We start from the raw sequence: 72,089 nt of genomic DNA on the forward strand, positions 1-72,089 counted from the left end.
ACTAAAATGAGCTTTGGGACGTCCCTACCCAACTCACTGAGCACAGAAGTCAATTCCTTTTCATGTTTGTTCAACATAATATCATTGAAATGACATGGAAACAACATTGATTCAACCAGGTGTGTGACCAGTGGGTAACCCTAACACCCACTAGCGGTTCTGGGGGGGGGGGCAGTGCCCCTGTGACAACCATTTTGGACCCCCTTGTGGCCCTGCTAAATGTGGATTATGAAATAATTTTTACATAAGTGATTTTTGCTATTGTTCTTTTTTTACATCCGTTATTAGACAGTGGCAACGATGATGATTATGAACATGGTCTTTTGCCTGCTAATGCCTGCAATGCAGTGAAGAAAACGATATGACAACAATAACGTCTAATGTAACTGGCCACTCTAACAGTACAACTGGCCCCAGCTTGGCACCCCCCAGTTGAAATGGTCTAGAACCGCCACTACTAACACCACCCCTTACCTTAACCCTAACCTTAACCCTTACATGAGCCATTTTACCGGGGGGGACATCCCAAGGAACCCAGAGAGTACATACCGACTCAGAGATCAGCTCAGAGACATTAAAGAAAGGAGGAGACAGGAATCCAATTGGGCAATGGAGTATAACATAACACCCCACCCAGCAGACTGTTGACCAATCGAGTTCACATTGTCATGCTGCGTCACGCGGTTGCTAAGCTAATCGTCATGCAATCCCTTCTCAAAGTCAGGGTATGATGGTGCTTTCAAGACAACTGGGAAGTCGGAGCTCTAGAAAGATGCCCGAGTTCCTGACTTTGAATTCCGAGTTGGATGACCATTCAAAATTATTTTTCCCAGTCGGAGCTCGTTTTTCCCAGTTGTCTTGAATGCACTGAAATCGGAAGTCTAAGATTTCCGAGTACCGAGTTCCCAGTTGTTTTGAACACGTCAAATTTCAAGAAACCGGTCTATTTTCCTTGAAAGTATGTAATGTCACGGTTACAAAGCTATATGACGTTACAGAGAACATGTACATTATTTCACATCTCAGAAAAGATTTGTAATGTTGTACTTCTTGTTCATGAAATTCATGTTAATGTTGGGTGTTTGAGCTAGAGCCCAATTGACTCCCATTCACTCTTTGAAGGAGAGCTCACCGTGGTGAAGAAGGCACGGCAGCAATTCTTCAACCTGAGAAATTCGGCGTGTACCCCAGGGCCATTTTTACTTCTTCTTTCTTTTTCCAATTTTTTGTTCCTTTGTTTTATTTTGTTTGTAGCTTTTTTCTTCTTCTTTCTTTTTCCAATTTTTTGTTCCTTTGTTTGTTTGTTTTTTAGCTTTTTTCATATATATTTAATATTATAATATCATTTTTGTACCCCTTTTTCTTCACATTTTCGTGGTATCCAATTGGTAGTTACAGTCCCATCACTGAAACTCCTGTACAGACTCAGGAGAGGCGAAGGTCGAGAGCCATGCATCCTCCGAAACACGACCCTGACAAGCGGCACTGCTTCTTGACACACTGCTTGCTTAACCCGGAAACCAGCCTCACCAATGTGTCAGAGGAAACACCGTGTACCTGGCGACCATGTCAGCTTGCATTGCGCCCAGCCCACCACAGGAGTCGCTAGTGACTCGATGGGACAAAGAACATCCCTGCCGGCCAAACCCTTTCCCTAACCCGGATGACGCTGGGCCAATTATGCGTCGTCCCGTGGATCACCCGGTCGCGGCCGGCTGGGACAGAGCCTGGACTCAAACCAGGATCTCTAGTGGCACAGATAGCACTGTGATGCTATCTAGGGCACTGTGGCACAGTGCCCTAGACCACTGTGCCACTCGGGAGGCCCCTTCGCAGTGTTCCACAGGAGCATCATTGAGAGCATACTGTCAGGCTGCATCATGGCCTGGTATGGTAACTCCACCACCGCTGACCACAAGGCTTGACAGAGGGTGGTACGCTTAGCCGAACGCACCATTGGATGCTCAATGCCTGCAACACGCAGGAAGGCAAGAACATCATCAAGGACCTCAGCCACTTTAGTCACGGCCTCTTCTCCCTGCTTCCATCACTCAGATGCAGGCAGTATAGGAGCATCATGGCAAAAACTGTCAGACTGGCCAATAGCTTCTACCCCTAGACCATCAGACTACTGCTAGGCAGCCACCTGCTCAACCTGTCCCCCCCCCATGTATATATTCTACCCCCCCAGCAAACATTTACCCTGCCCCAACCCACCAAATGGACAATGCTACAGTTATAAATAAATAGCATTGTCCATTTGGTGGGTTGGGGCAGGGTAAATGTTTGCTGGGGGGGTAGAATATATACATGTGTCTTTTCGTGTCTTTTCGCACGAATTAAGTAGCACATAAATTTGTGTTTTTTTTCTCAAGAACTAAACCACACAAAAATGCACAAAAACGCACTAAATCTGCTGAAATACATGATGTACATATATGCACAAATTGAATGTGAGGTTGGGCTGGTTCTTCGGAATGCAGGTTTTGGGGCTATTTTTAAGTTGCACTGCGGCCACCATGGGATTTCTCTTAAAAAATATAGATTTCACTGTGACCTGTTGCTGACTGAGTGGTGGGGAAGGCCGGAGGTGTGTGTGTGTGTGTGTGTGTGTGTGTGTGTGTGTGTGTGTGTGTGTGTGTGTGTGTGTGTGTGTGTGTGTGTGTGTGTGTTGAGAGAGCACTACAGCTATTGGCAGCTTGTGACCCTTTTTTAGCAGTTGTAGGTAGGCCATTTAGAATGTCATTATGGTGACACCCACCTATTTCCAACCTTTCAAGAAATAACGGAGACAAAGCACTAGAGCGCATTACATAAATTCGCTCAGAGGTTTTTAAAACTGCATTCTAATGTTGACTTTGTTTAAAGAAAATGTTATCAAGCAAAGTGTTTTATGCATGCTCAGTTCTTGGGTCTCGGGGCTGCCCGAGCGAAAACTGAAATGGAAGTTTTGATGATACGTTTGCCTCTGTTGGCCATCAAGTAGCCTATTCATGTTATGCCATTGTAGGCTACCATTTGATACATATGTTGAAATGACGATATCAATGGAGTCATTGCAAATCAGTGCCACTAGTGTAGCAATTTAATAAATAGCCTATCACTTACGTTTATTGTTGTTGTAGCCTTTTGTTATTATGCAATTGTTAAAGGAAATGTTTAGTTAATTAAATTGGAAGTTATCAAAGCTCTATCGCAATTGCCAATAAGTTGTTAAAACGCATTAGATTGACGGTAACAGTAGTCAGATTTGACTACACTGGCTGTTGTTGTCAAGCATATTCAGTTCATAAATGTATTATCAAATAAAATAAAATAACACTTGATTTGTCACATGCGCCGAATACAACAGATAAACGGTCTGATATACCCCCATAATTCCACCTTACCATGAAATTCTTACTTAGAAATAGAGTTACGAAAATATTTGCTAAATAAACTAAAGTAAAAAATAAAATAAAAAGTATCACAATAAAATAACAATAACGATAACGAGGTTATAAACAAGAGGTACCGGTACGGAGTCAATGTGAAAGGGTACAGGTTAGTCAAGGAAATTTGTACATGTAGATGGGGCAAAGTGAATATGCATAGATAATGCATAGATATTAATGCATATATATTAATATTTAATTCAGTGTTTGAAATTATGAACACATCCTCAGTAGCCTATTCTAGCAGGCTATTTGGAAACACAAGCACTTCTTACCTCAAAATCGCCTCGCTATTCGTGTTGAATAAATTCGTATGTTAATTTGAACTAAGCAAGCTGCTAAATCGTTCAGTTTACATCTTGCCTACATCTTGTCTAGGTTACTGTAGACTATTTGAAAAGAGATGCCTATCAGGGGCTATAGGCTACCTGCCTTTATCCAAGCAAACCATGGCAAAGTTGAATTATAATCACAAACCCAGATTTTAGTCTAGCCTATGTGTAACAGTGTAGGTTCCGTCCCGCTCTTCGCCCCAACCCGGGCTCGAACCAGGGACCCTTGCACACATCAACAACTGACAACCACGAAGCATCGTTACCCATCGCGCCACAAAAGCCGCACTTCAAGTCTCAGAGCGAGTGACGTCACTGATTGAAACGGTATTAGCGCGCACCACCGCTAACTAACTAGCCATTTCACATCGGTTACATATGCCTATTGAAATGACAAGTCAATCTCGCAAATGGGTCATTTATAACGGGTTGTAGTCTTAACATCTGTCACATAATAACAGCACAATTGACAGAAAATTGCCTAACATTCGTTTTTTATGTTGTCCAAGTGTGAGATTTCGACATCCTGTGACCAACTTTCATCACTCCAACTCTCCTGTCTTATTTATCTATACAGTAGTCATGCACATGTGCAAAGAGGATTTATTTACAATTATAAACTGGTTACCAACGTAATTAAGAGCAATAAGAATAAATGCTTTGTCATACACGACCACGGCTGTCAGCCAATCAGCATTCAGGGCTCGAACCACCCAGTATTGAACAGACCATATACCAGGGGTATTATATATATATATATATGTTTTACTGTTCGATTTTATGTTGGTAACCAGTTTATAATAGCAATAAAGCACGGGGGTTTGTGGTATATGGCCAATATACCACGGCTAATGGCTGTATCCAGGCACTCCATGTTGGGTCATACAGAAGAACAGCCCTTAGCCGTGGTATATTGGCCATATACCATGCCCCTTGTGCTTTATTGCTTAATCATAGCAGTCAAATTAGTTAAATCGGCATTCATTGATAGAAAATGATCTGGGGAGTTTATCTTTTCTCTAGGATATATTCCAATTCCTTTTTTTAGGTCATGTCATAGCTCCAAATAGTTAGTCTTGAAGAAAACCGAATTGTGCTTCTAACGTCGTTACAAGTTACTACGATATTCATTCTTAAAGTGCTCGATAAGGTTATGGGGAAATTATTTATTGTATAAATATGGCAACTTCTCTCTTGCTGTGAAGTGGGCTAGTTTTCAGGACTTTTCTGTAGTTTTGAGCAGTCATTGGGATAGATATTTGAACTGGACATGGCAACCTTGGCCAGGTGAAACCCCGCATCATTAGCTCATTGTTATGGCAATAGAACATTTAGAACGAATGACTGGGGCGCATCCATATATACCGAAAAAATACGTAACGACAGGTTTGATTCTCAGGCAACCGAACCGATAGAACGAACGAAACCCTAGATTTGTGTCGGGACTATATCTTGTGGAAGGATGAAATTGAATGAATACATTTATAAAATAACGTGTTTAATGAAAATATGTAAATCATTATTTGAATATGTTGCTAACCCTTTCTATAAAAGTGATAATGCCCTCGAAGCCGGTGTTTGGAGGATATAATGTCAGGGATTGCCGGCCCGAGACAAACACCCGTGCCAATATATCCTCCAAACGCCGGCTTATCGGGCATTATCACTTAATAAATAAACAGCTGCATTGGACCATTTTAAGACACTTTATGTTGGTGTTTCCTTTATTATGGCAGTTACCTCTATGTTGACCATCACAATGAGACATTAATTTATGTCAGATTGAACATCGCACTTTCGACCTCTCTTACGCCACTTTGTTACAAACTTTTACATTGTACAAGTGTGTTGGATGAAACATTTAAAGAAATTTGCCAAAATACATCAAATGAAGCGGCCAGTTTGTGAAAACCAATCAAATCGTGCATTACTGACGAGAAACTGGCCAATCCGCACTGCCAACAAATCATGTCAAACAAAAATCCAACCAATGGGATGGGATGATAGGGGCATGAAAGGGGAACGGGAAGAGAAGTCGCGCAAACACATTTCTTGTGAAAAGCAATAACGTTAGTTGTGGTGGCGAATTCAGTCTATATTAAATACAGTAATTGATGACTCGATAGAAAGGTATGTTTTGCCTCTGTCTCATTCCTTGTTGTGAAATTACTTCCAAGTCTGCCAAACTCGCATGTTAGCTAGCTAACGTTAGCTCGCTAGATACTGAATCATCTGAAAATACTGTAGCTAGCTAGATTGTTCACAATCCGTTTGTAGGCTTGTAGTTAGCGCATTAGTCCCACTTGCTCAGCAGGTTAGCTTTAGACAACGTAGTCAAGCTGTCCTACGTAACGTTACACACTTCTAGCTACGCTAATTAGCTAGCCAGCTAGACGCGCATGCGTGACTACAAGCTGGGTATCTCACAAAGCTAGCTACTATTACCAGATTAATAGGGGAAACCCTATAAATTGTCCTAGTTATAAGTATCTTTGATAATAGTCTATATCGAGAGGTAAGCCATCCTCTTTGTAAATCAGCAGGATAGTAGCCATCAGGTTCTTTCCCCAGTTTATTTGTTATCAATGACAAGACAACTAAAAAGGCAAAGTGGGATGATGAAGTAATGTGGGAGGCTATAATAAATATGTAATCTCATCTTCCTCTATCCAGGCCTCCACCATGGGTGAACCACAGCAGGTGAGTGCCCTACCTCCCCCTCCCATGCAGTACATCAAGGAGTACACGGACGAGAACATCCGCAAGGGGCTCGCCCCTAAACCCCCTCCTCCCATAAGAGACACCTACATGATGTTCGGCAACCAGTTCCAGTGCGACGACCTGATCATCCGACCGCTGGAGAGCCAGGGCATCGAGCGGCTCCACCCCATGCAGTTCCACCACAAACGGGAGCTCAAGAAACTCAACATGTCCATCCTGGTGAATTTCCTGGATCTCCTGGACATCCTGATCAAGAGCCCTGGCAGTATAAAGAGAGAGGAGAAGCTGGAGGACCTGAAGCTGTTGTTTGTCCACATGCACCATCTGATCAATGAGTACCGTCCGCACCAGGCCAGAGAAACCTTGAGGGTGATGATGGAAGTGCAGAAGAGACAGCGCCTGGAGACTGCAGAGAGGTTCCAGAAACATCTGGAGAGGGTCATGGAGATGATCCAGGGGTGCCTGGCCTCCCTGCCCGACGACCTGCTCCAGACTGAGGGCTCGAGTGGGGCAGGGGATGGGGCGAGGGGTGGTGGCGCGTTGGGGTTGGCCGCCAGGCTAAAGACTGAACCCATGGAAGTGGAGGAGGCTGGGGCTAGCTGTATGGCTGTTGGGCCACAACAGGACAAAAGTATGGGTGGGGCTGCTAAGGACACAGTATGGGACAAGGATGCAGCAATGTGTAGTATTATCGACGAGATCGCATGAGTTTTGTATTTAGGGCTTGGGTCTCTACAGAAGGCTGCAATGATGAAGAACGTTCAGATAGAAATGTGTTCTGTAGAACAGATTGTCTGTTGTGAATCGAGTTCTCTTCATTATATTTCTATATGTAATGTTCAGAATCAAAATGATTCACCATGCTGAATATAGGTCTCTCTTGTTTTGGTATGTTTGTTTCATTACTGTTATTTGTCTCTGTTTAATTGTGTTGTATGCTTCATCTAGTTCTGGTCACATACGCTGTCTGCAGTTTTATAGTATTTTTCATGGACTATGCAGTGTCATGGACTATGAAGACACCTTCCTTGAGTTCAGAATTTTTTGCGGCTATCATTAAGGTTTGGATGCTCTTAAAATTCATAATTTGATAAAAGTTAATAAAGCAATTTCCAAGTCCTGTAACATAATTGATTAATTATTTTATATGATTCATTTTCACTATCGTGGTTGACTGTTGAATTAGACAATTAGGCCTACCACCCTTTTTTCTGTTTTAATCTAAGAATGGTTGAATTATACCACTAGTGGGTCCTGCTGATTCCTTTCAGGTTGTCTTAAAACTGAGTCCTGGCTAGAAACCACTTTTCTACCTAAAATTATATTTCATACCTTAGATGAGTCCGTGTGTGAACAAACAATCTATATGTTTAGGAGCTGAATCACTGCATTACACTATGTAGTCCAAGAATGCTGAAAAGATCTTGCACTATGATCAAACCTGAACTCTATTCACATGTCATAACCTAATGTGATTGAATGTCAGTGATACAGCCACTGCAACAGTCTTTGTTAGATGGGAAGGACTTAGTCTGTGAAACTTTGTGTGTAGCAGCTTGCTATGTAAGCTTATATACCTGTAGCAATGTGAGCTAATGTCCCAGTCAGAGGCGCGCTACACTACCTCAGTCTCTGTCTGTCACTGTTTGGCTAGAGTGTGTAGTGACATACAGACACACTCCGGGATTAAGTTTCCCCTAGCCTTGTGAACAGCATGAATTGGCACACACCCAAACATTTTAGTAGATGGTGCTGACGGACCCAGAGTAAACTGTATAGAAATAGTCTCACTATGTATATGCTCCCAACAATTTAATGTGTAAATCACCAACTTTTTGGCAACACAATTCCCTGTACCTTGAAGAAGGATTATTTACATAGTGTGTGACTAGGTCTGTGCTATGTAACTACTAAAACATGCAGTAACGTGAGATTGCGCATTGGTGGTGACAGACAAAGACAATGAAGCCTTATACAACAGGCTGAGCTAGTACTGCAGGCAAGCCTTTGTTGTGTAAGATAAGGTTTGAGTCAGAGAAGGCTGGTGGGATGAGATACAGGAGGACATGCTCACTGTAATGGCTGGAATGGAGTCAAATGTGGTTTCCATTTGTTTGATGTGTTTGATACCGTTCCATTGATTCCATTCCAGCCATTACAATGAGCCCGTCCTCCTATAGCTCCTCCCTACAGCCTCCACTGGTTTGAGTATGTAAGTACATTAGTCCCATAGACAGACAGACACACTGAACCCCTAGGAGGATTCTAATTTCCTTATTACGACATACATACAAGCATTGAATTGATGTGGTGTTCGTTTTGGATCAATGAGGACAGATATACCGCTGCCCGTGAAATGTGAATCTGAATTTCCATTCCTGTCTTATGAAAACATGTTTTGTTATTGAACTTGTTGGGAAACATAATGGCCTTGTTTTTCTGTATTTAATGTAGCCTAGATACTACTATCTCTGATTCAACATGTCTGTGAAGTCTGTAGTCACATCAGGCATTATTTCAACACAATACATTACCTAACCAGTTGGCCCTGTCTTTGTGCAGAGCAATCAAAACAACACTACTGCCCCAGATATCGAACTGCTACTCAAGTCAGGAGAGACCTACATTTTCAGGTGGTTGCTATAGTGACAGAATGATTATGAATCATAGAGCGCCTATGAAAGACAGGGGATGCATTATGTGGGTCTGTAGATGCTAGGTGGGAAGGCTGTTGTTCCGACATTACTTTAACACACCTGATTCAATGATTCAGCTAATCAAGGCACTGAGGAACCCAATTGATTAGCTAAATCAGTTGTGTTAGCACTGGTCTGGAGCAAAAACCTGCACACCAAGTAGGCTAGCTCAGCTTTCCAGGAGGAGAGTTGGCTACGGCTGATCTGGGCTAAAGGCTGGGTGTCCTATCATCAGATTGACTATGTTTAGATGTGTCGGTCTTTAAATAAATGGCCTTATTGGCCTACCTACCTGCATGTTGTAGGGATGGCTCCAATCCCCTTTTTTGCATCCCAAATGGCATAGTGCACTACTTTTGACCAGATCCCATATTCCCTACATAGTGCAGAGCCCTGGTCAAATGTAGTACCAAATATAGGGAATAGCTCTCGAGTGGCGCAACGGTCTCAGGCACTGCATCTCAGTGCTAGAGGTGTCATTACAGACCCTGGTTTGATTCCAGGCTGTATCACAACCGGCCGTGATTGGGATTCCCATAAGGCGGCGCACAATTGGCCTAGCGTCGTCAGGGTTTGGCAGGGGTAGGCCGTCATTGTAAATAAGTATTTGTTCTTAACTGACTTGCCTAGTTAAATAAAGGTTAAATCAAAATATATAGGGTGCCATTTAAAACACAACCCTTATCTTGGCCAGAGACGCACGCCCAGTGATTTACCCAAAAACTGGAAAGGTGTTGTGATGGACCAGGGATTAAACCCTAATTAGGCTAACCCTGACATACATACTGTGTGTTACCTGTGCCATGGAGAACAAAGGGGGAAAGGTCAGAGAGTTTACAGCTTTATTTAGACTACTGTGGGACGAGGAGGGGGAGCTGGCTGGACATTGACTCTGTACCGGTACCCCCTGTATGTCGGCTTGCTACTGTTATTTTATTGTTGCGCCTTAATTATTTGTTATTTTATTTCAGTTTATTTTAGTAAATACTTTAACACTTTTTTTTCTTAAAACTATTGTTGGTTAAGGGCTTGTAAGTAAGCATTTCACTGTAAGATCTACGCCTGTTGTATTCGGCGCATGTGACAAATAAAGTTGATTTGATTTGGGTTATATGGGGATGCCAACTTAGCCTGCCCTGCTGTTATAAAACACATATCTTTGTTGGGTTTAAAGGAATGCCAAGTAGGCTGTAGTAATCATCTAATATGTTTTATGTTGCACAATCACTCATGGACAGATGAAACGGTGAGAACATGTCAAGGCTCACATAGAATTATGTGATAACAAGCAGCAGTAGTTCCTGGTTTGGGTTTTTGTCATTGATTATTTGGACAGATCCAGATTGGGTGAAGGTGGTGCATGAACTAACCTAGCCTAGCAGGCGTAAAAGAAACAAAAGATCCTTGGGTTGGGTTGTCACAGCTGCAAAGTCATAAACCGTGCCTATTTCTACAATTTCTTTTACTAAATGTGATTTTAAACCACAGGAGTTTGGTGGTACCTTAATTGGGGAGGATGGGCTCATGGTAATGGCTGGAGCGGTATCAGTAGAATGGTATTAAATACATCATTTGTTTGATGCCATTCCATTTGCGCTGTTCCAGCTATTATTATGAGCCGTCCTCCCTTCAGCAGCCTCCCAGGTTTTCAACCTAACCTTAACCACACTGCTAACCTTATTACCTTAAGTGTTACCTTAAATTAAGACCAAAAGCATTTTTTTTTTCATGAATTTTGACAATAGCCCAATTTTGACTTTGTGGCTGTGGTGACTTGTGACAAACCCTGGCACAGACGTCTTGAAAATAAAAATAAAAACCTGTCAGGGGAGGTTCTCTTTGGCACTGTTCAACCAATCCAGTAAATGTGGAGGAGGAGTTAAGATGGAACAATGAGCCAGATGTTTCATTGGATGTATAAATCTGAAGCTTCGGGTTGGCATTTCCATTCACCACCAAATGTGGTGATGAGAGGAAGCCCAGTGGCTGACAGTGGAAGAGGATGGGGGGTTTCTACCAGTTACCACAGCCACAAAGTCAAAATTGGCTATATCGTAAAAATTCATGAAAACTAAAATGAGCTTTGGGACGTCCCTTCCCTACCCACTGGGCACAGACGTCAATTCAACGTCTATTCCACATTTGTCCAACATATTATCTTTGAAATTACATGGAAACAACATTGATTCAACCAGGTGTGTGCCCAGTGGGTAACCCTAACACCTACCTCTTACCTTAACCCTAACCTTAACCCTTACATGAACCATTTTACGCCTCACCCACCAGACTGTCGACCAATCACCACGCAATCCCTTCTCAAAGTCAGGGTAGGATGGTGCTTTCAAGACAACTGGGAACTCAGAGAAATATGAGGTGTAATCATGACATCAGTGAACGTCAGTTCGGAAAGTCGGAGCTCTAGAAAGTTGCCAGAGTTCCGTACTTGGAATTCCGAGTTGGATGACCGTTCAAAATATTTTTTCCCCAGTCAGAGCTTGTTTTTTCCCAAGTTTCCAGTTGTCTTGAATGCACTAAAGTCGGAAGTCTAAGATTTCCGAGTACCGATTTCGCAGTTGTTCTGAACGCGGCAAATGTTGAGAAACCTGCCTATTTTCCTTGAAAGTATGTAATATCACTTTTACAAACCTATAGACCCTCACAGAGATCATGTGATTTATCTCAAATCTCGGAAAAGATTTCTAATGTATTTCTGGTTCATGATATTCATGCTAATGTTGGGTTTTTGAGCTAGCGCCCAATTGACCCCCATTCACACCTTAAAGAAGAGCTCTCCTTGTCCCAGAATAGGCCATAATGCACCGTGTGGCCAATTGAAGACGTATGGGCAACGTAGACAATGGACGTTAATACGATTCCAATGGAGTATCCCATCTCCTCAAAACTATCTCTGGCTAGTTTAAACTGGTGCAGTGAAAATGGGCTATATCATAAAAATTCATGAAAACAAAAGTTAGGAACATGCTGGACTTCAATAGTCATTCTAGATTCTGTGTTATCTGAGAAATTTGACCTGTTAATTACTTTCAACTCGTTAATTATTTTGTCCCAGCTTTCCACTTGTCCCAGCTCTCCCCTATGTCTGGGCCAGGTGGTGAAGGTAGGTAACATTACCTCCTCCACACTGATCCTCACCCCTGGGGGCCAAACAAAGGTGTGTCCTCAGCCCCCTCCTGTATGCCCACGACTGCATGGCCTCACACAGTTCCATCTCCATCAAGTTCGCTGACGGCACGACAGTAGTAGGCCTGATTACCAGTAATGTTGAGATGGCCTACAGAGAGGAGTTAGGCACTCAGGAAAACAAACAGGAAAACGACCCAAAGCATACAGCCAAGACAACGCAGGAGTGGCTTTGGGACAAGTCTCTGAATGTCCTTGAGTGAACCAGCCAGAGCCCGGACTTGAACCCGATTTAACATGTCTGGGGAGACATGAAAATAGCTAGGCAGCAACGCTCGCCATCCAACCTGACAGAGCTTGAGAGGATCTGCAGAGAAGAATGGGAGAAACTCCCCAAATACAGGTGTACCAAGCTTGTAGCGTCATACCCAAGAAGACTCAATGCTGTAATCCCTGCCAAAGCAGCTTCAACATAGTATTGAGTAAATGGTCTAAAAACTTGTAAATGTAAAATTTCGGGGGGTTTTGTAAACCTATTTTTTGCAAAAGTTTGGACACACCTACTAATTCCAGGGTTTTTCTTTATTTTTACAATTTTCTGCATTGTAGAATAATAGTGAGGACATATAAACTATGAAATAACACATGGAATCATGTAGTAACCAAAACAGTGTTAAAAAAAATAAATAATACAATTAAGTTGAGATTCTTCAGAGTAGACACCCTTTGCCTTGATGACAGCTTTGCACGCTCTTGGCATTTTCTCAACCAGCTTCATGAGGTAGTCACCCGGAATGCATTTCAATTAACAGGTGTGCCCTGTTAAAAGTTAATTTGTGGAATTTATTTCCTTCCTAATGCATTTGAGCCAATCATTTGTGTTGTGACAAGGTAGGGGTGGTACACAGAAGATAACTCTATTTGGTAAAAGACTGATTGCATATTATGGCAAGAACAGCTCAAATAAGCAAAGAGAAACAACAGTCCATCATTACTTTAAGACATGAAGGTCAGTCAATCTGGCAAATTTGAAGAACTTTGAAAGTTTCTTCAAGTGCAGTCGCAAAAACCATCAAGCACTACGATGAAACTAGCGCTCATGAGGACCACCACAGGAAAGGACCCAGAGTTACCTCTGCTGCAGAGGACAAGTTCATTAGAGTTAACTGTACCTCAGATTGCAGCCCAAGTTAATGCTTCACAGAGTTCAAGTAACAGACACATCTCAACATCAACTGTTCAGAGAAGACTGCGGGAATCAGGCCTTCATGGTGAAATTGCTGCAAAGAAACCACTACTAAAGGACACCAATAATAAGAAGAGACTTGCTTGGGCCAAGAAACACGAGCAATGGACATTAGACCGGTGGAAATATATATTTTGGTCTGATGAGTCCAAATGTGAGATTTTTGGTTCCAACCGCCATGTCTTTGTGTGACGCAGATTAGGTGAATGGATAATCTCTGCATGTGTGGTTCCCACCGTGTAGCGTGGAGGTGTGATGGTGTGGGTGTGTGCTTTGCTGGTTATACTGAATTCAAGGCACACTTAACCAGCATGGATAACACAGCATTCTGCAGCTATATGCCATCCCATCTGGTTTGCGCTTAGTGGGACTATCATATGTTTTTCAACAGGACAATGACCCAATACAACTTCAGCTTGTGTAAGGGCTATTTGACCAAGAAGGAGAGGGATGGAGTGCTGCATCAGATGACCTGGCTTCCACAATCCCCCGACGTCAACCCAATTGAGATGGTTTGGGGTGAGTTGGACCGCAGAGTGACGGAAAAGCAGTCAACAAGTGGTCAGCATATGTGGGAACTCCTTCAAGACTTTTGGAAAAGCATTCCAGGTGAAGCTGGTTGAGACAATGCCAAGAGTGTGCAAAGCTGTCATCAAGGCAAAGAGTGGCTACTTTGAAGAATATACAATATATTTTGATTTGTGTAACACTTTTTTGGTTACTACATGATTCCATATGTTTTAGTTAATAGTTTTGATGTTTTCACTATTATTCTACAATGCCTCATTTTGACTTGTTTTAAGGACATTACATCAAAGTTGGATCAGCCTGTAGTGTGGTTTTCCACTTTAATTTTGAGTGTGACTCTAAATCCAGACCTCCATGGGTTGATAAATTGGATTTCCATTGATTAGATCTAGGATGTGTTGTATATATACACTGCTCAATAAAATAAAGGGAACACTAAAATAACACATCCTAGATCGGAATGAATGAAATAATCTTATTAAATACTTTTTTCTTTACATAGTTGAATGTGCTGACAACAAAATCACACAAAAATAATCAATGGAAATCCAATTTATCAACCAATGGAGGTCTGGATTTGGAGTCACACTCAAAATTAAAGTGGAAAACCACACTACAGGCTGATCCAACTTTGATGTAATGTCCTTAAAACAAGTCAAAATGAGGCTCAGTAGTGTGTGTGGCCTCCACGTGCCTGTATGACCTCCCTACAACGCCTGGGCATGCTCCTGATGAGGTGGCGGATGGTCTCCTGAGGGATCTCCTCCCAGACCTGGACTAAAGCATCCGCCAACTCCTGGACAGTCTGTGGTGCAACGTGGCGTTGGTGGATGGAGCGAGACATGATGTCCCAGATGTGCTCAATTGGATTCAGGTCTGGGGAACGGGCGGGCCAGTCCATAGCATCAATGCCTTCCTCTTGCAGGAACTGCTGACACACTCCAGCCACATGAGGTCTAGCATTGTCTTGCATTAGGAGGAACCCAGGGCCAACCGCACCAGCATATGATCTCACAAGGGGTCTGAGGATCTCATCTCGGTACCTAATGGCAGTCAGGCTACCTCTGGCGAGCACATGGAGGGCTGTGCGGCCCCCCAAAGAAATGCCACCCCACACCATGACTGACCCACCGCCAAACTGGTCATGCGGTAGGATGTTGCAGGCAGCAGAACGTTCTCCACGGCGTCTCCAGACTCTGTCACGTCTGTCACATGTGCTCAGTGTGAACCTGCTTTCATCTGTGAAGGGACACTTATAAGAAACACTTATCTCCCTCACTAGCTTTAAGCACCAGCTGTCAGAGCAGCTCACAGATCACTGCACCTGTACATAGCCCATCTATAATTTAGCCCAAACAACTACCTCTTCCCCTACTGTATTTATTTATTTATTTTATTTTGCTCCTTTGCACCCCATTATCTCTATTTCTACTTTGCACTTTCTTCTACTACAAATCTACCATTCCAGTGTTTTACTTGCCATATTGTATTTGCTTTGCCACCATGGACTTTTTTTGCCTTTACCGCCCTTATCTCACCTCATTTGCTCACATTGTACATAGACTTATTTTTCTACTGTATTATTGACTGTATATTTGTTTTACTCCATGTGTAACTCTGTGTTGTTTTATGTTGTCCAACTGCTTTGCTTTATCTTGGCCAGGTCGCAATTGTAAATGAGAACTTGTTCTCAACTTGCCTACCTGGTTAAATAAAGGTGAAATAAATAAATAAAACATTTGTGGCCTGTTGGAGGTCATTTTGCAGGGCTCTGTCAGTGCTCCTCCTGCTCCTCCTCGCACATATATATATAGATATAGATATAGATATATATATATCTATCTATAAATCAACATAGGTACACTACCGTTCAAAAGTTTGGGGTCACTTAGAAATGTCCTTGTTTTTGAAAGAAAATACGATTTTTTGTCCATTTAAATAACATGAAATTGATCAGTAATACAGTGTAGACATTGTTAATGTTGTAAATGACTATTGTAGCTGGAAACGGCAGATTTTTTATGAAATATCTGCATAGGCGTACAGAGGCCCATTATCAGCAACCATCACTCCTGTGTTCCAATGGCACGCTGTGTTAGCTAATCCAAGTTTATAATTTAGAAAAACCTTTTTCAATTATGTTAGCACAGCTGAAAACTGTTGTGCTAATTAAAGAAGCAATAAACTGGCCTTCTTTAGACTAGTTGAGTATCTGGAGCATCAGCATTTGTGGGGTCGATTACAGGCTCAAAATGGCCAGAAACAAAGCACTTTCTTCTGAAATTCGTCAGTCTATTCTTGTTCTGAGAAATGAAGGCTATTCCATGCGAGAAATTGCCAAGAAACTGAAGATCTCGTACAACGCTGTGTACTTCTCCCTTCACAGAACAGCGCAAATTGACTCTAACCAGAATAGAAAGAGGAGTGGGAGGCCCCGGTGCACAACTGAGGAAGAGGACAAGTACATTAGTGTCTAGTTTGAGAAACAGACGACTCACAAGTCCTCAACTGTCAACTTCATTAATTAAATAGTAACCGCAAAACACCAGCCTCAACGTCAACAGTGAAGAGGCGACTCCGGGATGCTGGCCTTCTAGGCAGAGATGCAAAGAAAAATCCATATCTCAGACTGGCTAATAAAAATAAAAGATTAAGATGGGCAAAAGAACACAGACACTGGACAGAGGAACTCTACCTAGAAGGCCAGCCTCCCAGAGTATGCCCCCTTTATTTATCCTATGGTTCAGACTTACTGAGAGAATACTGTAAGAATGGCCCATGTTCTGAATTATGTTGCTGTACATTTCAAAAGTGCTGAACAAATAGTTGTATTGACCACGTCCGTCCTATCTCGTCCATTAATGTCTTAATGGAAATTACGGATTGCCTCTTATCCCCTTCAGGGGCGGAAATCCCGGGGGGGACACGACCCCCCCATCCTGGGAAAAATATGATTTGTCCCCCCCAATATATCACTGAAACATAACTATGTAATTTAAATAATATTCATAATACGCAATGAAAGCAATTGTGCTGATTATAGACACTTAATAGCGCGTTTTTAAGTTTCAAAAGATTGCGACCCCCCCACCCTTTGCCTCACAATGGTTTGATCCACTGCCAGTTCCTTAGTTGGCAAGGTAACAGAGGGGTGTTATCCACTGTCTGAAAGGCACTCAATGAACGTAACTGACGTGAGGTTAATCCAGTCAATCGCGCACACACACTAGCTGAATATGCAGAGCTAGCGGGCAAATATTAACTATTAAGCTAGCTAGTAATTATTCCATTTATGTGGCCTCGTCGAAGATGGAATCTTTGCTATCATCAATTTATTCCAAGATCAGCATGCAGATGATGTAAGTTAGTGCTTCAAAGTCCCTGTGATAAGGTTAGCGATAAAATGAAGTCCAAACTGAACAGAACTACACTCTCTTCTACCATTGTCTTAAATATATTTAATGGTCTCGTTGCAAAAGCTAAATTGTCGCAAGGGAACTTTTATTTATTTATTTTATTTCACCTTTATTTAACCCGGGTAGCAAAGATTATAGCAAACACCATTGAAACGGAATTGGTGCTCGCTAGCTTTGCAAATTCAGCTATTGTTGGAAGCCAGCCAATATGAAACAAACTATTAAAATTACAAAAGGTTGCAGCATATGTTGTGTAAATGGTGAACTCATACAGCTGTCAACTCTTGTAATTTTAATCCGTTTCACATTTGCTAGCTACCTTTTAGATCGAAGCCCAAATAGAATGATAAAAGATAAGATGATAGAAGCCCATCTCCTACTGTAAATAACCTACACACTGTGTGTGTGTGTAGCCAGCCAGCCAGGTAGAAAAATGGCAGAAAAATAAAAGACAGAGTATTTTTCAGTACACCAAAACGCAAAGTAAGAACCCTAGTAGCCTAATATCTCAAAGACTAGTTGATAAAATGTTCATAAGAAATAAATGAAATTCTAATGGAAATGTTTCACAATGATGTCATTAGGCAGAGCAGGCAACAGATGGCACACAGACAGCAGAGTTGGGGACAGATATGCAGGGACAGACTGGCAGAGACAGGGAGTCTCAGGTAAGTTTGTTGAGTCTTTGTTTGGCAACATTATGAAAGGTTCTCAATGTTTTTTACTTGTAAAATAGGAACATAATTGGAAAATGCCATGGATACCCCGACTCTCAACTTAAACTGGTGACTGAACTAAGATTTGTTAAAGGCAATGGTATTGCTGTTGTGATTAGTTGTGTAGTTTTGGGTACCGGTAGTTAGGAGTACGGCAAACACCTTATTTCTTTGGTTCCTCAATATACATTTACCATATTACAATGTAGGCTATGTGTTACAGCACTACTTTTGGTGTCCCCCTCAGGAATTGCTCTTGAGAAAATTTAATGCAATTGTCCCCTCCAAAGTTGATATCAGATTTTCGCCCCTGATCCCCTTGTCGTCCCCTTATGCCATAGCTTGTACATCTCAATTGTCAGTAGAAACCACATTTGTTTAAGCAAGTCAGCCATATCAGCTGTTTTTTTTTAAAGACAGTTAATGAGGCTAAATAAAGAGACGCCAGAAAAAAAACATTTCACGTTTTTCTGTCACATCATGTTTCTGCAGGTGGCAAATTCTCTGTATTTAGATGACTAGAACGGCCCAGGTCATTATAACAGCGTTTGGAGATTAGTAACTTGTCGGTGCGCGTTTTATGATTTTTGAGAAATATAAAAGCCACTGGCTGTCGGGTCCTCCCGATTCACCACCAGTCCGAGTAAAAGTGTGTTATGAAATCCGTTTCACAACAGAGTGGGACTCCGGTCTTTCGACCAATAGCATACCCAGCTTTCCCGTCACATGATCTTTATTTATGTAAGGTAACAGTCTTACACAGTGTGGCTTGGGCTTTTCGAGCTCTAGCCATACAATGCGCATGAGAGCGGAAAGCATGCTTCTCCCAGCTCTGTTTTTACAGTAAGCCTGGGGCCGAAACATTCGAGGAATCGTTGTTAAAATTCTGACCCAATATTGGTCTAGTGTTGATGGATCTCGGAGTTGAAGACAACCAGACGCGAAGTACAGAGACGATCGGACCTTCTGTCCATCATGATGCCAGGAAAGATAAGACGTTGCGTGGTGTTGTTCCAAACCAAATACTTTATGCTTGACAATGGAAAAGGCATGTGAATGAATCGGAAGGGTTTTGTCAGTTGGAATTACACTATAAGGTCTTTATGGTTGGATCCTGGGTTCCGCGAGCCTTTGTTTACAGAAAGAGTCCAGCAGTCCGGTCATGTTAATCGGAGAAGAGTGTCTGTCGTTGCTTAGATGGTGATTAGATAGGGACTCAAACTGCTCACCGACGGGCGGTGGTGACATAACCCCGCAACTGTGCCACCATGGATCTACTTGAGTGCCCAATCTGCCTGTTCCTCATGTGTGAACCGGCCACCATGTCCTGTGGTCACACGTTCTGCCGGAGCTGCCTGGGGAACTACTTGTCATCCAGGTGTCCAGCCTGCAAGGAAATATTTAAACAGAGAGACGCCAAAAACATCAAGAACAACATCCTACTCTTCAGTGTCGTTGAGAAGTGCTGCCCAGAAGAGACGAGGATAAAGTGTCATATTCTGGAGAAACTCAAAACCGGCGAGTTCACAGAAGCTTTACGCATCGCGGATGAAGGGATACGACTAGGTAGGTTTCTAACAATAATGTGTGAACTTGAGTACGTTTGAGTACTTCTCCTTCTGCAACCCTCGAGTAGGCTGCAGGACAGGCCTATGATCAAATGTGTATGTTCGTTGTGTAAAATGGAATCCACCCACTTATAAAAGCCCCACACGACCCTAATTACGTAAATGTACTATAAACAGCTATTTGCCCGAAAAAACTCCAGCCAAGACTTATGAAATAAAATGACACATAAAAACCAGACTTTAGATTAAATTATTTTGTCTTCAGTGCAATATAGACGACACAATCAGCCCCCCCTTGCAAAAGAGGCTTCTAACCTCAACGGTCTTTTCCTGGTTTTATAAAATACTGTTGGAACTGCTATAATATACTAGTGGTGTAGTGACCTGGCATCAGTGGCGACCCGTCATTCAGGGCATTGAGCCCCACCAGTTTAAAAAATAAAATTAAAAAAAGATTAATATATTTTTTGTGTGCTTGTTTTGCATGCTGTTTTGGCATTAATACATGTCAAGTATCAGTTTGCAAGTATCAGTTTGCAAGCAATGTAAAAGCTCAGTGCTTTTGTTTAGTGTTGTTGTGTAGTGGCTTTGCTGGCATCTATCAACATTTATTTTAGTTGAGTTTGCCACTGCCTGGCATGCACTCCCTGTTGTAGCCCATAGCCTGGTCACATAAGAGCCACATGGTGGGAGGCAGTACTGCACTCACAGTGGTCCAACATTACCTAAAGAAACGGAGGTTGTCACCCGGAGCTTACATACTTTTGGTCATGTAGTGTATGTGGACCCCTGCTCGTCAAACATCTCATTCCAAAATCATGGGCATTAATATGGAGTTGGTCACCCCTTTTGCTGCTAGAACAGCCTCTTCTCTTCTGGGAAGGCTTTCCACTAGATGTTGAAACATTGCTGCTGGGACTTATTTCCATTCAGCCACGAGCATTAGTGAGGTTAGGCGATTAGGCCTGGCTCATCCCAAAGGTGTTCAATGGGGTTGAGGTCAGGGCTCTGTGCAAGCCAGTCAAGTTATTCCACACTGATTAACAAACCATTTCTGTATGGTCCTCGCTTTGTGCACAGGGGCATTGTCATGCTGAAACAGGAAAGGGCTCTCCCCAAACTGTTGCCACAAAGTTGGAAGCACAGAATCATCTAGAATGTCACTGTATGCTGTGGCGTTAAGATTTCCACTCACTGGAACTAAGGGGTCTAGCCCGAACCATGAAAAACAGCCCCAGACCATTATTCCTCCTCCACCAAACTTTACAGTTGGCACTGTGCATTCGGGCAGGTAGGGTACTCCTGGCATCCGCCAAACCCAGACTCGTCCGTCGGACTGCCAGAGGGTGAAGCGTAATTCATCACTCTAGAGAACGCGTTTCCACTGCTCCAGAGTCCAATGGCGGTGAGCTTTACACCACTCCAGCTGACGCGTGGCATTGTGCATGGTGATCTTAGGCTTGTGTGCGGCTGCTCGGCCATGGAAACCCATTTCATGAAGCTACTGACGAACAGTTCTTGTGCTGACTGACGTTGCGTCCAGAGGCAGTTTGGAACTTGGTAGAGTGTTGCAACTGAGTACAGACGATTTTTACGTGCTTCAGCACTCGGCGGTCCCGTTCTGTGAGTTTGTGGAATACCACTTCGCAGCTGAGCCGTTGTTGCTCCTAGACGTAATAACAGTACTTAGAGTTGACGGGAACAGCTCTAGCAGGGCAGAAAGTTGACAAACTGACTTGTTGGAAAGGTAGCATCCTATGACAGTGTCATGTTGAAAGTCACTGAGCTCTTCAGTAAGGCCAGTCTGCTGCCAATGTTTGTCTATGGAGATTGCATGGCGGTGTGCTCAATTTTATACACCTGTCAGCATGGGTGTGGCTGAAATAGCCCGAATCCACTAATTTTGGGGTGTCCCCATACTTTTGTATGTATGAATGAATGACCAGGTGATGGATGCCACTTGTTAATTCCACTTTAATCAGTGTAGATGAAGGGCGAGGAGACAGGTCAAGAATGGTCAACCACCCAAAGGACATCCAGCCATCTTCACACAACTGTGGGAAGCATTGGCGTCAAAATGGACCAGAATCCCTATGGAACGCTTTTGACACCTTGTAAATCAATCCCCCTGACGAATTGAGGCTGTTCTGAGGGCAAAAGGGGGTACAACTCAATATTATGGTGTTCCTAATGTTTTGTACACTCAGTGTATATGTTAAAGAGGGTGGGGCTCAAGGCTGCATCCCTGTCTCCCCCTAAGAAATATGTGTGGGGGGGAGGGGTGTGGTGTTAGAGAGGGAGAGAGACTCAAATTGACTAAACTTGGCTATACAAATAGATGGAAAGCTGTTTTGGGGGAAAAACATGCATTATAAAATCAATGTACACAAACAACCCAGCCAGACTTCTGTAACACTGGGTCCAGTGACATGTAATCTGTTGTGAGTGGGTGACACACACACACACAAGTGCATGCACGCAACACACTCAAGTGGCTGTGTTCTAAGCATTGGAGTGTTGGTGAGTCTTTGTTAATGTTCTTCTTTGCTATGGCTGGTCAGTAATGCCAGTAGTCCACACACGTGACACTCCCCCAGCGAAGCACAGCAGTGTTTAGGAAGGTGACCAGGGTTACTTCTGAGGTGATGGGCACAGTTTCCTTGTCTTTCTTGTGGTGTATTTTTGTCATTGGTTTTCCCCCCTGTTTTGAGTCGTGACTCGTGACAGCCTTATGCAGCAGCTGATTGGTTTCTGGGTGCTGAGATTAGATTGGTAGTAATGTGTAACAGACATGCAGAGGTGTGAGGGAGTTAAGTTTCATAGTGAAGGCCTAAGCTCATACTAATGGTCAGTCGTTACATTCAATGTGGATCAACAGAGAATGAAACAACTTCCTGTAAGAGTAAGTCTGTGATGATTCTGAATCTTTGTCCTCCACCCACCAGTTGTTTAACTGCTTTTCTGTCTGGTTTGTCATACTGGGGGTGTCAGTGCACCAAACACTTTGCATAAGTAACTGTTTCTACGCACCACACAGGACTATGCATAGCAGTTCTGGTTTTAATGCAACCCTGCTGTGCCATTGTTTTGATACACATAATCACATTCTATTAATACTCTGCAGGCTTGGCTGTAAAACTAGTAGGTAGCATACCTGGTCTTGGGGGAGGAGGGAAGGTGAGGGTATGAGATCAGATGTGCAATTTGTAGCAAGAATGGAGATGGGTTGAGCTCATGTCACTTCAGGTTTTTGGGAGATGTCCAGTGTTATCTATTATTCCCTATGCATTGCAGGTGCAAGGGCAAATGGAACGAAACCAATTCTGACTGGGAAGCTGTCATCCTACAATAACTGTCAGGGATCACTGTTAATTATATCGAACTCTCTCTTCCCTCGCCTCCTCCCTCCATCGCCCAGCTCCTGGTGATGTGAGTCTGAAGGTGTGGAGAGCGGAAGCCAGTATGGGACTGAGACTTTTCTCTGATGCCCTGAGGGACCTGGAAGACCTCTGCTGCGTTCGCCCCAACTGGACAGAGGTAAGAAGCACCATGTTATTAGAATGCTATGTCAGACCATACCAGGAGAGAGGAGGGGTTTGGACCGAGGTAACAGTATCTCTGGTGTAACTGAATCGGGGCCTGCCTAGGGGTCTATACGTCGTCTGCACCTCCTTTATGTTTTCCTTTAATATCACTGTTTATTCCCCTTAAATGATCTGTCATCTATGGGTGCATCTCAATACTCCACCCTGTTTTCAGATCAGTTGTTGTCTTGATAAGTCACCACCACGTAACCTTATAAGGAGTTGTACCAAATCAGACTGATTTAGATTTGATGGCATATTTTCAGTTTCATAGTGTGCTTCCTAGTATGCTTCTGAAATGGCACCCTAATATCCTCTTTATAGTGCACTACGTTTAACCAGACCCTTATGGGCTCTGGTCTAAAGTACTGCACTAATTAGGGTGCAATTTTGGACACCATTCTAGTTTTGTGTGTCCTGGTTGTTTTCTCTGTGGCTGCTGCTGATGGACTGTGTCTGTAGAAGTGTACAGTATGTTATGTAATCTCTCTGTGGCTGCTGCTGATGGACTGTCTGTAGAAGTGTACAGTATGTTATGTCATTTGAGGCACATTATGCAAACGGCTACTTATGTCATCATGTAACTGAATCATTGGACACTAGTGGGTGGGGGTGAGTGCTATGACAGCTATGCATTGTTGTTAAGGCTGTTGTATAGGATTACCCCTTTTGTCCATAACATCTATGTGCAGAAACAGCCCAAAATATAGGTCAGTGTTATTCAATTCTGATCTTGGAGGTCTTCTCACCTAAATCGGCTAATCCAGGGTTTCCCAAACTCAGTCCTTCCTCCTCTCTCTCTCTCTCTCTCTCTCTCTCTCTTTCTCTCTTTCTCTTTCTCTTTCTCTTTCTCTCTTTCTCTCCTCTCTCTCTCTTTCTCTTTCTCTTTCTCTTTCTCTCCTCTCTCTCTCTCTCTCTCTCTTCCACTCCTCTCTCTTTCTCTCTCTCTCTCTTTCTTTCTCTCTCTTTCTCTCTCTCTTTCTCTCTCTCTTCCACTCCTCTCTCTCTCTTCCACTCCTCTCTCTTTCTCTCTTCCACTCCTCTCTCTCTTTCTCTCTTCCACCTCTCTCTCTTTCTCTCTCTCTTTCTCTCTCTCTTCCACTCCTCTCTCTCTCTTCCACTCCTCTCTCTTTCTCTCTTCCACTCCTCTCTCTCTTTCTCTCTCTCTTCCACTCCTCTCTCTCTTTCTCTCTCTCTTCCACTCCTCTCTCTCTCTTTCTCTCTCTCTTCCACTCCTCTCTCTCTCTTTCTCTCTCTCTTCCACTCCTCTCTCTCTTTCTCTCTCTCTCTCTCTCACTCTCTTCCATGCAGGAAGTTTAGAGTGGAGACCATCTCTTTACAGAAACACAGCATTTAACATAACAGATATGTCTTACTATTTGTTAAGTATATAATCGTTAACTATTAATATCATAGAAAAACTATCACAGTGCTCTAGGGCAACGGTGTCTAGATGGAATTTGTATTTGTGGTCCTGGCAACGGGACCTTTTTTTTGGAACACCATTATTTTTGTCTTACGGAGAGTTACTGTCAGGGCCCAGGTCTGACAGAATCTGTGCAGAAGATCTAGGTTCTGCTGCAAGCCCTCCTTGGTTGGGGACAGAAGCACCAGATCATCAGCAAACAGTCTGACATTTCACGTCAGATTCTAGTAGGGTGAGGCCTGGTGCTGCAGACTGTTCTAATGCCCTCACCAAATTCATTGATATATATAGGGGTGCTTAAGCTGCTTTGAAATCAACAAAGCATGACAAGACTTTGCCTGCGTTTTGTTTGTTTGTTTGTCAATTAGGTTGTGCAAGGTGAATACGTGGTCTCTCATATTGTAATTTAGTAAAAAGCCAATTTGACATTTGCTCAGAACATTGTTTTGACTGAGGAAATGTATGAGTCTGCTGTTAATGATAATGCAGAGGATTTTTCCAAGGTTTCTGTTGATTCATATCCCACGGTAGTTAATGTGGTCAAATTAGGGTGATCAGTCCTTGGTTCCAAATATTGGGGAAGATGCTAGAGCTGAGGATGATGTTAAAGAGTTTTAGTATAGCCAATTGGAATTTGTGGTTTGTATATTTTATCATTTCACTGAGGATACCATGAACACCACAGGCCTTTTTGGGTTGGAGGGTTTGTATTTTGTCCTGTAGTTCATTCAATGTAATTGGAGAATCCAGTGGGTTCTGGTAGTATTTAACAGTTGATTCTAAGATTTGTATTTGATCATGTATATGTTTTTGTTATAAGGCCAAAAAGATTGGAGAAGTGGTTTACCCATATTTCTCAGTTTTGGATAGATAACTCTTGTATTGTAGTTTGTATAGTGTTTTCCAATTTTATCAGAAATGGTTCTTCTTTGGATTCTTCAATTACATTGCTGATTTCTGACGTGCTCTTCCTTCTTTTTCCGTAGTGTATTGTTTTAGTGATTCACCATAGTGAAGGCGTAGGCTCAGGTTTTCTGGGTCTCTATGTTTTTGGTTGGATAGGTTTGTCCATTTCTTTCTTAGGTTTTTGAATTCTTCATCAAATCATTTGTTATTGTTTTTAATTTTCTTTGGATTTCTGTTTGAAATTTTTAGATTTGATACAGAAGCTGAGAGGTCAAATATACTGTTAAGATTTTCTACTGCCAAGTTTACACCTTCACTATTACAGTGGAACGTTTTGTCCAGGAAGTTGTCTAAAAGGGATTGAATTTGTTGTTGCTTAATTGTTTTTTGGTAGGTTTACACACTACTTTCCTTCCATCTATAGCATTTCCTAATATTACTCAGTTCCTTTTGGCTTTGATGCCTCATGATTTGAGTATTGCTCTGTCCAAGTAGAGTCGATTGATTTTGCTATGATCTGATAGTTGTGTCAGTGGGCTGACTGTGAATGTTCTGAGAGACTCTGGGTTGAGGTCGGTGATAAAGTAGTCTACAGTACTACTGCCAAGAGATGAGCTATATAGGTGTACCTACCGTAGGAGTACCCTCAAAGCTTACCATTGACTATGTACATACCCAGCGTGCGACAGAGCTGCAGTAGGTGTGACCTGTTTTTGTTGGTAATGTTGTGCCAAGGGGGGCATATGGGGGAGGGAATGCTGTCACCTCCAGGTAGGTGTCCCCCTGTGTGCTGAGAATGTCAGTTTCTTCTCCAGTTCTGGTATTTAGGTTGCCACAGACTAGTACTGTACATATACCTGGGCCTGGAAATTATTGATTTCCCCCTCCAGGATGGAGAAGCTGTCTTCATTAACCTCTCTTGGGGAGGTGGGATGCTAGCCCACGGTTCACACTATTCAACAGCCAGTGAAAAATCAGAGTGCCAAATTCAAAATGTCAAAATTCTCAAACATACGACTATTTTACACCATTTTAAAGATGCACGTCTCCTTAATGTAACCACATTTTCCGATTTCAAAAAGGCTTTACGTCGAAAGCATAAAGTTAGATTATGTTAGGACAGTTCCAACACAAGAAAAACCACACAGCCATTTTCCTAGCAAGGACAGGTGTCACAAAAACCAGAAAACCAGCAAAAATTATGCACTAACCTTTGACGATCTTCATCAGATGACACTCCTAGGACATCATGTTACACAATACATGCATTTTTTGTTCGATCAAGTTGATATTTATATCCAAAAACAGCATTTTACATTGGCGCATGATGTTCAGAAAATATTTTGCCTCCAATACTGCCGCTGAATCAGCACAACAATTTACAAAAATACTCATAAACGTTGCTAAAATTTTAAACTGTTATTCAAAGAATTATAGATGAACATCTCCTTTATGCAACCACTGTGACAGATTTTAAAAAAAAGCTTCACGGGGAAAGCACACTTTGCAATAATCTGAGTACTGCGCTCAGAAAAAGACATCAAGCAATACAGATACCTGCCATTTTGGAGTCATCTAAAATCATAAATAGCATTAGAAATATTCACTTACCTTTGATGATCTTCATCAGAAGGCACTTCCAGGAATCCCAGGCCCACAATAAATGTTGTTTTGTTCGGTAAAGTCCATAATTTATGTCCAAATACCTCCTTGTTATTTGCACGTTCAGTAAGCTACTCCAAGTGTAGGAAGTGCGGCCAAAATGTCACGACGAAAAGTAAAAGAAAGTCCTATTTACGTTCGTTCAAACATGTCAAACGTTGTATAGCATCAATCTTTAAGGCCTTTTTAACTTAGAACTTCAATAATATTCCAACCGGACGATTCCAATGTCTTGAAAAACGTTTTGGAACACAGCTACCCCTCACGTAAATGCGCGCCAATGAACTCATGTGCTTTCCTGAGTCAACAACTTCCAACTTCCTTTGTTGGCTCTCTGTTCACCATAGACGCCTCAAACAACTTTCTAAAGACTGTTGACATCTAGTGGAAGCCTTAGGAAGTGCAAAATGAACCCTAAGTAAAACTACAGCCTCAGATCCTCCACTTCCTGGTTGGATTTTTTCTCAGGTTTTTGCCTGCCATATGAGTTCTGTTATACTCACAGACATCATTCAAACAGTATTAGAAACTTCAGAGTGTTTTCTATCCAAATTTACTAATAATATGCATATTCTACTTCCTGGGCCCGAGTAGTAGGCCATTTAATTTGGGTACGTTTTTCGTCCAGCCGTGAAAATACTGCCCCCTACCCAAGAGAGGTTAAAGTATGGAGATTCTATTGGGGGGATATAAGTAGCACACAGGAGGACATTTTTCTCTGTTCAGATAATTTCCTTTAGAATTTCTAGCCAAATATAAAATGTTCATGTTTTGATTAATTTAATACAGTGAGTTAGGTCTGCTCTATACCAAATTGGCATACCCCCTGCCTGTTTCACACCTGGTTGTTTGGTGTATGGGACTACCAGCTCTCTGTAACGTAGAGGGCAACCAGTGGGTCCATCTCCTCTACCATGTTTCTTGTAGGATGACAATGTCTATATTTCTGATGTCTTTGGGTCTCTCTCTCTCTGTTTCGGTCTCTCTCATCCATTATTCTCCCTCTTTTCTGTTCTCTCCAGGGTTTATTTCGTAAAGGTAATGTGTTACTGGAGATGGGTCATCAGTCTGAAGCCCTGATCCAGTTTCACCGGTGTCTCAAACTACAGGCCGACTTCACTCCTGCCAAGAGCCAGATTAAAAAGGTCAGTAGCTATAGCCAACACTGACTGGCTCATTTACTGTTTACAGCAGACTGGCTTATTTACTGACTGGCTCATTAACTGACTGTTTACCAATCACTGGTCCAGTTACTTACTGACTATTTTTCCCTTACTGACTGTCTGCTTGACTGTGCTTTACTGGCTGTTTCACTGGTCCAGTTAGTCTCACTGACTGACTGTTTTCCACTCATTGACTGTCTGCCTGACTCTGCTTCACTGACTCATTCAGTTTCACTAGCTTAGTGTGTCAGTGACTGCCTGGCTGAATGACTATATGGGGTCAGTTAAGGTCCTAGGAATGGGTGGCAGTTGCTGCTTCTAGGAATGCTTTAAGGAATGGAATGCCTTGGAACAGTGTTAGACAATCTCAACATGTACTGTATACTAAACTCAGCAACAAAAGAAAACGTCCTCACTGTCAACTGCGTTTTATTTTCAGCAAACTTCACGTGTAAATATTTGTATGAACCTAACAAGATTCAACAACTGAGACATAAACTGAACAAGTTCCACAGACATGTGACTAACAGAAATTGAATAATGTGTCCATGAACAAAGGGGGGGTCAAAATCAAAAGTAAGTCAGTATCTGGTGTGGCCACCAGCTGCATTAAGTACTGCAGTGCATCTCCTCCTCAGGGACTACATCAGATTAGCCAGTTCTTGCTGTGAGATGTTACCCCACTCTGCCACCAAGGCACCTGCAAGTTCCCGACATTTCTGGAGGGAATGGCCCTAGCCCTCACCCTCCGATCCAACAGGTCCCAGACGTGCTCAATGGGATTGAGATCCGGGCTCTTTGCTGGCCTTGGCAGAACACTGACATTCCTGTCTTGCAGGAAATCATGCACAGAACGAGCAGTATGGCTGGTGGCATTGTCATGCTGGAGGGTCATGTCAAGATGAGCCTGCAGGAAGGGTACCACATGAGGGAGGAGCATGTCTTCCCTGTAACGCACAGCGTTGATATTGCCTGCAATGACAACAAGCTCAGTCTGATGATGCTGTGACACACCGCCCCAGACCATGACGGACCCTCCACCTCCAAATCGATCCCGCTCCAGAGTACAGGTCTCGGTGTGACCCTCATTCCTTCGACGATAAACGCGAATCCGACCATCATCCCTGTTGAGACAAAACCGTGACTCGTCAGTGCAGGTGTTGTTACACGTGGTCTGCCACTGCAAGGACGATCAGCTGTCTATCCTGTCTCCCTGTAGCGCTGTCTTAGGCGTCTCACAGTACGGACATTACAATTTATTGCCCTGGCCACATCTGCAGTCCTCATGCCTCCTTGCAGCATGCCTAAGGCACGTTCACGCAGATGAGCAGGGACCCTGGGCATCTTTCTTTTGGTGTTTTTCAGTCAGTAGAAAGGCCTCTTTAGTGTCCTAAGTTTTCATAAGTGTGACCTTAATTGCCTACCGTCTGTAAGCTGTTAGTGTCTTGACGACCGTTCCACAGGTTCATTGAACAAGCATGGGAAACGGTGTTAAAACCCTTTACAATGAAGATCTGTGAAGTTATTTGGATTTTTACGAATTATCTTTGAAAGACAGGGTCCTGAAAAAGGGGCGTTTTCTTTTTTTTGCTGAGTTTATATACAGCAGGGGTGGGCAATGATTTCAGCCCGAGGGCCACATTGGGATTTCAAAATTCAGATTTGTTTGTCAAAAGCAATTTGCGGGCCAGAAAAAGTTATTTGAAAATGTATAGATCCATTAGTGTTTCTACATGCTTTCTACCTAGTTTTAGACGTTCAAGAGTGTCCTGGAGGTTAAAAAATCCTCAAAGCTTCCCTGGGCCGGATTGAATGGACTCGTGGGATGAATCTGGCTTGGGGGCCATATAACATTCACCCCTGATGTACAGTAGACCAAGAACAAGGATGACTGACTGGGTGGGGTTATTCAAGGACAGGCTAGCATTGTAAATGCTATGATATGCTATGGAACACTGTCAGACTAACACTTATGTGTTTCAGGTCAACTAAGGCGAGGGGTCATCTATGCTAGAAAATGATATGACATGGGACAATATTAAGCAATCTAAACACTTCTACGTAACTGATAAATGGTCAGTTACAGTTAGAGGGCCAGTTAGAGGCTAACTGTGTCAGGTTATCTGAGGTTGGATAAGTTTTAGAAATGCAATGTCACAGAAGGCAATCTAGTCATTTACATGTTCAATCTGGTCATTTACATGTTCAATCTAGTCATTTACATGTTCAATCTAGTCATTTAAAATATTCAGCAAGTTGTGAGTTTCTAAATGAATGGTTGATGGATTGATTGATTAAAGCCACGTCTGATGTTGTAGGACGAATTGTGTTGCAGAATGTTGTGGGATATGTTTATAATGATGGAACGTGTATGATGTTTTTAAATGATTCATGGATAGATTGATCTGTGTGTATGTTTCCCCTGGGCAGATCCTGGAGACGGAGGGCATGTCAGTGCCAGAGGAGGTGCCCCAGATCCTCCAGGTGGTCTCAGAGTACCTCAGAGACCACTGCCCCCCCATCACAGTCCTCTTCCCTGCAGAACCCGCACACAGCCACACACACAGCCACACACACTGCCACAACAAAAGCTTCCGATACCCTCAGGTGGAGGGGGCAGACGGGGACAGGAGAGGAGACTTGGAGACAGGGCCAAAGGTGAAACATGGGACCAGTACTGAGTGCTGTCTCTGTCAGGCCGTGTCCTTCCTCCCTACAGCCGAGGATGATGAGATGAGGAGGAGGGAGGAGAGGCACAGCAGGGGTACATAGAACATACACACACACACACACACACACACACAGGAAGAGAGAAGAGACATGTTGATGGTTGATATTGGTTATATGTTGTCTCCCTCAGGAGGCTGCAGTCTGGACAGAAGAGACTCTCTGAGTGTCCTCACTGTGTCTGACTTTGAATGTCCCCTCTGTATCAGGTTAGTAGTTTCCATAAGTGGTACATCCTGTGGAGTCTTGTGGTACTGTGTTATTGTTGAGAATCTTGTGCTGTACTCTGATCTTAGTGCTGTACCTCTACAGGTTGTTCTATGAGCCAGTGACCACTCCCTGTGGACACACCTTCTGTAGGACCTGCCTCGAGAGAAGCCTAGACCACAACCTCCGCTGCCCCCTCTGCAAACAACCACTACAGGAGGTAACTATGCCCTACGTAACTATGCCCTACGTAACTATGCCCTACGTAACTATGCCCTACGTAACTATGCCCTACGTAACTATGGCCTACGTAACTACAGTGCTTTGCAAAAATATTCAGTATTCACATTTATTGTCAACATAAAATACTATGTAATGTAGATGAGGAATATGTTTTTTTTAGTTTAAGATAAGTAAAACCTAAACTAAAATATAGTCATTGCATAAGTATTCAGACCCTTTGTTTAGGCAAGCCTAAATGACTTCTGGAAGGTCCCTTACACAGATTCAACTACAAGGATCAGGGAGCTTTTGGAAGCCTCATAAAGAAGGCCAGTGATTGGTAGATGGGTAACAATAACAAATCAGACATTGAATATCTCTTTAAGCATGGTCAGCCTAGTGGTTAGAGTGTTGGGCTAGTAACCGAAAGGTTGCAAGTTCGAATCCCCGAGCTGACAAGGTACAAATCTGTCGTTCTGCCCCTGAACAAGGCAGTTAACCCACTGTTCCTAGGCCGTCATTGAAAATAAGAATTTCTTCTTAACTGACTTGCCTAGTTAAATAAAGGTAAAAAAATGTCATAATTATGTTGTGGATTATGTATTAAACCACCCAGACACATCAAAGATACTGTCGTCCTTCTGAACTGAGCTTCAGGACAGGAAGGAAACTGCTCAGGGATGTTACCAGGAGGCCATTGTTGATTTTAAAACAGCTACAGAGTCCAATGGCTATGATAGGAGAAAACTGAGGATGGATCAACAACATTATAGTGACTCCACAATAACGACCTAAATGACAGAGTGAAAAGAATAATACAAAAATACTGAATAAAATATTCCAGAACATGAATCTTGTATGCAGTAAGGTACTAAAGTAATACTGCTAAAAAATACACTTTTTGTCCTAAATGCAAAGCCTTATGGGAAAACACAACACATCACTGAGTAACTGTCTCCTTATTTTCAAGCATGGTGGTGGCTGCATCATGGTATGGGTATACTTGACATCGGCAAATACTTGGGAGTTTTTCAGGATAAAAAGAAACAGGATGGAGCTAAGCACAGGCAAATCCTAGAGAAAAACCTGCTTCAGTCTACTTTACACCAGAGACTGAGAGAGGAATTCACCTTTCAGCAGGATAATAACCTACAACACAAGGCTAAATCTGGAGTTGCTTACCAAGAAGACAGTGAATGTTTCTGAGTGGCCAAGTTACAGTTTTGACTTAAATCTGTTTCAAAATCTGTGGCAAGACTTGAATGGCCATGATCATCAACGTCTTGACAGAGCTTGAAGATTTATTTTAAAGAATCATTGTCAAATATTGCACAATCCAGGTGAGCAAAGCTCTTACAGACTTACCCAAGAAGACTCACAGGTGTAATCAATGCCAAAAGTGTTTTTCACATGTATTGACTTAGGCAACAACTATATTTTAGTTATTTCATTTCTATTAATCTTTAGAAAAATAGAATTGTTCTTCCACTTTGACATTACAGAGTATTTTGTGCAGTTTGTGCAGAAAATTACAGTGAAATACATTTGAATCTCACTTTGTAACACAATAAAATGTAAAGAAATCCAAGCGGCCTGAATACTTTTGCAAGGCAATGTATGTACACTACTACATAACTAGGGCCTACGTAACTAGGGCCTTCGTCTGTGTACATGGACTCAATCAGAAACGCATTGCATATAACATCATAATGAAACAATTGCAATGGAAGGTCTGCTTGTAGTGTTTTTATGCCCCTATCATGTTTATAACCCAAGGGAGATCGCTTTAACTGGGATGCACTTATTTGTTACTTTTCTTCCCAATAATGCGGAATCGCTTCGTCTTTCCTGTGTAGTACTTTAAGAACAGGAAGTACAACCCCACGGTGCTGCTGCAGGAGATCATGTCTCACCTCTTCCCCCTGCAGCTGGATGAGAGGAAGCAGGTCCACGAGACTGAGATGGCCGAACTATCCAAGTGAGTCCTGTCGCTGACGCTCTGTAACCAGGGGTAAACGGAGGTCGATTGCGAACCCTCTCGGTTTGTTCTAGAGTCTCCCAGAACTGTAACCTGGCACCCAAACTGATTTCTCTACCTTTCATCTTTGTGAGTGCAGCGTTCAGTCTGGTTTAACCAGGCTACGAAAATTGGCCCTTACCTGTAAAACGAGCTTTGGAACTAATTTGGTAGAAGTTCTTAATGCCTGAATGAAATGAGAGACTGAAATGTGAAATTGTTGCTGGGCTATCATATGCTCGCCAGAATGAGCTTGGGGTGAGTTGGCAACCTTAATGGTAACCATGACAACAGGCATCGGGCATCAGGCTCCTCATACAGTAGAGAGTAGACGTTGTGACCGTGAGTTTATTGGCAAAGCACCGCACAAGGCAACAACACCAGCTGCTGGACAAGAGCAACACTGAAAATATGTATACAGTAGCAGTCAAAAGTTTGGGCACACCAATTCATTCAAGGGTTTTTCTTTATTTTTACTATTTTCTATATTGTAGAATAATAGTGAAGACATCAAAACTATGAAATAACACATATGGAATCATGTAGTAACCAAAAAAGTGTTAAACAAATCAAAATATATTTTATATTCTTCTAAGTAGCCACCCTTTGCCTTGATGACAGCTTTGCACACTCTTGCAATTCTCTCAACCAGCTGCACCTGGAATGCTGTTCCAACAGTCTTGAAGGAGTTCCCACATATGCTGAGCAATTGTTGGCTGCTTTTCCGTCACTCTGCGGTCCAACTCATCCCAAACCATCTCAATTGGGTTGACGTCAGGTGATTGTGGAGGCCAGGTCATCTGATGCAGCACTCCATCACTCTCCTTCTTGGTCAAATAGCCCTTACACAGCCTGGAGGTGTTGGGTCATTGTCTTGTTGAAAAACATATGATAGTCCCACAAAGTGCAAGCCAGATGAGATGGTGTATCGCTGCAGAATGCTGTGCTAGCCTTGCTGGTTAAGTGTGCCTTGAATTGTAAATAAATCACTGACGGTGTCACCGGCAAAGCGACCCCACACCATCACACCTCCTCCTCCATGCTTCACGGTGTGAACCATACATGCGGAGAACATCCGCTCACCTACTCTGCGTCTCACAATGACATAGCGGTTGGAAGCAGAAAGCTCAAATTTAGACTCGTCAGACCATTGGACAGATTTCCACCGGTCTAATGTCCATTGCTTGTGTTTTTTTGGCCCAAGCATGTCTCTTCTTCTTATTGGTGTCCTTTAGTAGTGGTTTCTTTGCAGCAATTTGACCATGAAGGCATGATTCACGCAGTGTCCTCTGAAAAGTTAATGTTGAGATGTGTCTGTTACTTGAACTCTGAAGCATTTATTTGGGCTGCAATTTCTGAGGCTGGTAACTCTAATGAACTTATCCTCTGCAGCAGAGGTAACTGGGTCTTCCTTTTCTGTGGCGCTTGTCATGAGAGCCAGTTTCATCATGGTTTTTGCGACTGCAAAAAGTTCTTGAAGTTTTCCGCATTGACTGACCTTCATGTCTTAAAGTAATGATGGCTTGTCGTTTTTCTTTGCTTATTTGGGCTGTTCTTGCCTTAATATGGACTTGGTCTTTTACCAAATAGGGCTATCTTCTGTATACCACCCCTACCTTGTCACAACACAACTGATTGGCTCAAATGCATTTGGAAGGAAAGAAATTCCACAAAATAACTTCTAGCAGGGCACACGTGTTAATTGAAATGCGTTCCAGTTGACTACCTCATGAAGCTGGTTGAGAGAATGCCAAGAGTGTGCAAAGCTTTCATCAAGGCAAAGGGTGTCTACTTTGTTTAACACTTTTTGGGTTACTACATGAATCCATGTGTTATTTCATAGTTTTGATGTCTTCACTATTATTTTACAATGTAGAAAATAGTAAAAAGAAAGAAAAACCCTTGAATGAGTTTGAGTCCAAACTTTTGACTGTGTGTGTATTAAATACACACCTCCTTAACACCACTGTTACCCTGATTAAATATATATTTATCTCTCTCTGTATCCTCTCTCTTTTTGCATCCTCTGTCTCTTTCTGCTTTCTCTCTGTTTCTCTCCCTCCATCCCCCAGTCTAACTAGGGACATCCCTATCTTTGTGTGTACGGTGGCGTACCCGGGGGTGCCCTGTCCTCTCCACATCTTCGAGCCTCGTTACCGCCTCATGATGAGACGATGCATGGAGACGGGCACCAGGAAGTTTGGCATGTGCATCTACGAACATGGAAAAGGGTGGGTCGTGGATGTGTACAATCTGAAAATACTGGTATGAAAATGAACCCTGAGTGTATCTGTCTGACTCTTTTCCCCTTTTACACTACTACGCTGAGCCGCACTGTACTGGGGATCTGATTTTTTCACATTACCCTTTCAGCTTGCTTCCAACAACTCTCTGTCTGTGTGTGTCTTCCAGATTTGCAGACTACGGCTGTATGCTGGAGATCCATAGCCTGGAGGTGTTGCCTGATGGTCGCTCCTATGTGGACTGTGTGGGAGGAAGTCGCTTCAGGGTCCTGAAGAGAGGACAGAGAGATGGATACCACACTGCTGATATAGAATACATGGAGGACCACAAGGTAAGTTACAACACGGTTGTTCTAACCTAATCCTGGCCCTGGATGACCCCTGTGAATGCAGTGTTTTGGTTGAATTTAACACTCCTGGGGAAGGTTACAAATGCTATTTTATTAGCTAGTTCTCCTGTGAGTGTTTTACTGATACTTGGCCTGTTTCCAAGCAACAGTTTGTAAAGACAATGTTCAGTGCTCAACCAGGCATACCTTAGAGAGTGTGTGTGTGTGTGTGTGTGTGTGTGTGTGTGTGCACGCGCACTAGAGGCTCAACATGCTTTGTTCACACCTACTGTAAAGGTCAGAGCCTTAACTACACGAAAACAACAGTAGACACTATGGAATACAAAACTTTTACCATCTCATCCTGGAATATACAAGGTCTGAGGTCATCTGCCTTTGGCCTAAAGAGCAGAAACACAGACTTCATCAAATAAAATGTAAATACAGATATTGTCATCCTACTAGAAACATAGTATAAAGGAGACGGACCCACTGTTTGCCCTCTTACAGAGGTAGTCCCAGCCACCAAACTACCTGGGATGAAACAGGGAAGAGACTCAGGGGGTATGCTAATTTGGTATAGAGCAGACCTAACCCACTCTATTAAATTAGTCAAAACAGGAACATTTTACATCTGGCTATAAATTAATAAGGAATTTATCTCAACAGAGAAAAATGTCCTTATGTGCTAGCTATATCCCCAAAGTACAATCCCCATACTTTAACGATGACAGCTTCTCCATCCTAGAGGGGGAGATCCACCATTTCCAAGCCCAGGGACATGACCTACTCTGTGGCGACCTAGTAAATTCCAGAACTGGACAAGAACCTGACACTCTTACCACACAGGGGGACAAACACCTACCTGGAGGCGATAGCATTCCCTCCCAAATATGCCCCCCTAGACTCAACTATGACAAAACAACCAACAAAAATGGGTCACAACTCCTGCAGCTCTGTCGCATGCTGGGTCTGTACATAGTCAATGGCTTTGAGGGAACTCCTATGGTAGGTACACCTATAGCTCACCCATTGGCAGTAGTAGTGTAGATGACTTTATCACTGACATCAACCCAGAGTCTCTCAGAGTGTTGAGAGTCAGCCCACTGACACTCCTATCAGATCACAGCAAAATCACAGTCTACTTAAACAGAGCAATACTCAATCATGAGGCAAAAAAGCCAAAGGAACTGAGTAATAGTAAGAAATGCTATAGATGGAAGGAAAGTAGTGTGTAAACCTACCAAAAAACAATTAGGCAACAACAAATTCAACCCCTATGAGACAACTTCCTGGAAAAAACGTTTCACTGTAATAGTGAAGGTGTAAACTTGTCAGTAGAAAACCTAAACAGTATATTTTACCTCTCAGCTTCCCTATCAAATCTAAAAATGTCAAGCAGACAACCTAAGAAAATTAACAACAATGACAAATGGTTTGATGAAGAATGCAAAAACCTAAGAAAAGAATCCAACCAAAAACATAAAGACCCAGAAAACCTGAGCCTACGCCTTCACTATGGTGAGTCACTAAAACAATACAGAAATACACTACGGAAAAACAAGGGACAGCATGTCAGAAATCAGCTCAATGTAATTGAAGAATCCATAGAATGTAATCACTTCTGGGAAAATTGGAACACACTAATCAAAAAACACTGAGTTATCTATCCCAAATGGAGATGTATGGATAAACCACTTCTCCAATCTTTTTGGCCTTATAACAAAAACGTATACATGATCAAATGCAAATATTAGAATCAAATATTAAAGACTACTAGAACCTACTGGATTCTCCAATTACATTACTACAGGACAAAATACAAACCCTCCAACCCAAAAAGGCCTGTGGGGTTAATGGTATCCTCAATGAAATGATAAAATATACAAACCACAAATTCCAATTGGCTATACTTAAACTATTTAACATCATCCTCAGCTCTGGCATCTTCCCCAATATTTGGAAACAAGGACTGATGACCCCAGTCCACAAAGGTGGAGACAGATTTGATCCCAATAACTACCATGGGATATGCGTCAACAGCAACCTTGGGAAAATCCTCTGCATTATCATTAACAGCAGACTTGCACATTTCCTCAATGAAAACAATGTACTGACCAAATGCTAAATTGTCTTTTTATCAAATTACTGTACGACAGATCACATATTCACCCTGTACACCTTGTTGGACTAACAAACATAACAAAGACAAAGTCTTATCATGCTTTGTTGATTTCAAAAAAGCTTTTGACTCAATTTGGCACGAGGGTCTGCTATACAAATGGATCATCACCATCACCTACAGAGAGATGAACCTAGAGAAGAGTCCCCTAAGCAAGCTGATCCTGGGGCTCTGTTCACAAACAGACCCCACAGAGCCCCATGACATCAACACATTTAGACCCAACCAAATCATGAGAAAACAAAAAGATAATTACTTGACACATTGGAAAGAATACATTTTTTTTTTATCTGTGTACAACGTAAAACACAAAATAATGGATGAATCAAAGAAAGACTAAAGAGAGAGTTTGTTTCTTTATGTAATAAGAGTCTAAACCGGGAGAGGGGGTTCTACTAAGCTATATGGAATTGTTTTAAGAAAGTCATACCAAGGATAATTTTGCTATTTGTATAAAAAAAGTATTTGGCCTTACTGCTATTTGCCCATACAAATGCATTGAATAACAAATTCACTACATGGAACAACTGAGTCCCCCCCCCAAACACAATAATCTGAAGGAAGTTTGTTCTATCTCTGAGAGATAGAAGAAAGATCAGGATTTTATTTATTCACTTAATAGTCTCCATAGATACTTCCCTACATATTTTTGACTGGTACTGGGGACCTTCAGACGAGTCTTGTGAGGCCTCTGGGCGTCCAAGAGCTTGTACCTGTTCGTGAGAGTCTCATCTTTCCATACAGGAGTCATAATAGTTTTTGGCCAAACCGTTCGGACTCTACAGACTTTCGGGATGTCTCATGGTCTGACAAACACCGCTCTACCTCTGTCACCTTTCACTGTGGAAGTGCGACATGGGCAGATGCGGTGGATTGAGATGCAGCCAGTGCAAAAAAACAGATCTCTCTAGCTTACACTGACAGATTTTTTTATGGGGATTTTTGTATGATGCTAATTAGATTTCCACAGAGGCTCGGATATTGATCTTAGTGGGTTAAAGGTTTGAAGAGAATCAATTGTATTTTGCATTGAGAATCTCCTCCTTTGTTTCTAGGCTGAGGGGTCAGAGTTGGAGCTGTTGCAGAGCCTCCATGACAGTGTGTATGAGCAGGCCCAGGACTGGTACACACGCCTCAACACACGGCTCAGAGAACAGATCAGCAGACAGTATGGAACCATGCCTGACAAGGACGACAACATACAGGTACACAGACACACACGGACCTTGCCTATCACCTACCCTTTCCAGACCAGCACTCATCTAGTATCGAAAATCCCTTATCTCCCCATCTCTCTCCTCTCTCTCCCTGTCTCTCTCTCTCTCCTTTTTATCACCCTGTCTCTCTCCATCAGGCCTCCAACAACGGTCCAGCGTGGTGTTGGTGGTTGTTGTCAGTTCTCCAGCTGGACCCTGCCTACCAGACCACCGTCCTGTCCCTGGCCTCCCTCAATGAGCGCCTGGGACACCTGCGCATGGTTCTGGAGTACTTCTCCCAGAGCTAGAGAAGAGGAGGAGATAAAGGGATACAGCTTTACTGGGCTTTCTGATGCTTATCCAGTACCCTACACATAGGAGAGGGGCATCTCCACAGACTGGATAATGTGAAACATCACACACACTAATATATCACTCACACACAGATCCCACATACAGTACCTGTCAGGCCCACACCCCACCCCTGTATCTTCAGTAAGATGTTACTAGGTTTAGAACCTGTCGCCATGGAAATCATATGTCCTAGCTTGAACCCATTTTACCTGGCCAAGAGCAGAAAGTGTTTTATCACTTACATAAATAATGTGTTTGTTCATAGAAACATCATAGGTAAATACCATATTGAATCACTGGTGAAAGGTGCTTTTTGGGTGAAACTAGCTTGAAATACTTTAAACTATACCGTTTCTTGTTTGTGTCCAGCTCGCTAATAATCACCCAAATTAAAGATGGACAGTCACGTACGATTGATATATTGGACTATCTCTTGCAAATTTTGACTGCAAAGAAATTTAACACATTTTCATTGCGGCCTTCTGGACCTCATTGAAGACCGAATGCAGCCCCCGGGGCAAAATAAGTGTGACACCCCTGCAGTATAAGGTTTAACTCAAACTGTTCTGATTCATGCCAAGGGATGTAAACCTGGTGGTAATGTCTCAGATAACCACTAGATGTCCCTGTTCTCACTCCGGTTTCCACTGTTAGCCAAGCATAAAGAACACTTCCATGGCGACCGACCCGCATGCATGACGTAACCAGCCATGTCAGAATCAGATGATCTGATTCCTATGGCTGTAAAGTGCTTGAAGAAAAGCTTTTTTTTTTTTTAAGTGACACAGATCACTCAGTCTTACAGAGCTGAAAACTTGATTTCCTGGGTAATGCACAATATGCTATTAAAAGGCTTGGGTTAAAGTTATGTGTAGTTTATAATAATCATATTGTCTTTTTTGGGGGTTCTTTAAAACCTTGGGAAGCTACTATATTGTGACAAACACAGTGAGCAGCCATTTTGAATTACTAGCGCTACAGTATAATTACTATTGCCATTACTATATCTTTACTGCCTTGTTACCAATATTGAATAGGATGTAATATTAGTGCGTTATTGCAATAATTATCTATTATGAAACATTGAAACAAAAAGGTGCCGCCTGGATGAAAATCGTAATATTTTGGAGTAATGTGAATTAAAGCTGCTATAGCCTGACTTCTCTGTAATGTTGGCGAAGATGTATTGAACAGGGTTCCATCCCAAATGGCACCCTACTCCCTTCATAGTGCACTACCTTTGATCAGGGCCGCAATAGGACTGTGGTGAAAAGTAGTGCACTATATAGGGAATAGGGTGCTATTTGGGATTCAGCCCCAGGTCTTTGTTAAATAAGGTGGGAAAAGACAGACAGGTGGTACGCTTAGCTGTTTTACACATGTGTAAACAGGTGTGTTGTTCTGTACACATGCATATGTATGTATGCACAGGAGGTTGGTGGCACCTTAATTGGTGAGAATGGGCTTGTGGTAATACCTGGAGCAGAATCAGTGGAATGGTGTCAAATACAGTAAACATGGTTTCCAGGTGTTTGAAGCCATTTCATTTGCTCCGTTCCAGACATTATTATGAGCCATCCTCCCCTCAGCAGCTTCCTGTATGTAAACAGTCGTTGGATAGCAGTCCTCCCTCTGACAACACAAACAAGTTGATGCTTTGTTGGGCAGTAGAGGTGTGTGTGTGTGTGTGTGTGTATTGAAGAGACTACCTGTGTAATATAAAAGCTACCACTCCTGAGTTCAAATAGTATGGGTTTTCTTTCAAATGCTTGAGTTGCACTTTATTGAGTTTGCCTGATGCAATGGCACCAATAGAATAGTCCCAAAAGTGCACACCATGTCCATCAGGCTCAATCAATCGTTCAAAGTATTTGGAAATAAATAAATCAAATAATATTTCCTTTAACCCAGGTCTGGTAGCTTTCACACCCACAGGCAGGACAGACAAGAGTTGCCTCCCTAGCCCATCCTGGGCTCACACCACCCTCTGCCTCCTGTAGCGCCCCCTACTTGTGTGGCCCTCTCACCACTAGTGTTGGTGACTACAGTGCCTGGCCACCCACTAGGAGGCAGCGTTTTGTGTTTGAGCAGAAGGGAATAGACAAACGTTGTTTTCTTTTTGGGGGTTTATTAGTGCCACATTCCATGGAATGGTGAAACTGCACATCTTAACATGATTTACTAACAGACAGGCTTGAACTGCAGGAAAACATACACAAGCTGTGTTTTTCTACTATAATAATTGTGCCATAGATACTGTTATTGTGTGTTTTTTTTAGATTTAGTTGGATTCAGTCATGAAATATTTATTAAGATTACAACCAACCTGCAACTTAAGCATTGTAATTACTTCCCCGTGTTTTATATCCGCTGGACAGTGAGACTAGCTACCACCTGGCACATTAGATTGACCACATATCGTTTTTAACAGACCGTCACAGACAGGTGACTCAGCATTGTAACTCGCCTGTTTATAGACTACAGTAGACATAGTAGTGTAGCTATAATATAGATACATAGATAATAACCCTTAGTGATTGGACTGATGTGTGTGCGTGTGTGCTAGATTTTGGAGGGGCACATTTAAAGGCCTGATATTACGGACAACGGTACCCCTCCAAAAGACAGACAGACAAATGGACGGATGGTTGGGCACAGGGGCAGGCCGGGCCTCGGCCCCTGGTTATTCTGACCTCTGACTTATCCCCTAACATTTAACCTGGTGGCCCATGTTTCCCTCTAACATCACTGATGAAGCCCTGCCTTTTGTTAGTTTGGGTTCAGTTGGTTCAGTTGGACATGGTTAATTCTGACACTCCTGAAAACCGCTTTAGGAACTGATTTAGACGGGGCATCTAAGTAAAACCAATCTAGGGGAAACACTGGTCTGACTGGCTATGTACAGTTCACTACCCACACAGAACCTTAAAACCCACAGGTACTGACCTACACACCAGCTTTCTGAATACACACCAATACAGAAACGATCATGAGGTCCAATGTAGGCCTATTCTAAAGTGCAGATTTTGACTGGATCACTACAGATCGCTGGCTGTCAGACATGTACAGAAGTCTGTATATAAGTCTTTAGCTGATTGTTTGCCGATGGAAACAAAAAAAAAACTTGAGGTCCAATCAAAAACATTGATCACTTTACACTTCGGCCGTCTTGAATTCCCCTGGCTAATTCGACAAAAAGGGACTTTGATCAGGAACAGGCAGTAGTCTACGTTGTGTATCCTCATAGGTGATTATGACGTACATGAGAACATGTAGTGATCAGTATCTGTGCTCTATTCAGGAACCAGACCTGACTGTTAAAATGAACAACTGGGTGGAAATTGACTACAGTTGACTTGTCCTTGATTGAGGCGACTCCCCTCTCCTGTATGATTTATTATTGGAGAAGAAGACTTCTATTCTTGCACAGTATAATAGATATGCATGACCTGTTTTCTCTAATGTTCAGCAGTGGTATTCATGTTATTTTGTCCGACTACGCATCATAAAAATAAAAAAAAGATTTTCTCCTTTCCCTTTTTTTCTTTCTTTTGAATGTTCAGTTGTTTAGGTCCACACAGACAGGAATGTTCAGTTGTTTAGGTCCACACAGACAGGAATGTTCAGTTGTTTAGGTACACACAGACAGGAATGTTCAGTTGTTTAGGTCCACACAGACAGGAATGTTCAGTTGTTTAGGTACACACAGACAGGAATGTTTAGGTCCACACAGACAGCAATGTTCAGTTGTTTAGGTCCACACAGACAGGCATGTTCAGTTGTTTAGGTCCACACAGACAGGAATGTTCAGTTGTTTAGGTACACACAGACAGGAATGTTTAGGTCCACACAGACAGGAATGTTCAGTTGTTTAGGTCCACACAGACAGGAATGTTTAGGTACACAGAGACAGGAATGTTCAGTTGTTTAGGTCCACACAGACAGGAATGTTCAGTTGTTTAGGTCCACACAGACAGGAATGTTTAGGTCCACACAGACAGGAATGTTCAGTTGTTTAGGTACACACAGACAGGAATGTTCAGTTGTTTAGGTACACACAGACAGGAATGTTCAGTTCTTTAGGTACACACAGACAGGAATGTTCAGTTGTTTAGGTACACACAGACAGGAATGTTTAGGTCCACACAGACAGGAATGTTCAGTTGTTTAGGTCCACACAGACAGGAATGTTTAGGTACACAAAGACAGGAATGTTCAGTTGTTTAGGTCCACACAGACAGGAATGTTCAGTTGTTTAGGTACATACAGACAGGAATGTTTAGGTCCACACAGACAGGAATGTTCAGTTGTTTAGGTCCACACAGACAGGAATGTTCAGTTGTTTAGGTCCACACAGACAGGAATGTTAAGTTGTTTAGGTCCACACAGACAGGAAGGTTCAGTTGTTTAGGTCCACACAGACAGGAATGTTCAGTTGTTTAGGTACACACAGACAGGAATGTTCAGTTGTTTAGGTACACACAGACAGGAATGTTTAGGTACACACAGACAGGACTGTTCAGTTGTTTAGGTACACACAGACAGGAATGTTTAGGTCCACACAGACAGGAATGTTCAGTTGTTTTGGTACACACAGACAGGAATGTTCAGTTGTTTAGGTACACACAGACAGGAATGTTCAGTTGTTTAGGTCCACACAGACAGGAATGTTTAGGTCCACACAGACAGGAATGTTCAGTTGTTTAGGTACACACAGACAGGAATGTTCAGTTGTTTAGGTACACACAGACAGGAATGTACAGTTGTTTAGGTCCACACAGACAGGAATGTTCAGTTGTTTAGGTCCACACAGACATGAATGTTCAGTTGTTTAGGTCCACACAGACAGGAATGTTCAGTTGTTTAGGTCCACACAGACAGGAATGTTTAGTTGTTTAGGTACACACAGACAGGAATGTTCAGTTGTTTAGGTCCACACAGACAGGAATGTTCAGTTGTTTAGGTCCACACAGACAGGAATGTTTAGGTCCACACAGACAGGAATGTTCAGTTGTTTAGGTACACACAGACAGGAATGTTCAGTTGTTTAGGTACACACAGACAGGAATGTCCAGTTCTTTAGGTACACACAGACAGGAATGTTCAGTTCTTTAGGTACACACAGACAGGAATGTTTAGGTCCACACAGACAGGAATGTTCAGTTGTTTAGGTCCACACAGACAGGAATGTTTAGGTACACAGCGACAGGAATGTTCAGTTGTTTAGGTCCACACAGACAGGAATGTTCAGTTGTTTAGGTACATACAGACAGGAATGTTTAGGTCCACACAGACAGGAATGTTCAGTTGTTTAGGTCCACACAGACAGGAATGTTCAGTTGTTTAGGTCCACACAGACAGGAATGTTCAGTTGTTTAGGTCCACACAGACAGGAAGGTTCAGTTGTTTAGGTCCACACAGACAGGAATGTTCAGTTGTTTAGGTACACACAGACAGGAATGTTCAGTTGTTTAGGTACACACAGACAGGAATGTTTAGGTACACACAGACAGGACTGTTCAGTTGTTTAGGTACACACAGACAGGAATGTTTAGGTCCACACAGACAGGAATGTTCAGTTGTTTAGGTACACATAGACAGGAATGTTCAGTTGTTTAGGTACACACAGACAGGAATGTTTAGGTACACACAGACAGGAATGTTCAGTTGTTTAGTTACACACAGACAGGAATGTTTAGGTACACAGAGACAGGAATGTTCAGTTGTTTAGGTCCACACAGACAGGAATGTTCAGTTGTTTAGGTCCACACAGACAGGAATTTTTAGGTCCACACAGACAGGAATGTTCAGTTGTTTAGGTACACACAGACAGGAATGTTTAGGTCCACACAAACAGGAATGTTCAGTTGTTTAGGTACACACAGACAGGAATGTTCAGTTGTTTAGGTCCACACAGACAGGAATGTTCAGTTGTTTAGGTCCACACAGTCAGGAATGTTTAGGTCCACACAGACAGGAATGTTCAGTTGTTTAGGTACACACAGACAGGAATGTTCAGATGTTTAGGTCCACACAGACAGGAATGTTTAGGTCCACACAGACAGGAATGTTCAGTTGTTTAGGTACACACAGACAGGAATGTTTAGGTCCACACAGACAGGAATGTTCAGTTGTTTAGGTCCACACAGACAGGAATGTTCAGTTGTTTATGTCCACACAGACAGGAATGTTTAGGTCCACACAGACAGGAATGTTCAGTTGTTTAGGTAGACACAGACAGGAATGTTCAGTTGTTTAGGTCCACACAGACAGGAATGTTCAGTTGTTTAGGTCCACACAGACAGGAATGTTCAGTTGTTTAGGTCCTAACAGACAGGAATGTTCAGTTGTTTAGGTACACACAGACAGGAATGTTCAGTTGTTTAGGTACACACAGACAGGAATGTTTAGGTACACACAGACAGGAATGTTCAGTTGTTTAGGTACACACAGACAGGAATGTTTAGGTCCACACAGACAGGAATGTTCAGTTGTTTAGGTACACACAGACAGGAATGTTCAGTTGTTTAGGTACACACAGACAGGAATGTTTAGGTACACACAGACAGGTATATTCAGTTGTTTAGGTACACACAGACAGGAATGTTTAGGTACACAGAGACAGGAATGTTCAGTTGTTTAGGTCCACAAAGACAGGAATGTTCAGTTGTTTAGGTCCACACAGACAGGAATGTTTAGGTCCACACAGACAGGAATGTTCAGTTGTTTAGGTACACACAGACAGGAATGTTTAGGTCCACACAAACAGGAATGTTCAGTTGTTTAGGTACACACAGACAGGAATGTTCAGTTGTTTAGGTCCACACAGACAGGAATGTTTAGGTCCACACAGACAGGAATGTTCAGTTGTTTAGGTACACACAGACAGGAATGTTCAGTTGTTTAGGTACACACAGACAGGAATGTTCAGTTGTTTAGGTCCACACAGACAGGAATGTTCAGTTGTTTAGGTCCACACAGACAGGAATGTTCAGTTGTTTAGGTCCACACAGACAGGAATGTTTAGGTCCACACAGACAGGAATGTTCAGTTGTTTAGGTACACACAGACAGGAATGTTCAGTTGTTTAGGTACACACAGACAGGAATGTTCAGTTGTTTAGGTACACACAGACAGGAATGTTCAGTTGTTTAGGTCCACACAGACAGGAATGTTCAGTTGTTTAGGTACACACAGACAGGAATGTTCAGTTGTTTAGGTACACACAGACAGGAATGTTCAGTTGTTTAGGTCCACACAGACAGGAATGTTCAGTTGTTTAGGTCCACACAGACAGGAATGTTTAGGTCCACACAGACAGGAATGTTCAGTTGTTTAGGTACACACAGACAGGAATGTTCAGTTGTTTAGGTCCACACAGACAGGAATGTTCAGTTGTTTAGGTACACACAGACAGGAATGTTCAGTTGTTTAGGTACACACAGACAGGAATGTTCAGTTGTTTAGGTCCACACAGACAGGAATGTTCAGTTGTTTAGGTCCACACAGACAGGAATGTTCAGTTGTTTAGGTCCACACAGACAGGAATGTTTAGGTCCACACAGACAGGAATGTTCAGTTGTTTAGGTACACACAGACAGGAATGTTCAGTTGTTTAGGTACACACAGACAGGAATGTTCAGTTGTTTAGGTCCACACAGACAGGAATGTTCAGTTGTTTAGGTCCACACAGACAGGAATGTTCAGTTGTTTAGGTACACACAGACAGGAATGTTCAGTTGTTTAGGTACACACAGACAGGAATGTTCAGTTGTTTAGGTCCACACAGACAGGAATGTTTAGGTCCACACAGACAGGAATGTTCAGTTGTTTAGGTACACACAGACAGGAATGTTCAGTTGTTTAGGTACACACAGACAGGAATGTTCAGTTGTTTAGGTCCACACAGACAGGAATGTTCAGTTGTTTAGGTCCACACAGACAGGAATGTTCAGTTGTTTAGGTCCATACAGATGGGAATGTTTAGGTCCACACAGACAGGAATGTTCAGTTGTTTAGGTACACACAGACAGGAATGTTCAGTTGTTTAGGTACACACAGACAGGAATGTTCAGTTGTTTAGGTACACACAGACAGGAATGTTCAGTTGTTTAGGTCCACACAGACAGGAATGTTCAGTTGTTTAGGTACACACAGACAGGAATGTTCAGTTGTTTAGGTACACACAGACAGGAATGTTCAGTTGTTTAGGTACACACAGACAGGAATGTTCAGTTGTTTAGGTCCACACAGACAGGAATGTTCAGTTGTTTATGTCCACACAGACAGGAATGTTTAGGTCCACACAGACAGGAATGTTCAGTTGTTTAGGTACACACAGACAGGAATGTTCAGTTGTTTAGGTCCACACAGACAGGAATGTTCAGTTGTTTAGGTCCACACAGACAGGAATGTTCAGTTGTTTAGGTACACACAGACAGGAATGTTCAGTTGTTTAGGTCCACACAGACAGGAATGTTCAGTTGTTTAGGTACACACAGACAGGAATGTTCAGTTGTTTAGGTACACACAGACAGGAATGTTCAGTTGTTTAGGTCCACACAGACAGGAATGTTCAGTTGTTTAGGTACACACAGACAGGAATGTTCAGTTGTTTAGGTCCACACAGACAGGAATGTTCAGTTGTTTAGCTACATACAGACAGGAATGTTTAGGTCCACACAGACAGGAATGTTCAGTTGTTTAGGTCCACACAGACAGGAATGTTCAGTTGTTTAGGTCCACACAGACAGGAATGTTCAGATGTTTAGGTCCACACAGACAGGAATGTTTAGGTCCACACAGACAGGAATGTTCAGTTGTTTAGGTACACACAGACAGGAATGTTTAGGTCCACACAGACAGGAATGTTCAGTTGTTTAGGTCCACACAGACAGGAATGTTCAGTTGTTTATGTCCACACAGACAGGAATGTTTAGGTCCACACAGACAGGAATGTTAGGTTGTTTAGGTAGACACAGACAGGAATGTTCAGTTGTTTAGGTCCACACAGACAGGAATGTTCAGTTGTTTAGGTCCACACAGACAGGAATGTTCAGTTGTTTAGGTCCTAACAGACAGGAATGTTCAGTTGTTTAGGTACACACAGACAGGAATGTTCAGTTGTTTAGGTACACACAGACAGGAATGTTTAGGTACACACAGACAGGAATGTTCAGTTGTTTAGGTACACACAGACAGGAATGTTTAGGTCCACACAGACAGGAATGTTCAGTTGTTTAGGTACACACAGACAGGAATGTTCAGTTGTTTAGGTACACACAGACAGGAATGTTTAGGTACACACAGACAGGTATGTTCAGTTGTTTAGGTACACACAGACAGGAATGTTTAGGTACACAGAGACAGGAATGTTCAGTTGTTTAGGTCCACAAAGACAGGAATGTTCAGTTGTTTAGGTCCACACAGACAGGAATGTTTAGGTCCACACAGACAGGAATGTTCAGTTGTTTAGGTACACACAGACAGGAATGTTTAGGTCCACACAAACAGGAATGTTCAGTTGTTTAGGTACACACAGACAGGAATGTTCAGTTGTTTAGGTCCACACAGACAGGAATGCTTAGGTCCACACAGACAGGAATGTTCAGTTGTTTAGGTACACACAGACAGGAATGTTCAGTTGTTTAGTTACACACAGACAGGAATGTTCAGTTGTTTAGGTACACACAGACAGGAATGTTCAGTTGTTTAGTTACACACAGACAGGAATGTTCAGTTGTTTAGGTCCACAAAGACAGGAATGTTCAGTTGTTTAGGTCCACACAGACAGGAATGTTTAGGTCCACACAGACAGGAATGTTCAGTTGTTTAGGTACACACAGACAGGAATGTTTAGGTCCACACAAACAGGAATGTTCAGTTGTTTAGGTACACACAGACAGGAATGTTCAGTTGTTTAGGTCCACACAGACAGGAATGCTTAGGTCCACACAGACAGGAATGTTCAGTTGTTTAGGTACACACAGACAGGAATGTTCAGTTGTTTAGTTACACACAGACAGGAATGTTCAGTTGTTTAGGTCCACACAGACAGGAATGTTCAGTTGTTTAGGTCCACACAGACAGGAATGTTTAGGTCCACACAGACAGGAATGTTCAGTTGTTTAGGTCCACACAGACAGGAATGTTTAGGTACACAGAGACAGGAATGTTCAGTTGTTTAGGTCCACACAGACAGGAATGTTCAGTTGTTTAGCTACATACTGACAGGAATGTTTAGGTCCACACAGACAGGAATGTTCAGTTGTTTAGGTCCACACAGACAGGAATGTTCAGTTGTTTAGGTCCACACAGACAGGAATGTTCAGATGTTTAGGTCCACACAGACAGGAATGTTTAGGTCCACACAGACAGGAATGTTCAGTTGTTTAACTACACACAGACAGGAATGTTTAGGTACACACAGACAGGAATGTTCAGTTGTTTAGTTACACACAGACAGGAATGTTTAGGTACACAGAGACAGGAATGTTCAGTTGTTTAGGTCCACACAGACAGGAATGTTCAGTTGTTTAGGTCCACACAGACAGGAATTTTTAGGTCCACACAGACAGGAATGTTCAGTTGTTTAGGTACACACAGACAGGAATGTTTAGGTCCACACAAACAGGAATGTTCAGTTGTTTAGGTACACACAGACAGGAATGTTCAGTTGTTTAGGTCCACACAGACAGGAATGTTCAGTTGTTTAGGTCCACACAGTCAGGAATGTTTAGGTCCACACAGACAGGAATGTTCAGTTGTTTAGGTACACACAGACAGGAATGTTCAGTTGTTTAGGTCCACACAGACAGGAATGTTCAGATGTTTAGGTCCACACAGACAGGAATGTTTAGGTCCACACAGACAGGAATGTTCAGTTGTTTAGGTACACACAGACAGGAATGTTTAGGTCCACACAGACAGGAATGTTCAGTTGTTTAGGTCCACACAGACAGGAATGTTCAGTTGTTTATGTCCACACAGACAGGAATGTTTAGGTCCACACAGACAGGAATGTTCAGTTGTTTAGGTAGACACAGACAGGAATGTTCAGTTGTTTAGGTCCACACAGACAGGAATGTTCAGTTGTTTAGGTCCACACAGACAGGAATGTTCAGTTGTTTAGGTCCTAACAGACAGGAATGTTCAGTTGTTTAGGTACACACAGACAGGAATGTTCAGTTGTTTAGGTACACACAGACAGGAATGTTTAGGTACACACAGACAGGAATGTTCAGTTGTTTAGGTACACACAGACAGGAATGTTTAGGTCCACACAGACAGGAATGTTCAGTTGTTTAGGTACACACAGACAGGAATGTTCAGTTGTTTAGGTACACACAGACAGGAATGTTTAGGTACACACAGACAGGTATATTCAGTTGTTTAGGTACACACAGACAGGAATGTTTAGGTACACAGAGACAGGAATGTTCAGTTGTTTAGGTCCACAAAGACAGGAATGTTCAGTTGTTTAGGTCCACACAGACAGGAATGTTTAGGTCCACACAGACAGGAATGTTCAGTTGTTTAGGTACACACAGACAGGAATGTTCAGTTGTTTAGGTCCACACAGACAGGAATGTTCAGTTGTTTAGGTACACACAGACAGGAATGTTCAGTTGTTTAGGTACACACAGACAGGAATGTTCAGTTGTTTAGGTCCACACAGACAGGAATGTTCAGTTGTTTAGGTCCACACAGACAGGAATGTTCAGTTGTTTAGGTCCACACAGACAGGAATGTTTAGGTCCACACAGACAGGAATGTTCAGTTGTTTAGGTACACACAGACAGGAATGTTCAGTTGTTTAGGTACACACAGACAGGAATGTTCAGTTGTTTAGGTACACACAGACAGGAATGTTCAGTTGTTTAGGTCCACACAGACAGGAATGTTCAGTTGTTTTTGTACACACAGACAGGAATGTTCAGTTGTTTAGGTACACACAGACAGGAATGTTCAGTTGTTTAGGTCCACACAGACAGGAATGTTCAGTTGTTTAGGTCCACACAGACAGGAATGTTTAGGTCCACACAGACAGGAATGTTCAGTTGTTTAGGTACACACAGACAGGAATGTTCAGTTGTTTAGGTCCACACAGACAGGAATGTTCAGTTGTTTAGGTCCACACAGACAGGAATGTTCAGTTGTTTAGGTACACAGAGACAGGAATGTTCAGTTGTTTAGGTCCACACAGACAGGAATGTTCAGTTGTTTAGGTCCACACAGACAGGAATCTTCAGTTGTTTAGGTACACACAGACAGGAATGTTCAGTTGTTTAGGTCCACACAGATAGGAATGTTCAGTTGTTTAGGTACACAGAGACAGGAATGTTCAGTTGTTTAGGTACACACAGACAGGAATGTTCAGTTGTTTAGGTACACAGAGACAGGAATGTTCAGTTGTTTAGGTACACACAGACAGGAATGTTCAGTTGTTTAGGTCCACACAGACAGGAATGTTCAGTTGTTTAGGTACATACAGACAGGAATGTTTAGGTCCACACAGACAGGAATGTTCAGTTGTTTAGGTCCACACAGACAGGAAATGTTTAGGTACACAGCGACAGGAATGTTCAGTTGTTTAGGTCCACACAGACAGGAATGTTCAGTTGTTTAGGTACACACAGACAGGAATGTTTAGGTCCACACAGACAGGAATGTTCAGTTGTTTAGGTACACACAGACAGGAATGTTCAGTTGTTTAGGTACACACAGACAGGAATGTTCAGTTGTTTAGGTCCACACAGACAGGAATGTTCAGTTGTTTAGGTACACACAGACAGGAATGTTCAGTTGTTTAGGTCCACACAGACAGGAATGTTCAGTTGTTTAGGTACACACAGACAGGAATGTTCAGTTGTTTAGGTCCACACAGACAGGAATGTTCAGTTGTTTAGGTCCACACAGACAGGAATGTTCAGTTGTTTAGGTACACACAGACAGGAATGTTCAGTTGTTTAGGTCCACACAGACAGGAATGTTCAGTTGTTTAGCTACATACAGACAGGAATGTTTAGGTCCACACAGACAGGAATGTTCAGTTGTTTAGGTCCACACAGACAGGAATGTTCAGTTGTTTAGGTCCACACAGACAGGAATGTTCAGATGTTTAGGTCCACACAGACAGGAATGTTTAGGTCCACACAGACAGGAATGTTCAGTTGTTTAGGTACACACAGACAGGAATTGTTTAGGTCCACACAGACAGGAATGTTCAGTTGTTTAGGTCCACACAGACAGGAATGTTCAGTTGTTTATGTCCACACAGACAGGAAATGTTTAGGTCCACACAGACAGGAATGTTCAGTTGTTTAGGTAGACACAGACAGGAATGTTCAGTTGTTTAGGTCCACACAGACAGGAATGTTCAGTTGTTTAGGTCCACACAGACAGGAATGTTCAGTTGTTTAGGTCCTAACAGACAGGAATGTTCAGTTGTTTAGGTACACACAGACAGGAATGTTCAGTTGTTTAGGTACACACAGACAGGAATGTTTAGGTACACACAGACAGGAATGTTCAGTTGTTTAGGTACACACAGACAGGAATGTTTAGGTCCACACAGACAGGAATGTTCAGTTGTTTAGGTACACACAGACAGGAATGTTCAGTTGTTTAGGTACACACAGACAGGAATGTTTAGGTACACACAGACAGGTATGTTCAGTTGTTTAGGTACACACAGACAGGAATGTTTAGGTACACAGAGACAGGAATGTTCAGTTGTTTAGGTCCACAAAGACAGGAATGTTCAGTTGTTTAGGTCCACACAGACAGGAATGTTTAGGTCCACACAGACAGGAATGTTCAGTTGTTTAGGTACACACAGACAGGAGTTATGTTTAGGTCCACACAGACAGGAATGTTCAGTTGTTTAGGTACACACAGACAGGAATGTTCAGTTGTTTAGGTCCACACAGACAGGAATGCTTAGGTCCACACAGACAGGAATGTTCAGTTGTTTAGGTACACACAGACAGGAATGTTCAGTTGTTTAGTTACACACAGACAGGAATGTTCAGTTGTTTAGGTACACACAGACAGGAATGTTCAGTTGTTTAGTTACACACAGACAGGAATGTTCAGTTGTTTAGGTCCACACAGACAGGAATGTTCAGTTGTTTAGGTCCACACAGACAGGAATGTTTAGGTCCACACAGACAGGAATGTTCAGTTGTTTAGGTACACACAGACAGGAATGTTTAGGTCCACACAGACAGGAATGTTCAGTTGTTTAGGTACACACAGACAGGAATGTTCAGTTGTTTAGGTCCACACAGACAGGAATGCTTAGGTCCACACAGACAGGAATGTTCAGTTGTTTAGGTACACACAGACAGGAATGTTCAGTTGTTTAGTTACACACAGACAGGAATGTTCAGTTGTTTAGGTCCACACAGACAGGAATGTTCAGTTGTTTAGGTCCACACAGACAGGAATGTTTAGGTCCACACAGACAGGAATGTTCAGTTGTTTAGGTCCACACAGACAGGAATGTTTAGGTACACAGAGACAGGAATGTTCAGTTGTTTAGGTCCACACAGACAGGAATGTTCAGTTGTTTAGCTACATACTGACAGGAATGTTTAGGTCCACACAGACAGGAATGTTCAGTTGTTTAGGTACACACAGACAGGAATGTTCAGTTGTTTAGGTCCACACAGACAGGAATGTTCAGATGTTTAGGTCCACACAGACAGGAATATGTTTAGGTCCACACAGACAGGAATGTTCAGTTGTTTAACTACACACAGACAGGAATGTTTAGGTACACACAGACAGGAATGTTCAGTTGTTTAGTTACACACAGACAGGATAGTGTTTAGGTACACAGAGACAGGAATGTTCAGTTGTTTAGGTCCACACAGACAGGAATGTTCAGTTGTTTAGGTCCACAGAGACAGGAATTTTTAGGTCCACACAGACAGGAATGTTCAGTTGTTTAGGTCCACACAGACAGGAATGTTTAGGTCCACACAGACAGGAATGTTCAGTTGTTTAGGTACACACAGACAGGAATGTTCAGTTGTTTAGGTCCACACAGTCAGGAATGTTTAGGTCCACACAGACAGGAATGTTCAGTTGTTTAGGTACACACAGACAGGAATGTTCAGTTGTTTAGGTCCACACAGACAGGAATGTTCAGATGTTTAGGTCCACACAGACAGGAATGTTTAGGTCCACACAGACAGGAATGTTCAGTTGTTTAGGTACACACAGACAGGAATGTTTAGGTCCACACAGACAGGAATGTTCAGTTGTTTAGGTCCACACAGACAGGAATGTTCAGTTGTTTATGTCCACACAGACAGGAATGTTTAGGTCCACACAGACAGGAATGTTCAGTTGTTTAGGTAGACACAGACAGGAATGTTCAGTTGTTTAGGTCCACACAGACAGGAATGTTCAGTTGTTTAGGTCCACACAGACAGGAATGTTCAGTTGTTTAGGTCCTAACAGACAGGAATGTTCAGTTGTTTAGGTACACACAGACAGGAATGTTCAGTTGTTTAGGTACACACAGACAGGAATGTTTAGGTACACACAGACAGGAATGTTCAGTTGTTTAGGTACACACAGACAGGAATGTTTAGGTCCACACAGACAGGAATGTTCAGTTGTTTAGGTACACACAGACAGGAATGTTCAGTTGTTTAGGTACACACAGACAGGAATGTTTAGGTACACACAGACAGGTATATTCAGTTGTTTAGGTACACACAGACAGGAATGTTTAGGTACACAGAGACAGGAATGTTCAGTTGTTTAGGTCCACAAAGACAGGAATGTTCAGTTGTTTAGGTCCACACAGACAGGAATGTTTAGGTCCACACAGACAGGAATGTTCAGTTGTTTAGGTACACACAGACAGGAATGTTTAGGTCCACACAAACAGGAATGTTCAGTTGTTTAGGTACACACAGACAGGAATGTTCAGTTGTTTAGGTCCACACAGACAGGAATGTTTAGGTCCACACAGACAGGAATGTTCAGTTGTTTAGGTACACACAGACAGGAATGTTCAGTTGTTTAGGTACACACAGACAGGAATGTTCAGTTGTTTAGGTCCACACAGACAGGAATGTTCAGTTGTTTAGGTCCACACAGACAGGAATGTTCAGTTGTTTAGGTCCACACAGACAGGAATGTTTAGGTCCACACAGACAGGAATGTTCAGTTGTTTAGGTACACACAGACAGGAATGTTCAGTTGTTTAGGTACACACAGACAGGAATGTTCAGTTGTTTAGGTACACACAGACAGGAATGTTCAGTTGTTTAGGTCCACACAGACAGGAATGTTCAGTTGTTTAGGTACACACAGACAGGAATGTTCAGTTGTTTAGGTACACACAGACAGGAATGTTCAGTTGTTTAGGTCCACACAGACAGGAATGTTCAGTTGTTTAGGTCCACACAGACAGGAATGTTTAGGTCCACACAGACAGGAATGTTCAGTTGTTTAGGTACACACAGACAGGAATGTTCAGTTGTTTAGGTCCACACAGACAGGAATGTTCAGTTGTTTAGGTACACACAGACAGGAATGTTCAGTTGTTTAGGTACACACAGACAGGAATGTTCAGTTGTTTAGGTCCACACAGACAGGAATGTTCAGTTGTTTAGGTCCACACAGACAGGAATGTTCAGTTGTTTAGGTCCACACAGACAGGAATGTTTAGGTCCACACAGACAGGAATGTTCAGTTGTTTAGGTACACACAGACAGGAATGTTCAGTTGTTTAGGTACACACAGACAGGAATGTTCAGTTGTTTAGGTACACACAGACAGGAATGTTCAGTTGTTTAGGTCCACACAGACAGGAATGTTCAGTTGTTTAGGTACACACAGACAGGAATGTTCAGTTGTTTAGGTCCACACAGACAGGAATGTTTAGGTCCACACAGACAGGAATGTTCAGTTGTTTAGGTACACACAGACAGGAATGTTCAGTTGTTTAGGTACACACAGACAGGAATGTTCAGTTGTTTAGGTCCACACAGACAGGAATGTTCAGTTGTTTAGGTCCACACAGACAGGAATGTTCAGTTGTTTAGGTCCACACAGACAGGAATGTTTAGGTCCACACAGACAGGAATGTTCAGTTGTTTAGGTACACACAGACAGGAATGTTCAGTTGTTTAGGTACACACAGACAGGAATGTTCAGTTGTTTAGGTACACACAGACAGGAATGTTCAGTTGTTTAGGTCCACACAGACAGGAATGTTCAGTTGTTTAGGTACACACAGACAGGAATGTTCAGTTGTTTAGGTACACACAGACAGGAATGTTCAGTTGTTTAGGTCCACACAGACAGGAATGTTCAGTTGTTTAGGTCCACACAGACAGGAATGTTTAGGTCCACACAGACAGGAATGTTCAGTTGTTTAGGTACACACAGACAGGAATGTTCAGTTGTTTAGGTCCACACAGACAGGAATGTTCAGTTGTTTAGGTACACACAGACAGGAATGTTCAGTTGTTTAGGTACACACAGACAGGAATGTTCAGTTGTTTAGGTCCACACAGACAGGAATGTTCAGTTGTTTAGGTCCACACAGACAGGAATGTTCAGTTGTTTAGGTCCACACAGACAGGAATGTTTAGGTCCACACAGACAGGAATGTTCAGTTGTTTAGGTACACACAGACAGGAATGTTCAGTTGTTTAGGTACACACAGACAGGAATGTTCAGTTGTTTAGGTACACACAGACAGGAATGTTCAGTTGTTTAGGTCCACACAGACAGGAATGTTCAGTTGTTTAGGTACACACAGACAGGAATGTTCAGTTGTTTAGGTACACACAGACAGGAATGTTCAGTTGTTTAGGTCCACACAGACAGGAATGTTCAGTTGTTTAGGTCCACACAGACAGGAATGTTTAGGTCCACACAGACAGGAATGTTCAGTTGTTTAGGTACACACAGACAGGAATGTTCAGTTGTTTAGGTACACACAGACAGGAATGTTCAGTTGTTTAGGTCCACACAGACAGGAATGTTCAGTTGTTTAGGTCCACACAGACAGGAATGTTCAGTTGTTTAGGTCCACACAGACAGGAATGTTCAGTTGTTTAGGTACACAGAGACAGGAATGTTCAGTTGTTTAGGTCCACACAGACAGGAATGTTCAGTTGTTTAGGTCCACACAGACAGGAATGTTCAGTTGTTTAGGTACACACAGACAGGAATGTTCAGTTGTTTAGGTCCACACAGATAGGAATGTTCAGTTGTTTAGGTACACAGAGACAGGAATGTTCAGTTGTTTAGGTACACACAGACAGGAATGTTCAGTTGTTTAGGTACACAGAGACAGGAATGTTCAGTTGTTTAGGTACACACAGACAGGAATGTTCAGTTGTTTAGGTCCACACAGACAGGAATGTTCAGTTGTTTAGGTACATACAGACAGGAATGTTTAGGTCCACACAGACAGGAATGTTCAGTTGTTTAGGTCCACACAGACAGGAATGTTTAGGTACACAGCGACAGGAATGTTCAGTTGTTTAGGTCCACACAGACAGGAATGTTCAGTTGTTTAGGTACATACAGACAGGAATGTTTAGGTCCACACAGACAGGAATGTTCAGTTGTTTAGGTACACACAGACAGGAATGTTCAGTTGTTTAGGTACACACAGACAGGAATGTTCAGTTGTTTAGGTCCACACAGACAGGAATGTTCAGTTGTTTAGGTACACACAGACAGGAATGTTCAGTTGTTTAGGTCCACACAGACAGGAATGTTCAGTTGTTTAGGTACACACAGACAGGAATGTTCAGTTGTTTAGGTACACACAGACAGGAATGTTCAGTTGTTTAGGTCCACACAGACAGGAATGTTCAGTTGTTTAGGTACACACAGACAGGAATGTTCAGTTGTTTAGGTCCACACAGACAGGAATGTTCAGTTGTTTAGCTACATACAGACAGGAATGTTTAGGTCCACACAGACAGGAATGTTCAGTTGTTTAGGTCCACACAGACAGGAATGTTCAGTTGTTTAGGTCCACACAGACAGGAATGTTCAGATGTTTAGGTCCACACAGACAGGAATGTTTAGGTCCACACAGACAGGAATGTTCAGTTGTTTAGGTACACACAGACAGGAATGTTTAGGTCCACACAGACAGGAATGTTCAGTTGTTTAGGTCCACACAGACAGGAATGTTCAGTTGTTTATGTCCACAAAGACAGGAATGTTTAGGTCCACACAGACAGGAATGTTCAGTTGTTTAGGTAGACACAGACAGGAATGTTCAGTTGTTTAGGTCCACACAGACAGGAATGTTCAGTTGTTTAGGTCCACACAGACAGGAATGTTCAGTTGTTTAGGTCCTAACAGACAGGAATGTTCAGTTGTTTAGGTACACACAGACAGGAATGTTCAGTTGTTTAGGTACACACAGACAGGAATGTTTAGGTACACACAGACAGGAATGTTCAGTTGTTTAGGTACACACAGACAGGAATGTTCAGTTGTTTAGGTACACACAGACAGGAATGTTTAGGGACACACAGACAGGTATGTTCAGTTGTTTAGGTACACACAGACAGGAATGTTTAGGTACACAGAGACAGGAATGTTCAGTTGTTTAGGTCCACAAAGACAGGAATGTTCAGTTGTTTAGGTCCACACAGACAGGAATGTTTAGGTCCACACAGACAGGAATGTTCAGTTGTTTAGGTACACACAGACAGGAATGTTTAGGTCCACACAAACAGGAATGTTCAGTTGTTTAGGTACACACAGACAGGAATGTTCAGTTGTTTAGGTCCACACAGACAGGAATGTTCAGTTGTTTAGGTCCACACAGACAGGAATGCTTAGGTCCACACAGACAGGAATGTTCAGTTGTTTAGGTACACACAGACAGGAATGTTCAGTTGTTTAGTTACACACAGACAGGAATGTTCAGTTGTTTAGGTCCACACAGACAGGAATGTTCAGTTGTTTAGGTACACACAGACAGGAATGTTTAGGTCCACACAGACAGGAATGTTCAGTTGTTTAGGTCCACACAGACAGGAATGTTTAGGTACACAGAGACAGGAATGTTCAGTTGTTTAGGTCCACACAGACAGGAATGTTCAGTTGTTTAGCTACATACTGACAGGAATGTTTAGGTCCACACAGACAGGAATGTTCAGTTGTTTAGGTCCACACAGACAGGAATGTTCAGTTGTTTAGGTCCACACAGACAGGAATGTTCAGATGTTTAGGTCCACACAGACAGGAATGTTTAGGTCCACACAGACAGGAATGTTCAGTTGTTTAGCTACACACAGACAGGAATGTTTAGGTCCACACAGACAGGAATGTTCAGTTGTTTAGGTCCACACAGACAGGAATGTTCAGTTGTTTATGTCCACACAGACAGGAATGTTTAGGTCCACACAGACAGGAATGTTCAGTTGTTTAGGTAGACACAGACAGGAATGTTCAGTTGTTTAGGTCCACACAGACAGGAATGTTCAGTTGTTTAGGTCCACACAGACAGGAATGTTCAGTTGTTTAGGTCCTAACAGACAGGAATGTTCAGTTGTTTAGGTACACACAGACAGGAATGTTCAGTTGTTTAGGTACACACAGACAGGAATGTTTAGGTACACACAGACAGGAATGTTCAGTTGTTTAGGTACACACAGACAGGAATGTTTAGGTCCACACAGACAGGAATGTTCAGTTGTTTAGGTACACACAGACAGGAATGTTCAGTTGTTTAGGTACACACAGACAGGAATGTTTAGGTACACACAGACAGGTATATTCAGTTGTTTAGGTACACACAGACAGGAATGTTTAGGTCCACACAGACAGGAATGTTCAGTTGTTTAGGTACACACAGACAGGAATGTTCAGTTGTTTAGGTCCACACAGACAGGAATTCAGTGTTTAGGTACACACAGACAGGAATGTTCAGTTGTTTAGGTACACACAGACAGGAATGTTCATGTTTAGGTCCACACAGACAGGAATGTTCAGTTGTTTAGGTCCACACAGACAGGAATGTTCAGTTGTTTAGGTCCACACAGACAGGAATGTTTAGGTCCACACAGACAGGAATGTTCAGTTGTTTAGGTACACACAGACAGGAATGTTCAGTTGTTTAGGTACACACAGACAGGAATGTTCAGTTGTTTAGGTACACACAGACAGGAATGTTCAGTTGTTTAGGTCCACACAGACAGGAATGTTCAGTTGTTTAGGTACACACAGACAGGTATGTTCAGTTGTTTAGGTCCACACAGACAGGAATGTTCAGTTGTTTAGGTCCACACAGACAGGAATGTTCAGTTGTTTAGGTCCACACAGACAGGAATGTTTAGGTCCACACAGACAGGAATGTTCAGTTGTTTAGGTACACACAGACAGGAATGTTCAGTTGTTTAGGTACACACAGACAGGAATGTTCAGTTGTTTAGGTCCACACAGACAGGAATGTTCAGTTGTTTAGGTCCACACAGACAGGAATGTTCAGTTGTTTAGGTCCACACAGACAGGAATGTTCAGTTGTTTAGGTACACAGAGACAGGAATGTTCAGTTGTTTAGGTCCACACAGACAGGAATGTTCAGTTGTTTAGGTCCACACAGACAGGAATGTTCAGTTGTTTAGGTCCACACAGACAGGAATGTTCAGTTGTTTAGGTCCACACAGACAGGAATGTTCAGTTGTTTAGGTACACAGAGACAGGAATGTTCAGTTGTTTAGGTACACACAGACAGGAATGTTCAGTTGTTTAGGTACACACAGACAGGAATGTTCAGTTGTTTAGGTACACACAGACAGGAATGTTCAGTTGTTTAGGTCCACAAAGACAGGAATGTTCAGTTGTTTAGGTACACACAGACAGGAATGTTTAGGTCCACACAGACAGGAATGTTCAGTTGTTTAGGTCCACACAGACAGGAATGTTTAGGTACACAGCGACAGGAATGTTCAGTTGTTTAGGTCCACACAGACAGGAATGTTCAGTTGTTTAGGTACACACAGACAGGAATGTTTAGGTCCACACAGACAGGAATGTTCAGTTGTTTAGGTACACACAGACAGGAATGTTCAGTTGTTTAGGTACACACAGACAGGAATGTTCAGTTGTTTAGGTCCACACAGACAGGAATGTTCAGTTGTTTAGGTACACACAGACAGGAATGTTCAGTTGTTTAGGTCCACACAGACAGGAATGTTCAGTTGTTTAGGTACACACAGACAGGAAATGTTTAGGTCCACACAGACAGGAATGTTCAGTTGTTTAGGTCCACACAGACAGGAATTCGTGTTTAGGTACACAGCGACAGGAATGTTCAGTTGTTTAGGTCCACACAGACAGGAATGTTCAGTTGTTTAGGTACACACAGACAGGAATGTTTAGGTCCACACAGACAGGAATGTTCAGTTGTTTAGGTACACACAGACAGGAATGTTCAGTTGTTTAGGTACACACAGACAGGAATGTTCAGTTGTTTAGGTCCACACAGACAGGAATGTTCAGTTGTTTAGGTCCACACAGACAGGAATGTTCAGTTGTTTAGGTCCACACAGACAGGAATGTTCAGATGTTTAGGTCCACACAGACAGGAATGTTTAGGTCCACACAGACAGGAATGTTCAGTTGTTTAGGTACACACAGACAGGAATGTTTAGGTCCACACAGACAGGAATGTTCAGTTGTTTAGGTCCACACAGACAGGAATGTTCAGTTGTTTAGGTCCACAAAGACAGGAATATGTTTAGGTCCACACAGACAGGAATGTTCAGTTGTTTAGGTAGACACAGACAGGAATGTTCAGTTGTTTAGGTCCACACAGACAGGAATGTTCAGTTGTTTAGGTCCACACAGACAGGAATGTTCAGTTGTTTAGGTCCTAACAGACAGGAATGTTCAGTTGTTTAGGTACACACAGACAGGAATGTTCAGTTGTTTAGGTACACACAGACAGGAAATGTTTAGGTACACACAGACAGGAATGTTCAGTTGTTTAGGTACACACAGACAGGAATGTTTAGGTCCACACAGACAGGAATGTTCAGTTGTTTAGGTACACACAGACAGGAATGTTCAGTTGTTTAGGTACACACAGACAGGAATGTTTAGGGACACACAGACAGGTATGTTCAGTTGTTTAGGTACACACAGACAGGAATGTTTAGGTACACAGAGACAGGAATGTTCAGTTGTTTAGGTCCACAAAGACAGGAATGTTCAGTTGTTTAGGTCCACACAGACAGGAATGTTTAGGTCCACACAGACAGGAATGTTCAGTTGTTTAGGTACACACAGACAGGAATGTTTAGGTCCACACAAACAGGAATGTTCAGTTGTTTAGGTACACACAGACAGGAATGTTCAGTTGTTTAGGTCCACACAGACAGGAATGTTCAGTTGTTTAGGTCCACACAGACAGGAATGCTTAGGTCCACACAGACAGGAATGTTCAGTTGTTTAGGTACACACAGACAGGAATGTTCAGTTGTTTAGTTACACACAGACAGGAATGTTCAGTTGTTTAGGTCCACACAGACAGGAATGTTCAGTTGTTTAGGTACACACAGACAGGAATGTTTAGGTCCACACAGACAGGAATGTTCAGTTGTTTAGGTCCACACAGACAGGAATGTTTAGGTACACAGAGACAGGAATGTTCAGTTGTTTAGGTCCACACAGACAGGAATGTTCAGTTGTTTAGCTACATACTGACAGGAATGTTTAGGTCCACACAGACAGGAATGTTCAGTTGTTTAGGTCCACACAGACAGGAATGTTCAGTTGTTTAGGTCCACACAGACAGGAATGTTCAGATGTTTAGGTCCACACAGACAGGAATGTTTAGGTCCACACAGACAGGAATGTTCAGTTGTTTAGCTACACACAGACAGGAATGTTTAGGTCCACACAGACAGGAATGTTCAGTTGTTTAGGTCCACACAGACAGGAATGTTCAGTTGTTTATGTCCACACAGACAGGAATGTTTAGGTCCACACAGACAGGAATGTTCAGTTGTTTAGGTAGACACAGACAGGAATGTTCAGTTGTTTAGGTCCACACAGACAGGAATGTTCAGTTGTTTAGGTCCACACAGACAGGAATGTTCAGTTGTTTAGGTCCTAACAGACAGGAATGTTCAGTTGTTTAGGTACACACAGACAGGAATGTTCAGTTGTTTAGGTACACACAGACAGGAATGTTTAGGTACACACAGACAGGAATGTTCAGTTGTTTAGGTACACACAGACAGGAATGTTTAGGTCCACACAGACAGGAATGTTCAGTTGTTTAGGTACACACAGACAGGAATGTTCAGTTGTTTAGGTACACACAGACAGGAATGTTTAGGTACACACAGACAGGTATGTTCAGTTGTTTAGGTACACACAGACAGGAATGTTTAGGTCCACAGAGACAGGAATGTTCAGTTGTTTAGGTACACACAGACAGGAATGTTCAGTTGTTTAGGTCCACACAGACAGGAATGTTCAGTGTTTAGGTACACACAGACAGGAATGTTCAGTTGTTTAGGTACACACAGACAGGAATGTTAGTTGTTTAGGTCCACACAGACAGGAATGTTCAGTTGTTTAGGTCCACACAGACAGGAATGTTCAGTTGTTTAGGTCCACACAGACAGGAATAGTGTTTAGGTCCACACAGACAGGAATGTTCAGTTGTTTAGGTACACACAGACAGGAATGTTCAGTTGTTTAGGTACACACAGACAGGAATGTTCAGTTGTTTAGGTACACACAGACAGGAATGTTCAGTTGTTTAGGTCCACACAGACAGGAATGTTCAGTTGTTTAGGTACACACAGACAGGTATGTTCAGTTGTTTAGGTACACACAGACAGGAATGTTCAGTTGTTTAGGTCCACACAGACAGGAATGTTCAGTTGTTTAGGTCCACACAGACAGGAAATGTTTAGGTCCACACAGACAGGAATGTTCAGTTGTTTAGGTACACACAGACAGGAATGTTCAGTTGTTTAGGTCCACACAGACAGGAATGTTCAGTTGTTTAGGTCCACACAGACAGGAATGTTCAGTTGTTTAGGTCCACACAGACAGGAATGTTCAGTTGTTTAGGTCCACACAGACAGGAATGTTCAGTTGTTTAGGTACACAGAGACAGGAATGTTCAGTTGTTTAGGTCCACACAGACAGGAATGTTCAGTTGTTTAGGTCCACACAGACAGGAATGTTCAGTTGTTTAGGTACACACAGACAGGAATGTTCAGTTGTTTAGGTCCACACAGACAGGAATGTTCAGTTGTTTAGGTACACAGAGACAGGAATGTTCAGTTGTTTAGGTACACACAGACAGGAATGTTCAGTTGTTTAGGTACACAGAGACAGGAATGTTCAGTTGTTTAGGTACACACAGACAGGAATGTTCAGTTGTTTAGGTCCACACAGACAGGAATGTTCAGTTGTTTAGGTACACACAGACAGGAATGTTTAGGTCCACACAGACAGGAATGTTCAGTTGTTTAGGTCCACACAGACAGGAAATGTTTAGGTCCACACAGACAGGAATGTTCAGTTGTTTAGGTCCACACAGACAGGAATGTTCAGTTGTTTAGGTACACACAGACAGGAATATGTTTAGGTCCACACAGACAGGAATGTTCAGTTGTTTAGGTACACACAGACAGGAATGTTCAGTTGTTTAGGTACACACAGACAGGAATGTTCAGTTGTTTAGGTCCACACAGACAGGAATGTTCAGTTGTTTAGGTACACACAGACAGGAATGTTCAGTTGTTTAGGTCCACACAGACAGGAATGTTCAGTTGTTTAGGTACACACAGACAGGAATGTTCAGTTGTTTAGGTACACACAGACAGGAATGTTCAGTTGTTTAGGTCCACACAGACAGGAATGTTCAGTTGTTTAGGTCCACACAGACAGGAATGTTCAGTTGTTTAGGTCCACACAGACAGGAATGTTCAGTTGTTTAGGTACACACAGACAGGAATGTTTAGGTCCACACAGACAGGAATGTTCAGTTGTTTAGGTACACACAGACAGGAATGTTCAGTTGTTTAGGTCCACACAGACAGGAATGTTCAGATGTTTAGGTCCACACAGACAGGAATTGTTTAGGTCCACACAGACAGGAATGTTCAGTTGTTTAGGTACACACAGACAGGAATGTTTAGGTCCACACAGACAGGAATGTTCAGTTGTTTAGGTCCACACAGACAGGAATGTTCAGTTGTTTATGTCCACAAAGACAGGAATGTTTAGGTCCACACAGACAGGAATGTTCAGTTGTTTAGGTAGACACAGACAGGAATGTTCAGTTGTTTAGGTCCACACAGACAGGAATGTTCAGTTGTTTAGGTCCACACAGACAGGAATGTTCAGTTGTTTAGGTCCTAACAGACAGGAATGTTCAGTTGTTTAGGTACACACAGACAGGAATGTTCAGTTGTTTAGGGACACACAGACAGGTATGTTCAGTTGTTTAGGTACACACAGACAGGAATGTTTAGGTACACAGAGACAGGAATGTTCAGTTGTTTAGGTCCACAAAGACAGGAATGTTCAGTTGTTTAGGTCCACACAGACAGGAATGTTTAGGTCCACACAGACAGGAATGTTCAGTTGTTTAGGTACACACAGACAGGAATGTTTAGGTCCACACAGACAGGAATGTTCAGTTGTTTAGGTACACACAGACAGGAATGTTCAGTTGTTTAGGTCCACACAGACAGGAATGTTCAGTTGTTTAGGTCCACACAGACAGGAATGCTTAGGTCCACACAGACAGGAATGTTCAGTTGTTTAGGTACACACAGACAGGAATGTTCAGTTGTTTAGTTACACACAGACAGGAATGTTCAGTTGTTTAGGTCCACACAGACAGGAATGTTCAGTTGTTTAGGTACACACAGACAGGAATGTTTAGGTCCACACAGACAGGAATGTTCAGTTGTTTAGGTCCACACAGACAGGAATGTTTAGGTACACAGAGACAGGAATGTTCAGTTGTTTAGGTCCACACAGACAGGAATGTTCAGTTGTTTAGCTACATACAGACAGGAATGTTTAGGTCCACACAGACAGGAATGTTCAGTTGTTTAGGTCCACACAGACAGGAATGTTCAGTTGTTTAGGTCCACACAGACAGGAATGTTCAGATGTTTAGGTCCACACAGACAGGAATGTTTAGGTCCACACAGACAGGAATGTTCAGTTGTTTAGGTACACACAGACAGGAATGTTTAGGTCCACACAGACAGGAATGTTCAGTTGTTTAGGTCCACACAGACAGGAATGTTCAGTTGTTTATGTCCACACAGACAGGAATGTTTAGGTCCACACAGACAGGAATGTTCAGTTGTTTAGGTAGACACAGACAGGAATGTTCAGTTGTTTAGGTCCACACAGACAGGAATGTTCAGTTGTTTAGGTCCACACAGACAGGAATGTTCAGTTGTTTAGGTCCTAACAGACAGGAATGTTCAGTTGTTTAGGTACACACAGACAGGAATGTTCAGTTGTTTAGGTACACACAGACAGGAATGTTTAGGTACACACAGACAGGAATGTTCAGTTGTTTAGGTACACACAGACAGGAATGTTTAGGTCCACACAGACAGGAATGTTCAGTTGTTTAGGTACACACAGACAGGAATGTTCAGTTGTTTAGGTACACACAGACAGGAATGTTTAGGTACACACAGACAGGTATGTTCAGTTGTTTAGGTACACACAGACAGGAATGTTTAGGTACACAGAGACAGGAATGTTCAGTTGTTTAGGTCCACAAAGACAGGAATGTTCAGTTGTTTAGGTCCACACAGACAGGAATGTTTAGGTCCACACAGACAGGAATGTTCAGTTGTTTAGGTACACACAGACAGGAATGTTTAGGTCCACACAAACAGGAATGTTCAGTTGTTTAGGTACACACAGACAGGAATGTTCAGTTGTTTAGGTCCACACAGACAGGAATTGTTTAGGTCCACACAGACAGGAATGTTCAGTTGTTTAGGTCCACACAGACAGGAATGTTCAGTTGTTTAGGTACACACAGACAGGAATGTTCAGTTGTTTAGGTCCACACAGACAGGAATGTTCAGTTGTTTAGGTCCACACAGACAGGAATGTTCAGTTGTTTAGGTCCACACAGACAGGAAATGTTTAGGTCCACACAGACAGGAATGTTCAGTTGTTTAGGTCCACACAGACAGGAATGTTCAGTTGTTTAGGTACACACAGACAGGAATGTTCAGTTGTTTAGGTACACACAGACAGGAATGTTCAGTTGTTTAGGTACACACAGACAGGAATGTTCAGTTGTTTAGGTCCACACAGACAGGAATGTTCAGTTGTTTAGGTCCACACAGACAGGAATGTTTAGGTCCACACAGACAGGAATGTTCAGTTGTTTAGGTACACACAGACAGGAATGTTCAGTTGTTTAGGTCCACACAGACAGGAATGTTCAGTTGTTTAGGTCCACACAGACAGGAATGTTCAGTTGTTTAGGTCCACACAGACAGGAATGTTCAGTTGTTTAGGTCCACACAGACAGGAATGTTCAGTTGTTTAGGTACACACAGACAGGAAATGTTTAGGTCCACACAGACAGGAATGTTCAGTTGTTTAGGTACACACAGACAGGAATGTTCAGTTGTTTAGGTCCACACAGACAGGAATGTTCAGTTGTTTAGGTACACACAGACAGGAATGTTCAGTTGTTTAGGTACACACAGACAGGAATGTCAGTTGTTTAGGTCCACACAGACAGGAATGTTCAGTTGTTTAGGTACACACAGACAGGAATGTTCAGTTGTTTAGGTACACACAGACAGGAATGTTCAGTTGTTTAGGTCCACACAGACAGGAATGTTCAGTTGTTTAGGTACACACAGACAGGAAGAGTTGTTTAGGTCCACACAGACAGGAATGTTCAGTTGTTTAGGTACACACAGACAGGAATGTTTAGGTCCACACAGACAGGAATGTTCAGTTGTTTAGGTACACACAGACAGGAATGTTCAGTTGTTTAGGTCCACACAGACAGGAATGTTCAGTTGTTTAGGTACACACAGACAGGAATGTTCAGTTGTTTAGGTACACACAGACAGGAATGTAGTGTTTAGGTACACACAGACAGGAATGTTCAGTTGTTTAGGTCCACACAGACAGGAATGTTCAGTTGTTTAGGTCCACACAGACAGGAATGTTAGGTCCACACAGACAGGAATGTTCAGTTGTTTAGGTCCACACAGACAGGAATGTTCAGTTGTTTAGGTCCACACAGACAGGAAGTTCATGTTTAGGTCCACACAGACAGGAATGTTCAGTTGTTTAGGTACACACAGACAGGAATGTTCAGTTGTTTAGGTCCACACAGACAGGAATGTTCAGTTGTTTAGGTCCACACAGACAGGAATGTTCAGTTGTTTAGGTCCACACAGACAGGAAATGTTTAGGTCCACACAGACAGGAATGTTCAGTTGTTTAGGTACACACAGACAGGAATGTTCAGTTGTTTAGGTACACACAGACAGGAATGTTCAGTTGTTTAGGTACACACAGACAGGAATGTTCAGTTGTTTAGGTCCACACAGACAGGAATGTTCAGTTGTTTAGGTACACACAGACAGGAATGTTCAGTTGTTTAGGTACACACAGACAGGAATGTAGTGTTTAGGTACACACAGACAGGAATGTTCAGTTGTTTAGGTACACACAGACAGGAAAGTTGTTTAGGTCCACACAGACAGGAATGTTCAGTTGTTTAGGTACACACAGACAGGAATGTTCAGTTGTTTAGGTACACACAGACAGGAAAGTGTTTAGGTACACACAGACAGGAATGTTCAGTTGTTTAGGTACACACAGACAGGAAAGTGTTTAGGTCCACACAGACAGGAATGTTCAGTTGTTTAGGTCCACAAAGACAGGAATGTTCAGTTGTTTAGGTCCACACAGACAGGAATGTTGTTTAGGTACACACAGACAGGAATGTTCAGTTGTTTAGGTCCACACAGACAGGAATGTTCAGTTGTTTAGGTACACACAGACAGGAATGTTTAGGTCCACACAGACAGGAATGTTCAGTTGTTTAGGTCACACACACAGACAGGAATGTTCAGTTGTTTAGGTCCACACAGACAGGAATGTTCAGTTGTTTAGGTACACACAGACAGGAAATGCTTAGGTCCACACAGACAGGAATGTTCAGTTGTTTAGGTACACACAGACAGGAATGTTCAGTTGTTTAGTTACACACAGACAGGAATGTTCAGTTGTTTAGGTCCACACAGACAGGAATGTTCAGTTGTTTAGGTACACACAGACAGGAATGTTTAGGTCCACACAGACAGGAATGTTCAGTTGTTTAGGTCCACACAGACAGGAATGTTTAGGTACACAGAGACAGGAATGTTCAGTTGTTTAGGTCCACACAGACAGGAATGTTCAGTTGTTTAGGTACACGGAATGACAGACAGGAAAATGTTTAGGTCCACACAGACAGGAATGTTCAGTTGTTTAGGTCCACACAGACAGGAATGTTCAGTTGTTTAGGTCCACACAGACAGGAATGTTCAGATGTTTAGGTCCACACAGACAGGAATGTTTAGGTCCACACAGACAGGAATGTTCAGTTGTTTAGGTACACACAGACAGGAATGTTTAGGTCCACACAGACAGGAATGTTCAGTTGTTTAGGTCCACACAGACAGGAATGTTCAGTTGTTTATGTCCACACAGACAGGAATGTTTAGGTCCACACAGACAGGAATGTTCAGTTGTTTAGGTAGACACAGACAGGAATGTTCAGTTGTTTAGGTCCACACAGACAGGAATGTTCAGTTGTTTAGGTCCACACAGACAGGAATGTTCAGTTGTTTAGGTCCTAACAGACAGGAATGTTCAGTTGTTTAGGTACACACAGACAGGAATGTTCAGTTGTTTAGGTACACACAGACAGGAAATGTTTAGGTACACACAGACAGGAATGTTCAGTTGTTTAGGTACACACAGACAGGAATGTTTAGGTCCACACAGACAGGAATGTTCAGTTGTTTAGGTACACACAGACAGGAATGTTCAGTTGTTTAGGTACACACAGACAGGAATGTTTAGGTACACACAGACAGGTATGTTCAGTTGTTTAGGTACACACAGACAGGAATGTTTAGGTACACAGAGACAGGAATGTTCAGTTGTTTAGGTCCACAAAGACAGGAATGTTCAGTTGTTTAGGTCCACACAGACAGGAATGTTTAGGTCCACACAGACAGGAATGTTCAGTTGTTTAGGTACACACAGACAGGAATGTTTAGGTCCACACAAACAGGAATGTTCAGTTGTTTAGGTACACACAGACAGGAATGTTCAGTTGTTTAGGTCCACACAGACAGGAATGTTCAGTTGTTTAGGTCCACACAGACAGGAATGTTCAGTTAGGTCCACACAGACAGGAATGTTCAGTTGTTTAGGTACACACAGACAGGAATGTTCAGTTGTTTAGTTACACACAGACAGGAATGAGTTGTTTAGGTCCACACAGACAGGAATGTTCAGTTGTTTAGGTCCACACAGACAGGAATGTTTACACCAGCAGGGTCAGTTGTTTAGGTCCACACAGACAGGAATGTTTAGGTCCACACAGAGACAGGAATGTTCAGTTGTTTAGGTAGACACAGACAGGAATGTTCAGTTGTTTAGCTACATACAGACAGGAAATGTTTAGGTCCACACAGACAGGAATGTTCAGTTGTTTAGGTCCACACAGACAGGAATGTTCAGTTGTTTAGGTCCACACAGACAGGAATGTTCAGATGTTTAGGTCCACACAGACAGGAATGTTTAGGTACACACAGACAGGAATGTTCAGTTGTTTAGCTACACACAGACAGGAATGTTTAGGTCCACACAGACAGGAATGTTCAGTTGTTTAGGTACACACAGACAGGAATGTTCAGTTGTTTATGTCCACACAGACAGGAATGTTTAGGTCCACACAGACAGGAATGTTCAGTTGTTTAGGTACACACAGACAGGAATGTAGTTGTTTAGGTCCACACAGACAGG

The 72,089-nt window shown here is 42.5% G+C and overlaps 2 protein-coding genes across 3 annotated transcripts; both read left to right on the forward strand.

Moving 5' to 3' along the window:
* The first annotated feature begins 5,780 nt into the window (after positions 1 to 5,780).
* On the forward strand, positions 5,781 to 7,610 carry med7 (mediator complex subunit 7). The gene is made up of 2 exons (NM_001141191.1): positions 5,781 to 5,896; positions 6,440 to 7,610. The coding sequence occupies exon 2, from the start codon at positions 6,449 to 6,451 to the stop codon at positions 7,193 to 7,195; it is 747 nt and encodes a 248-aa protein (NP_001134663.1). The 5' UTR covers positions 5,781 to 5,896; positions 6,440 to 6,448; the 3' UTR covers positions 7,196 to 7,610.
* An 11,373-nt stretch (positions 7,611 to 18,983) lies between these two features.
* On the forward strand, positions 18,984 to 43,551 carry LOC106604350 (LON peptidase N-terminal domain and RING finger protein 1). 2 transcript variants are annotated; one of them, XM_014198896.2, is made up of 11 exons: positions 18,984 to 19,796; positions 23,217 to 23,335; positions 28,399 to 28,521; positions 30,970 to 31,303; positions 31,400 to 31,475; positions 31,579 to 31,693; positions 33,552 to 33,673; positions 35,785 to 35,943; positions 36,125 to 36,287; positions 39,522 to 39,671; positions 39,821 to 43,551. In XM_014198896.2, exons 1-11 carry the CDS (start codon positions 19,499 to 19,501, stop codon positions 39,968 to 39,970), a joined length of 1,809 nt encoding a protein of 602 aa, XP_014054371.2. In that variant the 5' UTR covers positions 18,984 to 19,498; the 3' UTR covers positions 39,971 to 43,551. The 2 variants fall into 2 exon arrangements, with proteins under 2 accessions (XP_014054371.2, XP_014054373.2); XM_014198898.2 differs by having other exon boundaries at positions 33,624 to 33,673.
* The last annotated feature ends 28,538 nt before the right edge of the window (positions 43,552 to 72,089 follow it).

This window comes from Salmo salar, chromosome ssa05, assembly GCF_905237065.1.
Source record: "Salmo salar chromosome ssa05, Ssal_v3.1, whole genome shotgun sequence".
NCBI lineage: Eukaryota > Metazoa > Chordata > Actinopteri > Salmoniformes > Salmonidae > Salmo > Salmo salar.

Bases quoted from the DNA above. Each gene is read 5' to 3' on its own strand.
- LOC106604350 (XM_014198896.2), top strand. From the start codon at position 19,499: ATGGATCTACTTGAGTGCCCAATCTGCCTGTTCCTCATGTGTGAACCG. The intron at 36,288-39,521 runs GTAAGTTACAAC...CTTTGTTTCTAG, and splicing joins AATACATGGAGGACCACAAG to GCTGAGGGGTCAGAGTTGGA. The intron at 39,672-39,820 runs GTACACAGACAC...TCTCTCCATCAG, and splicing joins ACAAGGACGACAACATACAG to GCCTCCAACAACGGTCCAGC.
- med7 (NM_001141191.1), top strand. From the start codon at position 6,449: ATGGGTGAACCACAGCAGGTGAGTGCCCTACCTCCCCCTCCCATGCAG.